Genomic DNA, 71,503 nt, shown 5'->3' on the forward strand with positions numbered 1-71,503 from the left:
CATTTTTACTCTTGGATAGTGGCTGAAGGTCTTCTTTTTAAAGAGCAGCCTAGGCTGAAAAGGCCAAGGCACTGACCTGTCTGAATGGTGGCCCAGAGCCCGGGGGCAGTCCTATCTTTCCACATATGAGTTGCGCTTCCCCCACCTTTCAAAGTCTTGGCACAGCCTCATTTAATCCTCACATGCCTGGGTGGGGGAGGACTGAAATCCTCCCCAACAAGGCATGGATGTGAGGTCTTCGTCCAGAGGATGAGGATCCAGGGTGTGGTATGCTTTTTTGTTTTGGTTTTTTCACCTCACTCACGGTCATCTCAAAACCTCTGGGCAGCTGCCCTATGCCACCGGGGCTTGGATGACACATTGTTCACAGTCTGGAACAGCCCCTAATGTGTCCAGGCCTGTGGGTACAGGGAAAGGAAAGATAAAGTCACTTGCTTCTGCACACAGGCATTTTGTATCTCCCCAACTAGGTTCTCAAGGGCAGGAACTGGGCCCTACACTTCATTTGTTTCTCCCAAAGCACAGGGCATACGCCAAGTGCCTGGATTATCTAGCGGTCGAGTATGCTGGGGAGCCACACTGTTCCGACTGCGTGCAGGGAGGCGACAGGGAGATGAAGTCAGCAAAAGGACCCAGGGTGGCTGGAGCCCCTAAATGTAGGTGTCCGGAGACAGAGGCCGAAAGGAGCTGCATTCTCAGGGCTGAGGATGCAGTGGCTGCCCCTCAAAGCCTCCCCTGTCCCCACTCTGCCCCACCTAGGCAGTGCCCAGAGGGTTTGTTTATATTCACCAGTAAGTGGGCCAGCCACTTTCCCCAGCCTCACCACCCTCACCCTCCTCCCTTGAATAACTGAATTTCCTTCACACCCTGAGCAGGCCCGACCTACCCGACCTACCTGCTACCCACTGTACCCACTCGTCACTCACAGCCTCCTGCATTTCCTGTCTCCAACCCAGTCAAAGGAAACCCCCAAATTTACTGTTATTGTTTACCAACCCAACCACCTGCTCACCCCAAGGCACAGAGATCCTCCCTGAAGCTCAGGGCAGGAACATGGACCAGGCCTAGGCCACTGACTCGACTCCAAGCCTGGGGCTCCCTCTGCCCCTACTGCTGAGCAGCTCACTGAGGGGTGGGACCCTCCTGGTGATAAAGGCCACCTGGCAGCTGGCATTTTAGGAGGCATTTAAATCCACCATCTAGGCTGGGCACAGTGGTTCATGCCGGTAAGCCCAGCACTTTGGGAGGCCGAGGCAGGTAGATCACCTGAGGTCAGGAGTTCGAGACCAGCCTGGCCAACATGGTGAAACCCCATCTTTACTAAAAATACAAAAATTAGCTGGGCATGGTGACACACACCTGTAATCCCAGCTACTCAGGAGGCTGAGGCAGGGGAATTGCTTGAACCTGGGAGGCGGAGGTTGCAGTGAGCCAAGATCACACAACTGCACTCCAGCATGGGTGATAGAGTAAGACTCTATCTCAAATCAATCAGTCCACCATCTCACTGAATTCCTTAAAACAGCCATGGGCCTAGGACTATCACCCTCCTTCCATAGCAAAGAAAACTAGACCTTCCTCAGTGGAGCAGAATCCAGCCTCATATCTCCTCTCCTCCCTGCCCCCTCCGCACTTGCTTACCAAGACGACGTCCACGTGCTTTGTTAAAAAAGCTCTCAGCTTGGAAACAGGAGATCCAGGTCAGAATCCCTGACTAGCTGTGTGATGCTGAGCAAGTCCCTTTACTCCTCTGAGCTAGAGTTTCTTATAGGTAAGCTGGAGACAAGACTGACTACCTCAGAGGGTTCTGATGATGAAGAGATGGAGGGGAAGAGCCCAGCATAGGTGCTTGGCAGGGGCCCAGGAGTGTCTGTAGGCTCCTCTTTACATCTCACACCACTTAAGGGTGTTCAAGAAGCACACCTGCTCCTGAACTCATGCAAGTCAGCGTCTGCCCTTAGGGACAGAAGTTTCCATTGCCATCCTACCCAGGCATTTAGCAGAGGTGTTAAGTTCTCCCTAGAAACAGGGACTCGCAGGGCCACGCCAGCATGGAAGGTCAAGGGCATGGGCATGGGGGGTGGAAAGGTGTGGCAAGACCCCACTAACCACACCAGACCACTCCTGGCCCTTCGCCCCAGCCATTTTCCCTGAAAGCCAACCCCAGGCTGAATCCTTGCTGACCACAGAAGCATCCTCCTGAACTGGGCTGAGTCAGGGAAAGAAGCAAAACACAAGGACCAACACTGGGCACAAGCACAAGAAGGCTGTGAGATGGGCCTCTGTGGCAGAATCCTGGCCCCCAGTGATGCCCACGTCTTGGTCCCAGACTGTGGCTATGTTCCCTTACATGGCAAAGGGGACTCTGCAGATGGGATTACAGTTAAGAGCCCTGCAATGGGAAGATCATCCTGGATTATCTGGGTGGGCTCAATCTTATCACACCAGCTGGGTCAGAGATGTGACCAGAGAAGGATCAGAAAAATGCAAGGTTATAGTTGAAGATTGAGAAAGGGGTCCATGACCCAAGGAATGCAGGAAGCCTCCAGAATTGGAAAAAGCAAGGAAACAGCCTCCAAAGAGGAATGCAGCCCTGCTGAGACCTGGACTCCAGCCAGCCTAGTAAGACCCTATCACGCTCCTGACCTACAGAACAGGAACATCATAAATTTGTGTTGTTTTAAGCCATAAAATTAATATGGCAGAAGTTTTGTTAACAGAAAACTAATACAGCTTCTAAAGATAGCAGAACTCTGACAACTTACTCTCCTTCTCTCCCTCACTCCCTCCTACCACCCCTCATTCCTCCTTCTCGGGTTATTGCTTCTAACACCTTCATAAGTACAGACAAAATAAATGGATTTCTCTGAAAGCAAACCCCCATGCTGCTTTGTTTTGAGCTGTGATTTTAGAGTGATGAGTAGTGTCTCAAGGCAAGAACCAACTTCAGCAACCATTGTCATGAAGGGAGGTCCAGGGCCTGATGTTCCCGTGAGCTGACGGTGGAGACATGGTCCCTCTGGCAGCAGAGGGGACAAGCAGGTCTCTCCTCCAGCAGGAAGGGGGATCTGATTTCCAATCCCACCATGCAGCTGCAGCACATTATCCCGCCTTCTCAGTCACTTTCCTCACATAGAAAACAGCAATCAGCAGCCACCCTATACTGTCTCTCGCTGGCAGCTCTGAGGGCCACATAAGAAAATGCGGGTGACACAGTGAAGGATATGCCGTTTTCCCGTCTGACCCGGAGGGACTGCAATGGGGCAGGTAGCCCAGTTTCCACTTTAGGCTCTGCTGCAGGTCAAGTCATCACGTGGCCCCAGCTCTGGGCTTCAGTCTTCTCATCTGTGCACTGAGAATGGGCCACAGGAATCCTGAGCTCTCTTCTAGCGCGGAGGTAGAGCATTTGGTTTCTGCCTGACCCCTATCACCGCCTCCTGGAGAGTGCTGGTACTACGCTAACTAACCTGCTCCCCTGGTATCTTTTCCAGGATTTCAACAAAATTCACCAACACCCCGTCTTCCCTGGACCCTATACCAGTCGGCTTTCACAGGCTAAAGGTGCCAGCACCTGGTGGTGGTTATGTAGGTCAAAGAATCATATGCCAAAAAGAGTTTGGCTCCTGATTCTGCATTTGGCAAAAGATGGGCTTGAGCCCTTGCAGCTTCCCTGCCTTGCTTTGAGGACGCCCTACACACATCCTGCCCAGGTCCTCACCAATGAGGTGTTGGCTCCTGCTCGCCCAGGAGGCCCTCTGCTCCTCTCCCCCCGCAACCCACACCCCCACTACCCAACAAAACCCCTCTGCACACAGAGGCATTGGGGGCTAGCGCCTGAGCCCCAGGAAGAAAGAGAAAGAAAAACTCTCAACTATTAAATCTGTTTAGTAAAGACAATTTCGCTCATACAAAACAACGGTTTACAACAATCGAGTGCTGGACACACCATCTGAGACAAGGGAGGTGCTGCAGGCACCAGCACCTTCCCCGGTGCACAAAGACGACCCTGGGTGCCCCTCCACCACCTGCCCCTGAGGGAGAGGAAAGGTGAAGTATTCCTGCCACCTCTCCCTCCAAGGGAAGGGGGAGTGGGGGGCCATGGCACAAAGAGCCTACCCCAGCTGCTCCTCAACTGTGCTGGGGGAGGCCCCTCCCTTCACCGGCCCCGAAGCTGAGTTGTTTGGGGTGATGGCAAATGGCTGATGGGCAAGGGGGCAAAGTCGGGACATCTTTGGTGCAAAGACTCCCCCTGACCCACCAGGCCACACAATGGAAATCTGAGGGAAGACCTCAAAAATGGCCTTGCCTTTGCCCACAAGGGGTAGCTGGCTGATGCCCCAGAACCCAGGAGAAACACAGGAAATGCAAAAGCTTTGTCAACAGAAGCTGCCCAGGCTCACCCACATGAGCTGGGCGGCGGCCCATGGAGAAATGGCTAAAAATGTAAGGAAAATAAACAAAAATGGGTTAATAAATGGCAAGAAGGGGAAGTAGAGAGGTCATTCAGTAGATGAGTGCCTCAGAGGACCTAGGACCAGCACTAAGTGGGGGGAAGGGGGCCCTGGGGCTGGGGGTCCAGTCTTCCTGATCGCTGTACCAGTGCCCGGTCACTCCTCTCTGCCTCCCGGAACCCAGCGAACAGAGACAGGCCACAGAGGGCCTGGTTCAGAATTTGGATGGGCTTCCCAGGCACTTTGGCAGGCTCAGTATGGGCAGGGCAGACCCAAGAAGGGAGAAGGTTCCTAAGCCCCAGCAGGGCCGTCTCCCTCTGCAGCCCTGCCTGCCCCTGGCCCCTCAAATGCACGATCCCAGGCACATATCTGCGCACTCGTACACACGTGTGCACACACACACACACACACTCACTCCTTTTTGTCTGGCACACTGGAGATGTCTGAGGGCTCCGAGAGAGGAGGTGCATGGCATCCTCCTCCAAGGTGGCCTTGAGCTCCCAGAACGCCTGAGCCAGCGGGGATGACCCCAGGCTGTTGTGGAGAAAACAGGGAGGGCAGATGGGACAACACAGGGACAATCCCTATGACAGTTTCCACAAATACCCTCTAACAAACCACAAGCCTTTGCAGTATCCAGAGAGGAAGGCGTCTGGTGGAGAGGAGGAGTGGGGCAAGGACAACAAAAGAGGTTTCATAAAAACTCTAAGTCAAATTACTGATAAAATTGCAAAATGAGCATAGGTTCAAGAGCACCTTGCTCACTTCTCTCCATAGCCTCCCAACCTCCCAACCTCTCCCACTCTGGGGTGGCCAGAACCAAGGCAGAATTCAGCCACTGACGCAGTTCCAGGCTCCATGCAGCTGAGAAGGAGAGGAGGCGGATGTGGACAGTTCTGTGTCTCTTCGTTTAAAAAATATATTCCTGTAGAGAGTTATTGCTTGTCCTCCCGCGGGCAGGAGGGCGCGGTGGCTCAGTGGGCCAGGGCCGCAGCCTCCAGGGCCCGAGCTTTCTTCCGCCTCTTCAGCAGCAGAGGGTTGGACGCATCCTCAATCTTTTTTATCTTGATCTGCTCATAGTCGACGCGCATTGTGGCCAAGGCACTGGTCATCTCCTCCTGGGGGCACAGCAGCACCAGGAAGGGTACAGAGAGAGCCAGAAGACAGGAAGGAGAGACAGCAGAAGAGAGATGTAAGAGCAGAAGAGAGACGTGAGAGACAGAGACAACAAGAGCAGGGTGAGGGTGGCGGGGGTGGGAGCAGAGAGAGAAGACGGGCTGCTCAGTGGTCCACGCTGACAACGGCAGCCTCACCCCAGCACTGAGCAGCAGAGAGCTTGGCTACAGCACTGCTGCTGTTCCCTGAGAGCCCCCCAGTGACCCCGCAGGAAAGGAGGAAGAGCCCCGGGCCAGGAGTCAGGAAACCTGGGTCCGGTCTGCCCCAACCAGTCACCAGCTGCGTGACCTTGAGCAGACTGCCTGTCCCCCTGCCCCGGGGCCTCAGTTTCTCTTCTGCAAAATGAGAACATTATACCAGATGGTCTTTAAGGTCCCGTTAGAGACCCAGGGAGTAAAGGGATTCTAAGAAACAGTCCTGAGTTTGGACAGGAACACAGAATTCTCTGCTCACAACCTAGTCAGCCAAGTGGCCTGGTTGCTGTTCTTGTAATGAAGACACCCCTGGGATGAAAGAGGCAGAATCAAGCTCTCCCCTACCAGCACCATGCCTCACATCTGGGCAATCCCCGCAAGCCGCCCACCCCACCCGGAGCCCCTCTCGTCCAGTGGTGCCCCTCACCTTGACATCCTCCCACCGCTCCTTGTCCTCCTTCAGGACCCGGCTGGTGTGCAGTGGGGTTTGAGGGACCTTCGTCGATTGCTGAGAAGACAGAAAAGGGGTCCGAGTGAAAGCCTGGGGTGGGCAGGGTCCTAAGACTCTGTCCTGTGGAATAGTCCCGTGGGACCCAAGGTTCCCCAGTCTGCCGAGCTTACCATGATCCAGGGGTGGTTCATAAACTCGGTGATGGTCATTCTCTGGGTGGGCTCTGTTTTCAGCAGGTTCCGAATGAGCATCTTCACTGTGGGATGGGGCAGGGGGCAGTGACAGCTCAGGGGCCACTCTCGCTGGCCTGCTCCTTTCCCCAGTTTTCATGGGGAAACCAGATTCAAAGAGGGGTTGCATGGAGGCAGTCTGCCTGAACAACTAGCCCCAAGGACCACGATGGCTCTACCACTTGATAGGCCCTGCACAGCCCCACAGCCTCGGCCCTGCCACCGGCCCTCCACACAGGCAAAATGAGGCAGGACGCACCCCGCAGGCGTGGGCACAGTTGTTAACCCACAGTTACACCAGGCACATGAGATGGAGGCCCATACGTGTGTCTGTGTGTACACACACACACACACACACACACACAGAGGCTCTTCCCCTTGTCCTGAAAGCCTGGGTTCTTACCTTCCTCTGATACTTCTGACCATTCTGGGTTGGGAAATTCATACTGGCCCATTCGGATGCGAGTCTTCATGCCCGGAGAGATGGCAAGGCCGTGGTTGGAGTAGAAAGGGGGATACCCACACAGCCTGCATCAAGGAGGAAGGAAGTGGGAGACACAACAGCTGTCACTTAGGGGCCCTGCACCAGGAACAGGATGAGAAACAGGCTCTTCTCCTTGTAAAGGTCACAGAGAAATCAGGGCTCATTGACACAGGCACAACATACAAAGCCAAGGACGGGGCCCGGGAATCCAGCATAGCAAGTATCTAAGGCGCACACTTTCCAGTCCATGAGCTGGTTTACACCCACCACTTAGCTATCGGAACTAAGAGAAGGGGCACGCAGGGGACCTCCCCTGTAGAAAGAGGAATGCTAATGTCTGCCTCTTCCTCTTGTCCCGGAGAAGTACTGGCCGCTCTGACTCCCTGCCCCACCCAGCGCCCTCCCCAGCACACTCACAGGATGTACATGATGACACCCAGGGACCACATGTCACAGGACTTGTCATACTTCTCTGGACCCAGCACTTCTGGAGCTGCAAACCAAAGGTCAACATGGGTGGGCCAGCCCTCAGAATCCTGTGATGCACTCAGTTTCTCTGTGAAAGATGCTCCCCATCCCAACCTTTCAGCCTATCATGAGGTGGCGGCAGCTGGGGTGCAGAAGGAAGAGCCGAAGCCCAGCCCAGGGACTGGAACAGAACACCCTCCTCCACGAGAAACCCTGGAACTAGGATCTTAAGATTTTAAAGATCCTGAACTGCATGAGACTTTCAGACCTATGCCATCCATTTAATTTCAAAGATGCTCTGAACATGCTTTGAAAGCTTTTTCCATGCCAATCAGCTGAGGCTCCAGAACAAGACCTGGGTCCAGATTCCACTGAGAATCTGATGGAAACCATGGCTCTTCTCAGAAAGATCCCAGTAGATCCTTTCCTACAATTCCTCCACTGTAGCTTCGCTCTGACAAGCCCAGCTTCTCAGCAGGTCCCAGCAGAACCAGCACCAGAAGGGGCCATAGACACAACTCTCCGAGGATTTGCGGCGCCCCCCGACAGTCAAGAGGAGGCGCTGAGAAAAGTTCTGGGAAAAGACTAGGTCCCTGGGCCCCCTGGGGACTTACCCACATAGTATGGCGTATAACAAGGAGTGGTCAAAGAGTTGTGGCTGGTGGTTTCCTTGGCAAAGCCAAAGTCAGTGAGTTTCAGGATGGCGTTGGGCCTTTTGGAGGTGTATAAGAGATTCTCAGGCTACAGAAAAGAGAGACAGAAAAATAGCAACCCTGCTGGACCTGGGAGGGGCTATCAGAAACAAAAGGGTGCTGGTTCCTTCCTTCCTCTGCTCATCCAGCAACCATTTGCCTATCCCGGGCACTGCCCACCAAAAGAAGTGGCAGCTCTCTACGGGTGTCTGCCCAGCCCACACACTGCCCACTACAAGGAGTGGCAGCTCTCTATGGGCAAGTGCCTGCCTCTGCAGGGTTTCCAGAGTGCCTGGAGATAAGAGAGTGACACACAGAACCCACAGTAAACACCACAGGGACAGAGAAACCAACAGTGTGACTGGGGGGTTCTGCCTGAGGAGAACCACAGGGCTGAGTGGGGTCAGAGAATGCTTCACTACTGGGTTTATGAGTTTGCCCATGGGCAGAGAGGGCAAGGCCCTACAGGGCAGAGAATGGCATGCTCAGGAACCAGGCAGCAAGGACGTCGGGTGGCCTGGCAACCATCCCTGGGGTGGCCAGACCCCCCTGTTGCCCCCACAGCACTCGGGCTCAGGGCTGTGAACAGTTGGCACCTTGACATCCCGATGGGCAATGTTGATTGAGTGCAGATACTGGATGGCCTCACCGATGCTCTTCATGATTTCGGATGCCTCTGTAGAAGGGAGGGAAGAGAGAGTGGGAAAGAAAGTCACAAGGACGTGTCATTAGGCTTGAAAACCCAGTGCACCCGTCCCACCTCTGTGTAGCCTGAGGCTCCCCACAGCCACCACCCACCCCAGAAACAAAGCCACCAGGAGCTGCCCTGGTCAGCTGAGGCAGCCCTTGCAGTGTGCTGGAGGGGACAGCAGCCTCAACACCCTTCCCCAAGAGCAGGCACTGCAGAGGCCCCCTTCACACCCCCACTGCCCTGCCTGCCTGCACCTGTTCCCACAACAGACCCTTTCTACCTCTTTCTGTGAACGCCTGGTCTCCTCGGTCCTGGATTCGGCTAAAGAGTTCTCCACCGTCCAAACTGAAATGAAGTCACAGTGAGATCCAGAGAACACAACAGCCCACCGCCACTCTCTACTGACCCCCAAAAAATCAAGTGTTTACATTCCAGGCTTCAGGCCCATCCCTGGGCTGTCCTCAGAGGGTGATGTGCCTGAGTGAGGAGAGGGGACAGGCTGGGCCGGGACCCGAACAGTGGCTCCTTACCATTCCATGACAATCAGCAGGCACTTCCTCCCCGCGTACAGATTCTCGTACACATCCACGATCCGTACGATGTGCGGGCACTGGGAGGCCCGCCAGTGCAGCTCCACCTCCCTGCGGGCCTTGGGGCAGTCCTGAAGCATCTGCAGGCCAAACAGCTTCCTGAGTGACTGCGCCATCACATGGCCCTGCTCTAAACCCCTGGCCTGCATGCCCTGACATTGCCACCGACACACCACAAACCCCCCACTCCTGCTGGCCCTTCCTACCAGCTCCCCCGGCACATTTCCTGAGGCCTCTGCATTTCCTTATCTGCTCTATATGAAATCTCACGATGACTCTTTTGGGGCCTTGACAGCTACACTGAGATCAGCCCTCGGGCCATTCAGTCCAGCTTAGGCCTGTCTCCAGCTTAGGCCATGAAGTCTACTGTAGAAGGCAAACAGCACTCAGGTACTGGGAAGCAGGGGGTGAAGGGGCTTCAGGAAGAAAGGCCGACTGAGAAAAACCAATACAGTATGGGAAAGGGGGCTAGAGAGAAGAGAGACTCCAGAGTCCAGAGGAAAAGGCACCTTCTCAATTACTCAGACCCAGCACAACAAATCCAGAGTAATGTTCTCTCTACCTCTGTGGCTGACTTCAACCAGGCAACAGATGGCCTTGGAAGTCAGCTAGATGCCGATTTGAATCCAGTTATTACTAGATTTCCAAGCCTGAGCAAGTTACTTAACTCACTGAAGCTCGTTGATACCCCTTCTCCCTGGACAAGTTGGCTGGGGGTATTAAAGAAGGCTGGCTTCTCACCAGCCTCAGGGGTTCAATCTTGACTTGTCTAAGCCAGTCTCATTAATTCCATTCCCTTTGCTAGTGACTGGCTTGGGAATGAGCCTACAACCCAACTGGCCAAGAACCTTGTAAGAAATCTGCTAAGAGGCTTCTTAAAGGGAGCACAAGAAACCTACATCTCTCTCCTGTATATGGCACCTGGGACCATGACAATCACATCATTACCAGTAAGGGGGGCCTAAGAGGATAAATCAATGCACCAAGGAAGGCAACCAGGAGAGATGGCAACTACCTGGATCCTTGCTGACATCACCAGGGATCCCTCAGGACTTATTTTTGACAAGATAATAAACTCTTCTTACTGTTTAAGCTGCTTTTCGTGAAATTTTTTATTGCCTGGAGCCAAAATCATCCTGATCTACCCTTCCTTTGTAAAGTGGGGATGGATAATGGCTTCTGTTTCACATATTTGTTGTGAGGATTAAGTGAAATATTTCCACAAAGCACCTCACAGAGTGTCTAACATATATGCTCACTAATAGCTGTCATTTGTATCACCAATTGTCTGCTAAGTGCAAGCACAGGTGCCAAAATAATTAAGACAACGATACTCACAGATTTAGCATCTTCATGGGAAGTCAAGAAGAGCCCTATATGGTCTACACTCCAACTGCTTTGGACATTCAGAGGGCTGGGGTGTCCAAGAGACAGGCTGGGAAGGAAATGGACAGGCAGAGGGAAGGCATGCAGGCAGAGGGAAATGTGGCAAGCAGGTGCTGACTGACTGAGATGGAGTGGAGCCGGGGTGATACAGCAGGGAGGCCTAAGAACCTGCTAGAAAGTGTCTGAAGCTTGCAAATAAGATTAGATGGCCACGATGGAGCCAGCTTGCAGGGGGCAGGGAAGGGCAAATGAGCATTTCCAACAAGAAAGCTGGCATACATTCATGCTATGGCCCATGGTATGTTGGGCTTTTCCTAACTGTACATCTGCCATTTTACAGGATGAGGAAGCTGAGGCTCAGGCAAGTGGCATGCCCAAGGCTAAGTTTCTGAGAAAAGGCAGAGCCAAGGTTGGAATCCAGGCCTGCTAGATTCCAAAGACCAAGGCTTCCCACCACACCACCCAGTTTTTAGAGGAGGCTGGAAGCCAAGATTTCTCTGACTGACTTTGCAGAGGCAATTCCCCAAACAGGTGTCTAGAAGGAATCAATGGCTAAGATACCATGGAGTAACAGGTGGCTGGAGCCAATAGTTGCAGGAGGCAAGGTTCCCATGAGGTCACACTGCCACCTTGTGGTCATATGAGGACACGGCATGGGTCTTGAGTTCTGCCACCTTCAACTTCCTTCGAGATTTTTTGTTGTTGGTTTGTTTTGGGGACCGGGTCTTGCTCTGTTGCCCAGGCTGGAGTGCAATGACACAATCTTGGCTCACTGCAACCTCTACCTCCCAGGTTCAAATGATACTCCCACCTCAGCCTCCTGAGTAGCTGGGATTACAGGTGTGAGCCACCAGGTCTGGCTAATTTTTTGGTGTTTTTAGTAGAGACAGGGTTTCGCCATGTTGGCCAGGCTGATCTCGAACTCCTGGTCTCAAGTGATAACCTGCCTTGGCCTCCCAAAGTGCTGGGATTAGAGGTGTGAGCCACCACGCCCAGCCTTCGACTTCATTCATTTGGATGTACCAGGAAAAAAGTTTACTTTCCCATGCTCTAAGGGGAGCAAGAGAAGGCAATGGCCAGTTTCCTTTGTATATAATTCAATCCAACAAGCATTTACTGAGCTCCTACTATGGGCCATGCATTGCACTGAATGTCAAAACCAAATAGAACAGTCCTGATCTGGAAAAGCCTAGGCTAGTGGGGGCAGAAGAAGATATGAGGGGAGACACAGAAAATCCTTAAAATCCAGTGAGATGATATGCTGTAAGAGTGCTAAATTCAAAGGGTTCAGGAGGAACAAGGTTTCCAGAGCAGCCACGCAGAAAGAACCTCGATCGCCCCCTACAGGCACATAAGAACTGGAGCCCAGAGGAGAATTAAAGTTGTCAGATTTACTCAGAAGCAACGCATGGTTGTAGAGCTACAATCAGGGAAGACTTGGCCCAGTCTGAAATTTGTCAGTTTCTTCTTGCACAGCTTCACAGAGAGGTCTGCCCTTCAGAGCCTGTGCCACATGCATTTAGGAGTGATGATACCTGCCTAGCCTCCCCTTCACAGAAACATTATGAGCATCTAATGAAATAATACCTCTAAAAGTGCTTTATTGTCAGAAAGGCATTCATCACTGTTAAGCAGTACCATTAATGCCACAGAACGGGGGGTCCCTCCGTCACCAGTGAGTAGAGCCTGGAGCATGTAGATGTAACCAGTACCAGTTACCAGCAAGACTGTAGGCTGTGTTTCTGTCTTCAGTGCAGTGACCACCACCAGGACATCCGCCAACCAGAGCTGTGCTAAGTGAGGATGCACCAAGGTCCAAATCCAAATGCATGCTCCTTGGCACCCCCTGAATTCCAAGCGCCCACTGCAACCTCCACACTTTCTGCCCTAGACACGTTAAGAGTGCATGGTACAAGGCAAAGGAGAGTTTGCGCAAGAAGGGCTGGATTCACATCGCACTTCCAGACTTGCACAAACTCTCTACCCATTAGAGGAGGCGGGTGTAGCACAGTGAACCTGCGTTTTGCAATTACGGGTATTTTGAATCCCAGTTCTGCACTTCCTACCTTGTGTCAGGCAAGCCCACCTATATTTCTGAAAAGGATTTCCTCATCAGTAAAATTAGATTCAACTTCGTGAAATAATATCCTTGAAGGTGCTTCAGAAACTCTATACAGGGTAGTTTTCACTTTTAAAAAATTTACCCTTTTGCATATTTATGCCTTATCTGCCCAACCTAACTGAGTTTCTAATGGGCAAGATCTAATCTGATTTCTGTTTATTCCCTCCCCTCTTCCTTCCCTCACCTAGTGGTTAGGAATTTCTGAGCCAATACCGCCTCATTCTGTTGCTTCTTCTCCCTACTAAACTCTCTCCCCCAGTGACTGAGTGAGGGTGAGCTGTCCTTTCTGTCCTGAATTGGAAAAGGTAGTATTTTTAATTTCTTAGAGAAACACAGCAAGAATTTCCCATGAAGACTGGTCATTGCACATCCTGCATTTGTATTCCAGAACTTAAATTAAATTAAAAAAAAAAAAAAAAAAAAAAAGGACTGGTCATTGACATTCATCCAGGCACATGTTTATCAGAAATCCCTGACTGGATAGGAAAATCAGCCCAAGCAATGAAAGACCTTCAAATGGGTGAGGCAGGCTGGCTGACGTCATGGGCACACAGCCCTAAAGTGCCAAAGTGGCTTTGTGGACAAGTGTGGAGCGCAGAAAGCCTGGAGAGAGGAAACCAAGAATGTGCTAATCTGGAGTACAGGGCTAAGTAAAGAACAGCAGGGGAGGTGGCCTGCGCTCCAAGCCAGAGAAGAGACAGGGAAGGAAAGCAGGACTCCTAGGGCACTGCCAGATGCCACCAGCAGAGTGAGGCTGGGGGCCCACCCAGAAGCCAAGGCCCCCGCTCCTTGGGCATGGGCATGGCCATGGGCAGTGGAGGCCAACAGGCCCTGGACCACAGCTCTGAGGACTGGAGACTAGAAGAAGGAAGGGTCTTCCCACTGAAAGACCACAGATCGTTAGTCAAGGAATGCCTGGAGGAATTGTGAAATATTTTAAGCCCAAACTAAGTCCCGGTCCAACATTGTGACTCACCTCAGCCCCACACAGTTCGTGCCTGAAATGCTCTTACACGTAGAAAAGGTTAATGATTGCGTGTGCTCAGCTGCAATGCAACAGGCAAGGCCCCCTGCCAACTGTGGCAGGGGCAGGGGGTCAAGCCACAGAGCCCATTGCCTGGGGAGGAAGCTCTAGGACAGTGGCAGTGAGGAAGCTGCGGGAGCTGCCTAAATACAGTCCTATGCCTCTCTGTCTCTGCCAGAACCTGAGGGGAAGAAGGACAGGACCCCTCCCCCTATTCAGGGTATGCATGGTTCCCCTCATCTCCTCCTGCGAGTCTGCCATTGTGGAGCCATGTGGAAAGACTCAGGAGTGGTTGGCATTAGAAGCCTGGCTGAGCCAGAGGACAGGAAAGCAGCCAGCACCCAGGGCCTGACGTGCCACTTGCCAGCAAGGTGGATATGAGGACAAGACTGGGAAGGAGGAGGCCCCAGGTCCTCAGTAGGACCCCCTTCACAAGCCCCACTGCTCACTAGCTATGTGAACTTGGGAAAGTTTCCAACCCCTTTGTGCCTTGGTTCCCTTATCCATTAATAGGACAGTAACAGCCCCTACTTCATGGGGTTGCTATATGAGATGAGTTAATAGATGTGCATGATGTAAATAACTAAGAATAATGATTGGCATAATAAGTACTGCATCCATGCTTGCTATTATTATTCTGCTCCCCACTCCCCATGTGTTGGAGTTCCACTGGGGTGGGCAACTGGGATTCCATTACACCCATTTCAATGAAAGTGTTATTAATAGCTCTGGGCACTGGACAGAGGGAGGATCCCGGGATACGGGGAGGAAAGCAGGCTGTGGTATCCCAGCCCTAGGCGCTCCCTCACTACACCACCAAAGCTGGGCAGCTGGGGGCGGGGATGCACATGTAATGAGAGAAGGAAGACATCCCTCCCCAAGACAGACTGATTCAGCACCAAGAGCGATGCAAAAGGCTCATTCTGGCACCAAGTGTGTTGTGGGTGTGTGGTGCGGTATGTGGTGCGTGTTGTCAAACAAGACCTCCTCTTCACTCCCAGGAGGCAGCTGGGGGTCGGGGGAAAGCCACGTGTGTCACACACTAACCCACCGTGCCTCCAGGCTAGGGTCACCCTCTCCGCCTCCTGGACCACTGGTGCCTCTGCTGCACCACATGGAGGATGGCTGGCCCAGGTGCTCTGCAGGGTGGAAAGGAAAGAGGACTCGGGAGGGCAGCTGCTGCAGGTGAGCCTCGGCAACCTCTTAGCAAGGTGCTGGAGCAGGCTACAGGCCGAGGGGTGCTGGCAGTGCTCTGTGCTAAGTGGCTACTAAGTACTGTCGGCCCTTGAACAACCTGGGTTTGAACTGTGTGGATCCATTTGTACAGGGATTTTCTTCTGCCAGCCCTGCAACAGCAAGGCCAACCCTTCTGCTTCCTCCTCCTTTTCCTCAGCCTACTCAGTGTGATTTTCTTAATGATGTGTATTTTCTTTAGCTTATTTTATTCTAAGAATAAAGATAAAATACCCATAACAGACAAAATATGTGTTAATCAACTATGTAATCAGCAAGGCTTCGGGTCAACAGTAGGCTACTTTTTAATAGTAGTTCTGGGGGAATCAGAAGTTTTCTTTGTTTGTTTTGTTTTGATTTTTTGAGACGGAGTCTTGCTCTGTTGCCCAGGCTGGAGGGCAGTGGTGCAATCTCAGTTCACTGCAAGCTCCGCCTCCCGGGTTCACGCCATTCTCCTGCCTCAGCCTCCCAAGTAGCTGAGACCATAGGTGCCCGCCACCAAGCCCGGTTAATTTTTTGTATTTTTAGTAGAGATGGGGTTTCACCGTGTTAGCCAGGATGATCTCGATCTCCTGACCTCATGATCCACCCGCCTCGGCCTCCCAAAGTGCTAGGATTACAGGCATGAGCCACTGTGCCCAGTCTTTTCTTTTTTTTTTTTCTTTTTTTTTTCTTTTTTTTTTTTTTTTTTGACGGAGTTTCACTCTCGTTACCCAGGCTAGAGTGCAATGGTGCGCAACTTCCACCTCCCGGGTTCAAGTGATTCTCCTGCCTCAGCCTCCCGAGTAGCTGGAATTACAGGCATGTGCCACCATGCTCGGCTAATTTTGTATTTTTAGTAGAGATGGGGTTTCTCCATGTTGGTCAGGCTGGTCTCAAACTTCAGTCTCAGGTGATCCACCCACTTCGGCCTCCCAAAGTAGGAATCAAAAGCTTTCTGTGAATTGTTGACTGCTGAGGGGTCAGTGGCCCTAACCCTTGCATTGCTCACAGGTCAACTGTCCTTCTGACACACGTGGTGCCAGAACCAGCCTTTTGTACACTGAAGTACATTGAACTGCACTTCAAATGGGCCATCTCTCCCACTGCACCCCTCCCTGGGAGGAAACATCCTATTTTATAAATGAGAAAACTCACTGAGTCATTAATTCATGACCTTTTGGACAGTTGTCCCTGGCAGGGTTGGAATCTGAATCCTGCTCTGGCTGCTCCTACAGCCTCCTTTCCACCACCCCACAGTAAGGCAAAGAGTTCAAAATCTGCCCAAGACTGCCTGCAACAGCAACAGCCAGAAATGGAAGTTGAAAATGCCTTAAAGTACAAACGCTTTGATGTTAAAATTCTACTTTTAGAATTTCATCCTCAGGTATGAAGATACATCCTCATAGATGTATCTTTAAGAAAATATACATTTCAAGAGTTATTTACCTTCACCAGAAATAGCTAACAAACTTATTAGTCTACTTTGTATTGCTATTAAGAAATACCTGAGACTGGGTAATTTATAAAGAAAAGATGTAACTGGCTTATAGTTCTGCAGCTGGTACAAGCGTGGCACTAGCATCTGCTTTTGGTGAGGCCTCAGGAAGCTTACAATCATGGTGGAAGATGAAGGGGGAGCAGGGGTGTCACATGGCAAGAGCAGGAGCAACAGGGGTGCGGTGCCACATACTTTTAAACAACCAGATCTAAGAACTCACTATCTTGAGAATAGCACCAAGCCATTCATGCAGGATCTACCCGCCGGGCCCAAACACCTCTCACCATGCCCCACCTCCCACACTGGGGATTACACTTCAACATGAGATTTGGAAGAAACAAATATCCCAACTATATCACAAACTTAAGGCCCAGAGATAAGTAATAGAGGTTGTTTTATTTAAAAGTGAGTTTAGCTACACAACCTACAGTCACTAAAATGGTGTTTCAGATGAATATTAAAGGGGAAATGTGGATTCCTGAGTGTCTACTAGATTCTCAGGTATCATCACTGTCATTGTCTAGAATACTATCCTATTTTTTCTTTTGCAACCCAAATCCCAATGTGTACTTTCTTTAAATTTCATTATCAGAACATGTCTGATGGTAAATGAAAATTACGAACCCTTATGTACAGCATAAACTCGGTGCTATATGGATATTTATTTGGATCTGTATATAAAAACAATAAAAGCATAGGTGCCAGGCACGGTGGCTCACGTCTATAATCCCAGCACTTTGGAAGGCCAAGGCAGGCAGATTACTTGAAGTCAAAAGTTCATGTCCAGCCTGGCCAACACGCTGAAACCCTGTCTCTATCAAAAAATACAAAAAAATTACCCAGGCATGGTGGCACGCACCTGTATGTAATCCCAGCTACTTGGGAGGCTGAGGTGGGAAAATGACTTGAACCCAGGAAGTGGAGGTTGTAGTGAGCCTGCACTCCATCCTGGGCAACAGAGTGAGACTCTGTCTCAAAACAACAACAACAACAACAAACAGTAAAGGCATTAAGACTCAATGACTTGTTAAAAGTAATGATCTCTGAAAGACAGAATTACAGATTTAATTTCCTTTATCATGTCTTTATTTTCTAGGTTATTTACAATTAGTATATGTTACTTTTTAAAGAGACGAAGCTTAGCTCTCCAAATTTTAGTCAGAGGGCAGCCATCCACTCCTCAGGCCCTATGGCCATGGAGCATATCTCTGGGGCTTCCAGAAACCCTGCCAGGTAGAAGATCTGGAGTCAGAGAGGGACACAGGAGGAGACACACGAGCACTTGATCCCATCCTCATAGAACGGATCACTCAGTGAAATCCCAGAGTGCCCAGCATGCGCCACACACTGGTTTAGAGGATGCCAAGGGTATAATAGAGAATATGACAAATAAGGCCCGTGACCACCACGGAACTCAACATTTTAGTGCAGGAGGTACACAAAAAACAAGCTCAAAGAAAATAGTTTTAATTATACACTGTGATTTGTGCTGCAAAGGAAAGAAATAAGATGCAGCCACAAAAGTGGCAATGGTTTTAAGGGAGAATCCCTCTCCTCTCTCAAAATTACAGACAGCTGCTTATAGGCTGGAGCGAGACATCACACTTCTCAATTAGCCCAGCTTGGAAGCATAAGAGGTGGCAGACAGAGCAATCTTGGCTGAACTACTGACTTTCCTCTACATTGATGGGGGAAGAGACTATATCCTCCTTTCAGAGCCTCTGCAAAGCTCAATGAGGAGTGACAATGGTTCTCCCCTAGAACCATGGTCTAAACATAAATCTAACAACAGATTTTAAAAGGCTTAGAAGGTTGATGAGATAAAGATACCTCACAGACCCTTCACACGGGTGCATACATTCCCAAACATTTGGTTGGGAGGCAAAAGCAAGTCTCTATTTGTTATTAACGTTCATTAATATGATGGGGAAAAGTCCCTAACCAAAACAAAGCTAAAACTTACAACGGGAAATCCCAGTACCAAAAGCCTTAAAACAACCACGCGGCACTGCCCAGAAGATGGGGCCTGGCTCGACTGCGGGCCACCGTCCCTGTCGGCCCCCTCTCCAGAGCTGTCACAGGCAGTCACAAAAGCCTAGGGCTCAACCAAAAAGTCAAGAGGCCTAAAAATCGCACTGTAGATGACAAATCTTTAAAATATTTACAACACATGATGGATAAAAGGCTAACTTAACTCAGACAAATCAATTGTTGAAGATCGCCAACCCAGTATAAAAATGGACAAAGGATAAGAACAGGCAGTTCAAAGCAAAAGAAACACAGATGGTGAATGGAAGATGCTCAGTGTAGCTCAAAGAGAAATGTTTATAAAAACGATGATAATCTCACCAGACTGGCAAAAAAAAAAAATTTAACATTTGACCAAAACAAAACTCCTGGGTTTATGCAAAGATCTAGGGAGAAAAGGAACACTCTTACACATTCAGTTGGTAGAGAAATAAACTAGTATTTTTGGGGAGGTATTTAGCCATGTCTATCAAAATTGTAAACATTGAAACCTTGGATCCAGTTATTACCCAGCAAGAAACCATCCTACAAATTATATTCATAAAGCATTTTAATGGCAAAAAAACTGTTAACAACCTAAATGCCTACCAATAAGAGGCTGGTCAGATAAACGACAGCAAATCCATACAACAGAATAACGTGCAGCTCCGTAGAAGAAAGAGGCAGCTCCCCATCCGCAGCGACAGGGACAGCAGGGTGATATTAAGTGGGAAAGCAGATAAGGACCAAGATGATATAATACTTTGGCTTTATCTTTAACATCCTAATTTTTTAAATGGAACTGCTTCCACCTTACTTAAGTAGCTTTTAAAGTATATTCAGAAAGACAAGAAGCAAACACACCAAAAAGTTAATTAGTGGTTAATTTAAGTGGTAGTAATAGGGATGACATTTTCTTCTTTTGCGTATTTTTTAAATTTTCAGAAACAAGTACTGAACAGAATACATAGCATAATCCCATTTGCGTAGTTTTGTTGTTATTGTTTTGTTTTTTATGGAAGAGGGGAGAGGATACATGAAATTGTAGATGTTTAAATTTTTTTCTGGAGGAATTTACTTCCCCTGCAAAAAAAAAAGGTAGCAGTGTTGACTACTGGGGAATAGGTACTAGAGAAAGGTGTGTATTTTTTTTTTTCTGTTTTATATCTCTCTGTATTGTTTGAACCTTTACCATCTGAATGAAATTTTTTTAAAAAAATTAAGTGAAAGGGTTTGGATTCTGAGGTGCAGTATGATTCAGGTCTTATATTTGAACCCCTGGTTTGAGACAGTGACACGAATGTGCCCCAAATGTAGGCCAACCTTCCTGCTAGAGGCAGGAGAGCAGAGATGAGAAATTTCTGCACTGGCCACAGGAGGAAGAGAGGCCTTGTGTAACTCCAGGTCAGAGGCCACACTTGACCAGGCCTGGCATCTTCCCAGAGGATGTAACCCTAAGAATTGATAAGGAGCAAGCAGAGGCCCCAAAGCCCCAAACCACTGCTGCAAACCACTTCTGACTTATATGGACATGAACACTGCACACAGCAGTGATGTCAACCACACAGGAGTCTTGGGTAGGAAACTGAAAGATGGGGACAGAGATATTTCTGTTTCTTCCAGCAAATGACTTTGAAAGAGAAAGAGGAATTTTCATATAAACCGCATCAATCATGTACCAGGTGCACTTTATATATAGAAAATATTGCTATATTTAAGCTTCCTAGCAGCCCTACAAAACAGGATCCATCGCTGACTCCATCATACAGGTGTGGCAACCAAGGCCCAAGGAAGTATTCATAATTTGCCCAAGGCCAGATGGCTAGTAGGTGATAAAGCCAGGACTCAGACCCAATTCAGATCTAACCTTTTATTCACAACGAAGGAGGCTTTGACAAATAAACCCTGAGATGGTAATATTAGTTTACCATTGGCCTCTCTCGTCCCCTCGTAAGTGACTCGTCTTTGCTCTGTTCACAGGCCTGCCCTATTCGCATCAGGCCTGGGGCCAGAGCCCAGTAGAGAAGAGCCACAACAAACACTTACTGATTAAATGGGCAGACTGTACACCAGAACAACAAGATACAAGGCATCTTTCCCTAGAAGACCAGGCAGACAGTGGTAGGAAGGAAAAACCCTAAATGCTCCAAGTTGGCTTTAAGCTAAAATCCAAGTGGCAAGAAGAAAAAGATCATGATCTTAGTAGTATCGAGGTATCTAGTATCTACTTAAAAAAAAAACCACAGAGATGGGCAAACTAGCAAGAGAAAGTAAGATGGAAGGAGGTCAGCAACACAGTGCCTCTGGCCTAAGCAACCCCCATGCATATGACCCTGTGTGGCTGCCAAAGCAAATCTAAAATTTCACTTTGAAGTGACAAAAGCAATCTCACCTTCATCACCCCAGCTGAGCAGAATGAGACTCACGGCAACATATACCTGAGTCAACAGATCTCATAGCGGGCAGAGGGGAGTTGAGAGAGAATGTGGAGGAAGAGAAGGATCCTACAAATCAAGAGGACAGCTCACACACACATCCTCCACCCAGTACACAATTCCACACGCCTAAGACTGGAGACTACTGGGTGAGGAGAGAAGGAAAAAGAACCAGAAGATAGATCATTGTTGTGGTGACACAGAGCAGACTACATGGCCAGGGAGAAGACAGGAACCATTCTTTCCTACACAGTGAGAGAAACGGCCCAGACACAAGCGTGAGTTCAAGACACCAACACAAACACAAGGTCACCTGTGAGAGAGAAGTCGCGTCTTCTGCTACGAGCAGGGCACCTGATAAATTCTCATTCTACATCACCTTTCACACAGCTGAAGACACAAGGAAGGGAACTATTACCCTGAACTTACTTCTGACCAGGAAGAAAAATCTAGTAAATTATATTAAAAAAAAAAAAAAAACTTCAGCTAGCAAAAACAATAATAAGAACACCACATTGGGAGGAAGTAACCTTGTCAATTCTGAGTTCAAAGGAGGGAAATTAAAAAAAAAAAAAAAACTGAGACAAAAACAGTTGTGTTGCCTAGACTTCAAAAAAACCAATATTTAGGTCAGGTGCAGTGGGTCACACTGAAATCCTAGCACTTTGGGAGGCTGAGGCAGCAGGATGGCTTGATGACTAAGAGGATATAAAAAGGAGAAGGAGGAATTCAAGACCAGCCTGAGCAACACAGGGAGATCCTGTCTCTACGAATAATTTAAAAAGTTAGCGGGGCATGGTGGTACTAGACTGTGGCCCTATCTACTCAGGAGGCTGAGGGAGGATCACTGAGCCCAGCAGGTCAAGGCTGCAGTGAGCCAATGATTGTACCACTGCATTTCAGCCTGGGTAACAGAGTGAGACCCTGTCTCAAGAAAAAAAAAAAAGAAAGAAGAAGAAGAAAGAAAAAGAAAAAAAAAACAATATTTAGATATTGAGACCAAGGAGTATGATGGGCAGAGATCCCAAAAGGGAATGCATTTTGAAAGACATGGTCCAAGTCTCTAAAATGTGAATTCTGATCATCTAAAATACAATAATCCCCTAAAGAAGAAACCAGGAGAAGGCAGCCACAAATGTCAACGAGGAGTGATGAGCTGAGATAGTAAAGGATGTGTGCAAAGACACGAGCAACTGCCCCTGAGACAGGACAGGCCCAAAGGGAGTAGTCTGGGCTCACTAAACAGAACGAGCAGAGCTTGTGAAAATGCAAGAGCTGCTAGGAGCACGTCTTCAAGCTATATCCAAAGCCACAAGAAGAACCAGGGAGGAAGTGGCCCCGGGATGGGGACAGAGACTCTAATACACAAAATGACACAGAATGGGGGAATGTTCATCTCCAGAATTTCCCATCTTTTCTATGAAGGAAAATGATCCAGACTAGAACAAGCTAAACAGTTACACACATTCTCTCTCAAGAGAGGCCTCAAATCTAAGCTAGACCATAAACCAACTTACAATCACCCAGAATTACACCCCAGGATGCAGAAGGAAAGTGCAGGTTGATTCCGGAACCACTGCTGGCAGTGGTTCAGGAGCTGAGGGGAGAGGAGGTGGCGACGTTCTGCTTTCTGGCAGCACACATTCTCTCGGTACCCGGTACCCACAATGCTCCAGGCACTAGACCAAGCTCACAGGGCTTCAAGGTTCACAGTCTAGCCAAAAGGGAAAAAGAAGCAATATGTAAACAAAACTGTTAATAAACTATGATGACTAAGAGGATATAAAGAACTGTGGTGTTGGCACTTCTTTTTTTTTTTTTGAGACGGAGTTTCACTCTGTCACCCAGGCTGGAGTGCAATGGTGCGATCTCGGCTCACTGTAACCTCCACCTCCCAGATTCAAGCGATTCTCCCACCTCAGCCTCCTGAGTGGCTGGGATTACAGGCGCCTACCACCACGCCCGACTAATTTTTGTTTTGTTTTGTTTTGTTTTGTTTTCAGTAGAGATGGGGTTTTACCATGTTGGCCAGGCTAGTTTCAAACTCCTGACCTCAGGTGATCTGCCTGCCTCAGCCTCTCAAAGTGCTGGGATTACCGGCGTGAGCCACTGCACCCAGCCAGCACTTTTGTTTGTTTAAAGGGAAGGGGATAAATAGGATAAACTCCTTAACATCTGTCTCTGGAAAAGCTCTAGAACAAAACATAATCTGAACCATCACAAGCTAGCCTGGGTCGCTTAAGAGGCCACAGCAAGCTAGTCTCGTTTCCTTTTTAGCAGAGTTTACTGAATTATAGACCAAAGGAATGCCAGACGCAAGAGTTCTGGACCTCTATAATGTGTATGAACACAGTCTCCTGCCAGACCTTAGGGATGACAGAGGAGGAGGCAGTGAGATGACAAAGCATTTAGATAATATTTGCAGTTGTTACAGATGACCAGTAATAAAGTGCCGTTTGGTGGATCTAGGACAGGCTGCTGAACACGCACCCAACTCAACTCACTGCCCCCTTGAATTCGCTCCAGGATCTCAGTAAATTCAAGATAATAAATCTTGAATACTCATCCTCAGCCTCTCTCCCTCCCTCACCCACAGAACCAATCCAATTTTGTCTCTGGGAAAATCTCCCAAATCCATCTTTCCTTTTCCAGTCCTGCTATTGCTTACTGGGTTGCAGCTCCCTTTTCTCTTATGTGCTTTCTCTTTTTGAGACAGGGTCTCATTCTGTCCCCCAGGTTGGAGTGCAGTGGCATGACTTCAGCTCACTGCAAACTCTGCCTCCTGGGTTCAAGCGATTCTCCCGCCTCAAGCTCCTGAGTAGCTGGGACTACAGACATGCAACCACCACGCCTGGTTAACTTTTTATTTTTTGGTAGACACAGGGTTTCATCATGTTGGCCAAGCTGGTCTCAATCTCCTGACCTCAAGTGATCCCTCCACCTCGGCCTCCCAAAGTACAAGGATTACAGGCGTGAGCCACCATGCATGGCCTACTCTTGTGTGTTTTCTAACTGGTTTCTAGAAGGGAGACTTACTCCATCCCAGTACATCCTGGGTCACATGCTGAAAAGCAAAGCTGAGCAGGACATTTTCTTCCTTAAACATCTCCACTGGCTGACATGATAAAATCCAAATTCCCTAACTTACTCTTCCGTAGCTCCTACCCACATTGTTGCTACCCTCACCTCCCGATACATCCCCTATATTGAAGCTACAATGTACTTCCTGACCTCAGGCAAGCCAGGCCTTGTCATGACTTCATGTCTGTAAGAACCATGGCAATGTCACCTCCTCTGTGAAGCCTCTCTGACCACTTCCAGGCAGAGTCAGCCCCTCTGCCTCTCTGTGCCCACAAAGTCTTGCTAAACTCCTACTTCAGCACTCACCAGTGGGATTTATAAAACGGTTTCTCTTCTCACTGTAGACCATGTACCTCTTGGAGGCTGGGACAATGTCTTGTTCATCTTTTTACTGCAAATTCTAGACCCAGTATATGGCATTTAGGAGGTGTTCAATGAGTATTTGTTGACTAAACCCAAAGAACAACCTCAGTGGCAAACCTATTTGTGTGTGTGTTTGTGTGCGTGCGCGCGCACGTGTGTGCGTGTGTTTGTGTGACGGAGTCTCACTCTGTCGCCCCAGCTAGAGTGCAGTGGCGCAATCTTGGCTCACTGTAACCTCCACCTCCCGGGTCCAAAAGATTCTTGTGCCTCAGCCTCCTGAGTAGCTGGTACTACAGGTTCTCACCACCACAGTCAGCTAATTTTTATATTTTAAGTACAGATGGGGTTTTGCCACGTTGGCCAGGCTGGTCTCAAATTCCTGATCCCAAGTCATTCACCCACCTCGGCCTCCCAAAGTGTTGGGATTACAGCAGGCGTAAGCCACCAACAAGCTGACTAAAGACATTGTAGGCAATAAGCTTATCACACTTCCAAGTGACACCCCCTAAGAAAACAATGGGAGAGGCAGGCTGTGCTAGGTAGTAGATTTTTTTTTTTTTTTTTTTTTTTTTTGAGACGGAGTCTCGCTCTATCACCCAGGCTGGAGTGCAGTGGCACGATCTCAGCCCACTGCAAGCTGCGCCTCCCGGGTTCACGCCATTCTCCTGCCTCAGCCTCCCGAGTAGCTGGGACTACAGGCGCCCGCCACCAGGCCTGGCTAATTTTTTTGTATTTTTAGTAGAGATGGGGTTTCACCGTATTAGCCAGGATGGTCTCGATCTCCTGACTTCGTGATCCGCCCGCCTCAGCCTCCCAAAGTGCTGGGATTACAGGCACGAGCCACCACGCCCGGCCACTGGGTAGTAGATTTTTAAAAGATTACAGTAGGAGAAAATATATGCCAAAACTAACCCCCCAAAAAAAAAAAAAATCTATAACAGCACAGGATGAAAGAGACTTTTCTCAAGTCATATCTTTATAACATGAATGAGAGCCAAGGTTCTAAGCCAGGCTGCATGGGGGCAGTCCCAGCTCCTCCATTAAACAGCTGTGGACCCTGAGCACCTTTCCTAACCTTCTTATACCTCAGTTTTCCTTCACTGCAATTCAGGGATAACAACAGTATCTAACTGGCAGGTTGTTATTTAGTGAATAATAACAATGTAATTGCACTTAGAATTGTGCCTGACTCAGTAAGATCTTTTGTTATTATTTGTTGTCATTGTTAAAAGCTGCTTCTAAGAACAGGGAAGAGAAGGTGTAAAGCATTGAGATTAAAAGTAAGGGCTCCGAAATTACGCTGCCCCAAGTTCAAACACCAGCGCTAAAGCTTAGTAGCTGCCTGACCTTAGCCAGTTACTTCACATTCTAAATCGCCACTGAACTCATCGATTAAATGGAGTTTATGATAGTATCAGTCAAAAATACTCACTTTAGCATTATTTCAAATGGGGGACAGAAGGAAATAAACTAAACACCTGTTCATAGAAAACTGGGCCAGGCACAGTGACTCACACCTGTAATCCCAGCACTTTGAGAGGCCGAGGTAGGTGGATCACTTGAGCCCAGGAGTTTGAGACCAACCTAGGCAACATGTCGAAACCCTGTCTCTACAAATAAAATACAGAAAAAACTAGCTGGCTGTGGTGACAGAGGCCAGTAGTCCAAGCTACTTGGGACACTGAGACATGAGGATCACTTGAGCCTAGGAGGCAGGGGTTGCAGTGAGCAGAGATCACACCACTGCACACCAGCATGGGGGACAGAGTGAGACCTGTCTCAAAAAAAAAAAAAAAAAAAGAATGAGGTAGATTAAGACATACTGAAATCAAAAGTTCTTCAAAAATACATTCCTCTGGCTGGGCGCAGTGGCTCTCACCTGTAATCCCAGCACTCTGGGAGGCCGAGGTGGGTGGGTCACTTGAGGTCAGGAGTTCGAGACCAGCCTTGGCAACATGATGAAACCCCATCTCTATTAAAAACACAAAAATTAGCTGGGTGTGGTGGTATGCACCTGTGGTACCAGCAGCTACTTGGGAGGCTGAGGCATGAGAATCACTTGAACTCCGAGAGATGGAGGTTGCAGTGGACTGAGATAGCGCCATTGCACTCTAGCCTGAGCAACAAGAGAGAGATGGTGTCTCAAAAAACAAACAAACAAAAAAACTTCCATGAAAAAGTAAGTTGTAATTTGATACATATAGGCTGATCCCATTTTGTAAAATGTTTTAAAAAGAGAAAAAGCACGTGTGTGTGCATGCGTGCGTGTGTATTCACCCACACTTCTTGTAAATACAGGCAGCTCTTGCTTTGCACAGTGATGGGAACTATAAAAATGACCATGCAAACCAACCTTAATCATCAATGAGGAAAATTATGATTTTTCCATGACATTTAAAAATTTCTGTCAAAACATTAAAAATTGTCTTGCTATCAATTTATAAATAAGGAAATGAGAAAACAGTAAAAACTATTTATTTTGTATCCTCTAATTTAAAACATTAGATTCACTGAGAATGAGTGTTTTATTGCTTTGTAAAAACTTTATCCAGAGTAATTTGAACAGCACTTGCCTTCTTGTTGTTTAATATCCAATATGAAATGAGTATCTTACGTATGCCTTTGCAAACTGTCATACTCCTTTCTAAGTTTGGATCTGTTTCTAACATTTTATCCTTTGCACTTTCAATGTTGTGAAATATGTTCAAGGATGCCTTTAATATGAAGTTTCCTTCTGCAGTGTCACCTCCTCTGGGACCTCTTCGTCCTTTTCATCAAACCACTTTCCCCATTTATGCTGACATGCCGCCTTCACTGAGTTTCCCAGGCTATACATGTAGTCTTGAACAGTGGCAGTGTTGACAGTCCCACAGTCAGCTATTTAGTCTATAATTCCATTACGTTTGGCTTGAATTTCACTACCAGCATTACCACATTTCATTTGAAATTTCATCTTTCCTGGCCAATTCCCTCATCAATTGTCCATTTTTGTAAAATGCCACATGAGTTTCTCACTAGGAGACAGGGAGGCAACACAACTACACACTTTCCTGTCTGTGTGTGAAGTGAACAGACAGGCAGTGACCAATCACCAAAAGACTCTTCAAGAGGAAACATGATTGGTCAGTGACCATGAAGAGCATCTGTTACGTACATAGTGATCTGTGGACTGCAGAGCTAACAGCAAAGTTTATACTCCATGCACCTACTTATAATACAGATATCTTGGCAACTCAAATTTGAGTCAAATTCTTGGAGGACTGATGTTATTTAACCAAACCATAGTAACTGCAATTCATGTAGATTAGAACCATGGAAATTGAGGACTGTCCGTAGAAAGGGCATAATCTGTAGGTATATATGCTAAAGAGCTGACACGGATTACCTTTCAGGAAGAGCTATATTGTTTAAATTTTTTATCAGTGACTAAGCTCTATACCATGGAAACAGTTCTCAACCTCGTGTTAATTTGCCCCCCAGGGGACATTTGGCAATGTCTGAAGGCATTTTGTATTGTCATAACTTGGGGGGATGGGTAGATAGTTGCAACTGGCATTGAGTGGGTAGAGGCCAGGGTTGCTGCTAACTCCTACAAAGCGCAGGACAATCCCCCACAACAAAGGCTTATCTGGTCCAAAAGGTCAACAGTGCCAAAGCTAAGTAATCTTGTTTTAAATCAAAGAGTTTTTATTAAGCTAATTGGAACAGTATCTTTCTCACCAAGTGGTAGGCAAAAACTAAATGACACAATGGCAAGTAGAAAGTTCACAATAAATGCCACTAGTATCAGAGGTTCAGACTGACTTCAAGCTGAATGGACATCTTAATATGAGATTTGTGGTATTTTTACAAACATTAACTCATCTGATCTGATGCCATGACATGGCTGCCAAAAAGTTAATCTTTCCTTCAGCTCATAGACAGATCAAGTACCTAGCTCAAGACAGGGATCCAAATGCACCCACACTCTGTATTTCTCCCATACCTAGAATCCACATGTAGATCAAATCGAGCAGCGAGCACTCAGTTCTGGGCAACACATCTGTAAAACAGTATTATATTTCCAGAGAAGGACAACCAGGATATAAAAGATCTAAGGAGCATAACATATGAGCAACAGTTCAATAAACTGGGGTGATATGCCGGAAGAAGAGAAACCCTGAAGGAGCAACTGAGGGACTGGATGTGATAACAGTCGTAAAACACTTGGGTGCACAGTACAATGAGAGGGCAGGGCAGAGAGTCAGATAGGAACAATAAGTAACAGCCTCCTGTAACCCGGCAATCACACTCTTCGTTGTTTAGCCAGGAGAAATGAAAACATTACGTCCACAACAAGACTTGTGCAAGAATGCTAACAGGAGCTTTATTCATCATAGCCCAAAACTGGACACAGCCCAAATGTCCATCAACAGGGGAATAAAGAAGCAAATTTTATATCTATACAATGGAATACTACTCAGCATAACAAACTACTGATACATGTCACCACGCAGATGAAATTCACACAAAAGGGAGAGTTCACACTGATTATCCCATTTATATGAGGTTCCAGAACAGGCAAAACTAATCTACAGTGAGAAAACATCAGAACTGTGATTACCTGCGAAGGGGTATGTGTTGAGATGACTGGGAAACAACAGGAGAGAACTAACAGGTAGTAAAACTTTTTGTTCTGTAGTTGACAGAGGTTTGGGTTGCACAGATAGAAGGATTTATCAAAGCTTATCAGGTGATATCTTAAAAGTTGTGCATTTTTCACTGTTATATAAATATTATCATCAAAAAAATGCATGAACAAATATTGAACTCAAATTAATGCCTATGTATGCTGAGATATTTAGGGGTAAAGTACATTGATGTCTGCAATTTACTACGAAATGCATCCCCAAAATAAGATGGACTGGTCAATGGATAGAGAGATTCAAACATGTAGAGACGTGATAAAGTAAACATAGTAAGAGGCTAATGGTAGAATCTAGGTGGTTTGGTGTAATCGTGTTCACTGTACAATTCTTTCAAGTTTGCTGCACATCTGAAATGTTTCATAATAAAAAGTTGTGAGGAGGAGTAGGAAGTAACAACAGGTGGGAAGCACCACAAGGGAAACAAGAGGTGGCTGGGAGGTCACAGGAGGAAAGCGCAAGGGGAGGAAGAGGGCTAGTTTCAGCCAACACAGGGGCCTGCAAAGGGCAGAATTGCAAAAGGCCAGGGTGACCTGGGCACAGATAATCTTAGCCAACAGGGAATCTTAGCACATGTGAGGCTGCTACCCAGAGCTTTACTGTTGTAAGTTCTTGTTCTGACTGTGTGGTCAGAGCAAGTAAGTCCCTGCCTCTCTCTGGCTTTGGTTGAAGGGATCAATGTACAATGTAGAGATAGGTTTAAAGGATCCCTACTAAACGCTTTCCAGCTCTGACAGTCTATTCCTCACAACATTTGTGGAAACCATTTTTTTTAGACAGGAATAAAAGAATGCAGAGACACAATTACAGCTTCAGCAAAATCCAGGTGGTTTCACACAAGCAAAATGCAAGGAGCCTCCTGCTACATCACTGTATTCTCAAAGAAAGGACCTGGGTGCAAGTAGCTCTTAAGTGTCTGCATGTGGACTGTCCACTTTGTAGTTTAGCCACAGCAAACACTAAATCAGTGAGCAGGAGTCCCCTGCCCTACCCCCAAACCCCCCCACACACAACCCAGCAGGTCTCTGGGGCACAGAATCTGAGTGAAGCCAACATGTTCCCCACCTTAGGCATCTTGGTGGAAACTAAGGTGCAGAGAGTTGCGGGTGTTTACCAAGGTTACACAGCCGGTTAACACAGTGAGGGCTACGACCCGGGGCCCTGGGAAGACCATGTGGATTCCCCAGAAAAGCGCTGGGACCCCGAGAACTCTCCTCAATTTCAATGCCTACAACCAGCCCCTTTTTTCTCTGCCTTTGCCGCTCTGGTTTCCAAGGAAACTAGAGTCTAGTGCTTCTGGCTTCACATCTTAAAGAAGAGGGAGAGAGGCATGTTTCTCGAAGCAAAGTCTATTGCCTCACAAACCAAAAACAACTTCTGGCAGAACTTCCTTCCCACCATTCTCCATGGGGGGAGGTGGAGTTGGGGACAGACTACTTAGAGGTCACCACTGGAAAGTGGGGGTCTAGAGGAAGTCTCTGGAGTGCCTGGGGGTGGGAGAAGTCCTGCTCCCACCCTGGAATGACTATGGTCATCACCTAGGGGAAATCTGGGATCCTCATCATGCAGGATAACAGGACACTCCGTCTAGGTCCAGATGTGCCACAGCTGCAAGCAGGGCCCTGACAGGAAGTGGAGGCCCAACAAGAATAAGATCTGTGGGAGAGAGAAGGGTGCAGCTGCAGTGCTATCCCTTCCTCCAACTACATGCCTACTAAGCTCTAGCTGGAGCCACAAGGCTGCCAAGCTGATCAGGGCTGATGGGTGAAATGACAGGTGAGGGGAGAGAATGAACGAGGGGTAGGGAAGGGGCTCAGACACTGCCCTGCCTTCTAGCCCCGAGCGGCTGCAGGTAAATGCTCAGCACTCAAGCCAGGACCTAGAAAGAGCACATCTGAAGCCTCTTCTGAACAAGTAAAGCCCCACCCAGGGGCAAGAAAAAATTCCCATCATGACCGATTTGTCTAGAAGTGGCCTGAACATCTTCCCAGCAGCGGTGATGCATCCCCAGCTGAGGGGAAGGAGGGAGTCATCTGCACACTTCTCCTGCTCCCGAGGCCTTCTCCATCCTTACCCCACACCCGCCTCGGTGAGCTCAGAGGTTCTTGGCAAGGGCTTGCTCCCTGGGGACCACAGCAAGCCCACGGGGGTCAGAGCTGCTGGTCCCTTCAGAGAGCCTGGAGCCTGCGAGTCTGCAAGTACAAGCGCAGTTGGCAGCTGCAGCTAATACTCCCGATTCCCAAACCAAAGCCCAGCCCACCCAGATGTCCTGCAGGGTGGTGGGGGTAACTGCGGAGCAGCATCTGCCCTTTCTCCACTAACAAAGGGGCAATGATGAGAGGGACTGGCTTTGCTCTGAGTGACTCTGGGTCTCCATGGCTGTGGCCAGGGAAAGGCAGGGAGAGGGCCAGAAGGACTGGGAGACGAAGGACACCTCCCCTAGCTCCTTCTGGGAACAGACTAACTCCCATCCCTGTGGAAAGACCGGGAGGGGAAAAGCAGCCTTTTAAGATTCAGCAAATAAATAAATAAATAAATAAAACAGAGATAGGAAATCCTGACCCCGCCTTAATTACACTGGAAGCATATAATCTTCAGGAAGAGTAGCTGATTCCCACCCCACACTCCCATTTACTCCCAGTTGCCCATTTCCTGAGAAATAACCACTGCCTCACAGCGAAGCTGCACCAGAAGGGTGCTGAGGCCTGCAAAAGGCTCCGGGAATTCCCTAGGCCTGGGTTTGTTCCAAGCGAAAAATCCAGTAAGGCCCCAGGCATTTCTCGGGGAGCCGGCCATCTGCAGGACCCATCACTCATATCCACCTCCGACCAACGTTCCAAGCACAAGGCCAGCCAGGGCTCTCGAATTTTCAAACTCCACAAACCTCCATAAATCCAGTTCACAATTCTGAATTCCTCCTTGAATTTAACCCAAAATGCCTTCGTCTCAGCTCCCCTGGGTAACAGAGAGCTAAACGCCTTTCCACCCTGGTCCACCCTCCAGATGCCCTTGGGTTGGTGGACAGAGGAGAAAGCATCCAGCCCACCTGCTTCTTCCTGGCTGTCCCTCAAGGGTCAACACAACTGCCCCCATCGGAAAGGAGAAGGCAGAGAGATAAGGGAGCTAAATCTTGTTCCCCTCTGCTTCCAGGATTAGCAAGCAGCTGCCTCAGAATCACCAGCCTCTCCCTTGTCCAATACCCAGGCACTCTCGGCAGCCTGGCCCTCCAGCAGGAGTGTCTGCTCAGGCACCCCCATGCTGCACACTGCTGCTTCCCAGGCATGACAGATGCAGCTGCTATTCAGTATTTTCATGCCAGGACAAAAGCTTCTCCAGAAGCACAAAGCCAACAGGGAGGCAGACAGGGCTGACTTCAATAGAAGCCACCTGCCAGGGCCCCTCCTCTGCCACACCCCTCCCCCCAACCCACCACACATACACATGCAAACATACATACACCTTTTTCAAACCTCTCCAACTTGTGCTGACCCAGAGTCAGGTGACTTTTGCTCTGAATCACTGAACAGTTCTCCCAGAGGACGGAGGACTGTTGCCATTTCTCAAATAGTATTCCGTAGGATGTTAATAAGTGCTAAGTAAAAAGGGGTCGTATAGATGGCAGAAGCACTAGGTTAAACAAAGTTAAACAGACTCTTTCACTGTAGAACTTCTCAGAGCCTTTAATTCAGTAATGTGCATTGCAGACTGTTCCCCAATTTAGGATCACAGAGTGTCTCGGGACTGGCGCAGCACTTGGAGAAAAGGGCGGCTCCTTCTTCCAAGTTCACCCAGTTCCCTGAACATAGCTCTTCTACCACTTGGAGTACATAAGAAATACCTTGCTTACATGTTTCTCCCTCAATAAGCCTGCAGTGAACAGATGAATGGACAGATTAATAAGTGCACACACACACTTGTGGTGCACTCATCTTCACTTACTCAGTTCAAATGATGATGAAGCTTCCGGAAGGACCATTAGACTTCACAAATGGGACTGAACCCATGCACACCCTCAAGTCAATCTTGACTGCAGATCATCTGTGCCTATGTCACCACAGACAGATATCAGCCCCCAGATGAGCCGGCTGGTTTTATTCCCTTATCAAATCCTCCCCCACCCTGGACCTCAGGCACTGTTTTGCATCTGGCTATAAAGGAAGTTGGGTGACTGCTTTCAACGTACTATACACATCAGCAGTCAGTGAGAAGTCACCACCTTAACCATCACACACAGTCTGGGTGAGCTGAGCCACCACCACCACTAATTCCACAACCTGAGAGGAAAAGCAGGAAGACCCACCAAGCTTGCCCAGGAAGGGGACCCTGGGAGACTCCATCCAACCTCCTCCATCCGTGGGCCAGGTAACAAATGGACAGGTAACAATGAGTGAGAGACACTCAGACAGGAGTAAATCTTCAATATTTCCCAGAAAGTCGAGTGCATTCACATTCCAATGACATATCTCAGATTTTCTTTTGGATCTGAAAGTAGGACCCCTCCCCAACCCCAGGAAAAACTATCAGACAGACTCTAACTTTGGGTTGAAAAAATACAGCCTGTATACCCTGGGGTATACCCAGCAGCCTCTGTGATTTCCTGGGATAGGTTTTTTGCTTCATTCATAATGAAGCAGACCCTGAAAGGGTGTCTCCCACTGACTTCCGCAGGCAGCTGAACCCCGAAGCAGATGCTCACCTCCCCCAGGATGGGGTGCAGAGCACTCTCAAGCTCCCCGCCCTCACAAGAAGCCTCTGCCTCTTTAGCAGACTGTCCCTGCTCTGAAGCCACTGACTGTTCCTGGCCTGCATGTTTCTTACAACGCCTTCAGCAGAGATGCAGGCTGTGGTTAGTGTCTGGGTACCTCAAGGGGCTGGGGAATTCCTCATGCTTTGGTTGTGATCTAGAAGGGAGGAGGCTCTGATGTCAGCTCTCCCCTCCTGCCCCCAGGAGCATCAAAAGAAAATACGATGAGATATTACCAGGCACTACGGAAAAGTCTCTATCGCTGAATACAAGTGTGTGCTGCATCACCTTAGGATAAATGTCAGGGTTGATGCCTACCCTCTGTTTCCCAATTTTTCTTCTTAGTCACTTGGCAAAATTAGTCCAATCTATAGAAACTGGGAATGGAAGAGAACACAGACAGCCCTTTCTAGGGAAGCACCTCCCACCTGCTCTCCAAGCAGCTCCAGCCCCACCCCAGAGAACAGAAACATGAAGGCCCCTTTTCCAAGCTCCTTCCAATATGCCACCCAGGCCTCTTTCCCCTGGACTCTTCTCAAGGCTAGAGAGAAATCTTTGGTTCCACTCATTATTCCATTTATCTTCTCTAACTGGGCAGGATTATGTTTGGAAGTAGCTGCTTCTGAAGCTGACACTTTAATGCTTGATTTTTAAAAACCTTACTGTTTAAATACCAGTTTTGCCTCTGAGGCAGCCAAACCTCACATCCTGTCTATTAATTATCAGCTGCTAAGTAGCACTTTTCTCATTGGAGCTGATGAGCTCTGGGCCACTGAGGGTAAGAATACCAGTGCTGGAAAGAGGGGCTCCAGCACCGGTGCTTGCTTGCACTTGGGGATATCAAGCAAGACATAGTTCTTATCCTCAAGGAGCTCGGTCTAGCAGAGAGGGCCTGGCAGGGGGCTGTAATTCGAGTGCATAGCAGTCATGCAGGCAGAATGAACCATCACTAGGGCAGAGGAGGGAGGCAGTTCTGCCTGGAATTGGGCAGGGCAGTAAGGGGGTAAAATCTATTATGAGCCTTGAAAGATAAATACAGTTTACAGAAAAAACTTAAGAGGAGCAAATGTAAGATCCAAGAGAAGATGCAAATGTAAGTTCCAAGCAAACGAATGCATGGCAGAGCAGGAAGGAGTGCTCTCCTGGAAGGGAGAGGGTGGAAGGCAGGACAAACCAGCTTGCTTGAATGCCATGTTTAGAAGTTTGAATTTTACACTGGAGATGAAGGGAGGCTACTGAAGATCTCTAAACAGAAATGACATTTGTCATCACCGGGAATGGATGGCTGAATCTCTCAATGCCTCTGAAGAAAACCAGGTCGGTGTTAACAAGTGCTAACGTGCAAAGAAAGAGGGACTCTTCCCTACAGAGCAGGATGCAGAGAGGCAGAGGTACACATGGCCCTCACCAGCTGGATGGCCCTTGGGCTGTCCCTGTAGGGCTCCACTGAGATTCAGACCTTTCCTTTGGCTCTCAGCAAGGCCAGACAATTGGAAGGATCCTGGAATGATGTTGCATCTCTGCATCTCCCTAGAGCCCCTGGCAGATCAGGCATTCTGACGCGTGCCATGACTTGGAGTGGCAGGGACTACACCACAGATGACCTCAAATACCTGCTGAAGACTGAGTGCGGAGATGAAGATGATGTGTTCTGCAAGGCTCTGAAGACGCAATGAGTACCAAAGGATTTCACGACTTCAAAGAACCAAATCTCAAGATTTGAAAAACATAGAACTTTAACAACAGCAAATTTTTCTTTAATGGTAAGGTTTTCTTGAAAAGGTATAAGCTCCTCACCATTGGAAGAATTTAATAGGTATGATAGGTTGGTGGTTGCCAAACCCAGATAATTATCACTTGGGGAGCACATTAAAAATGCACATTCCAGGTTACCTTGTCTGAAGAGTCTTGGACTCAATTAGACACAAAGAGTGGTGCCCAGGAATCTGAATCTTGAAATGCTACCCACAAATGAGTCTAATAATCACCCTGGTTTGGGAGCCACTGGGCCAGGTGACCATCTATTAGGATGTAGTCCTCAACAAGGTGAACTCCTTTTTTTTTTGAGACAGGGTCTCATTCTGTCACCCAGGCTAGAGCACAGTGGTGCAATAATGGCTCTCTGCAGACTTGACCTCCCAGGCTCAAGTGATCCTCCCACCTCAGCCTCCTGAGTAGATCGAACTATGTGTGCATGCCACCACGCCTGGCTAATTTTTGTATTTTTTGTAGAGACAGAGTTTCGCCATGTTACCTAGGCCGGTCTCGAACTCCTGGGCTCAAGCAATTTGCCCGACTCAGCCTCACAAAGTGCTGGGATTATTGGCATGAGCCACTGCGCCTGGCCCTACAAACTAAATACTTTTTAAGATCCTTTTCTAAATGAATACCTTCTACTTGATCTCTCACCTGGGCTTCAAAACCTCTCCCTGTACCCTTCCTCAAATCCCCTTCCAGCTCAGATAAGTGTTTACCAGGATTAGAAAAATTATCTCAGAATCTTGCATTGTCTAAGAGAATATTCTGTGATGATAAAATGTTCTCTACCTGTGCTGCATAAAACCATGGCCACCAGCTAACTACTGAGCACTTGAAATGTGGCTGGCACTACTGAGGAACTGAATTTTAAATTTTATTAATACTTAATTTTAATAGCCACATATGGCCAGTGGCTACCACAGAGGCCAGCATAGCTTCTCGTGAAAGAGAGCTTCTGTATTCTCAGTGGGATCCAGTAAACAAGTAAATTCTGGCCCCACTTCCTCCACCACTCCTCTAAGTTTGTCTCCAGTCTGAAGAGATGCACCTGATCACAGGGAGATTAAATTCAAAGAAGACAGCAGGAAAGGAGGGGCTCTGCAGCAGCTGTACCAGAGGCAACAGGTACAGGGAACACAGTGCCTGAACAAGAACTCTCACCCCCAAGGACTTTACCCTGTTCTGCCCAGAAACGTAATTAACACCAGCAGCTATCACCCCATCCTGGGCAGCAGGGCCTGACCCCTGGTGCCATTTCCTAGCTTCCCCGGAGCAAGCAGACCTCATTCTCAGGGATGACCTAGAACATCCCTTAGTTGACTAATGCTGGAGTCTCAAAACTGGTTTATACTGGAACTTTTGGCTCTACTGGGGTATAGAAGTCCAAGGGAGAGAAACTGAATCTCAAAAGAGGGAAAGAGAGAAAGCAAGCTAAGTTTATTCCAGATATCAAAAGGTTTCATCAGGAAAATAGATCATCTGTACATTTCCAGACACAACTGGCTTCTTGCACAGCTATAGCACACAGGCCAAAATCAAACCTGACCAAGTACTCCAGATTAACATGTGTGGTCTTCTAGCCTTGATTTCTACCTCCCACACACATTCTGGGCCCTTTTTCCCAGCATCTGCCTTGACACAGACACACACTGAATCTACCAACAAGGTGGTTATCTGAGTTGAGAAGTAAGTATTCCCTCAGCCTTCTGAGACACAACACAGACCTGTGCAGCAGCAAAAAAAAAAAAAAAAAAAAAAAAAAAAAAAAAATGCCAGGTGGGAATCAGGAACCACCTGTCACATTTAAACAGCTCTCTGTCTAGGGAGAGACCACCAGCAACCTTCCAGGTGTGAGTTGGTGCAACAGCTCTCTCACTTGGAGGACAATGGAGAGGATTCTTTCTCAAGGTTCCCTCAGTCCAAGCACTGACTACTTCCCTTTGGAGACACAGCTGGCCTGCTGCAGAGACACAATCTCTCAGACGAAAGGAGAGTGGAAGGTGTGGATGGGAAAGGAAAAAAGAAAAACTACACAGGAAAAGCACTGCAAGGGGAGGGGCAAGAACCACCCATCACAGACCAGATACTTTTTCTGACGTTTCCTGGAAGATGGTTTTACCTGCTTCTTTATTTCAAAAAAAAAAAAAAAAAAAGGAAGAAGAAAGAAAGAGAAAAAAAGAGACAGAGAAAAGAAAGGAAGGAAGGAAGGAGGAAGGGAAGGAAGGGAGGGAGGGAGGGAAATGGAAAAAAGAAAGAAGAAAAGAAAGAGAGAGAGAGAGAGAGAGAGAGACAGACATGCTGCAACTTCCTTTGTCACAGGACATGCTCAGGAACGAACAGACCCGACCCATTGCTTCACTTTTCCATCTGCACTAACGGTCAGCTCCATCCGAAGCCCTGACCTCTGTTCTCTCAGCTCCTGAGCTGCAGGACACAAACACAGCCTCCTCATCTCCCTGCATATAGTCTGCCCACTCCTTCACCTAGAAGGCTAAACTCAAGAAGGATGAGATTCTTCAGAGCAGAAGAGAAGCCATATGAGGGCCCAAAGGAGGATAAAAAGGGCTGTGCCACAGCTTCAGCCCAGCCATTTCTTTTTCATGCCTCCTTCGTGACTTCTCCCGGCTCTATGTGACAGTTCGGTTCACACCAATCTCAAGCATTGCCTATTACCAGATTCCTGGAGAGGTAGCATCTCTCCCTCCTTAGCCAAAATATGGGAGCCCCAGTAGAGTTCCTCACACTTCTTCTTAGAAACCATCCCACTGGATGTATTTTCATTTGCACCCTCCCCTGGTGTGTCACAGGTATGTGTCCATGAGGTATCCTCTGCCCATGCCAGGCAGTGATCCCACCCTCTACTCCCTCCCACCTTGAAGAGCCCATTGTGTGTCTTTGCATCCTTCATTGGCCACCCTGGTGCCCAGACACTTAACCCCCACCCACTCCCTGAACCTCTTCCTTCAGATACAAAATGAGGAACCACACCACCTGGCGCCTACAAGGGTCAAATGACAACATGCAAGAAATGGTACAACCTGGATTTTGAGAGGAAGTCTTCTTTCATTCATTTTATACACACGGGTGTTCATTCCTCTAAACTGTATGTTTCCAAAGGCAGGGCCTACAACTTATTCATATCATCGTAGCAATGTGCACAAAGTAAGTATCCCATAAATATTAGATGATAAACTTAAATTGCTAGGTCATCTAAGTACCCGGTTATAATGGAGTCACAAAGGACCATTAGAGAGGCAATACTGTGAGCTGGAGGGAGCCTAGGTTTTAGAGCTAGACACATTCATTAATAAGCCTCAGGCTTTTGCCTTTGCACTTGCTATTCCTCTACCTGGTCCCCCTTCCCACCCCCCAAATAGCTTTTTTGTCTGTTTTATATACTGATGTATATGCAGAGCCCAAGATAATGCTTAGCACTTAGTAGGTGCTCAATAAATAATTGCTAATGAATTATTCTGTATATGTTTGAACATGTTTCTTCTGTAAAACAGGGACTTTCACGTTGCACTAAAAGGATTATTTTAAGGGTTAACAAGAATGTAAGTAAAACACCTAACACAATGCCTGATACACAGTATCTGCTCAATAAAGACTTGTTATTAATCTAGGAAATCTTCACAGAGTTGCTAAGTTTCCTACAGTGATCTGAATAATAGAAAATTGTTATATTGTATCAAAGTCTATCTGCTGTTTTGAGCTATCCTTAGGGAAGCTGTACAAGTCACTCTTGGCATTGCCAATTAATTTTCTTGAGTAGTAAGTTGCTTTGGATCTCAAGGGTATAGAAGGCACCCACAGGCAAATCCTGCTTAGAAAGGCAGGGGTCCTAGTCTAAGCTGCTAGAAGGAATCAATGTTCTAAATTCTTCTCATCTCATATAGCAGAGGTATTAAAGGAGTCTAAACCCAAGAGGATGACCCTTGATTGTTCTGCCATTCCAAGCTAATCCTGCCATCTGGGCCTCCTGATGGCCAGTCAGCAGGAAAGACAGGAGGCAGGCATGGAGAAGAATAAACATTTATAAACATTGTCTGAATGAATAAAAACACTGTAGCCAGGAGAAAGGTGAAGTAACACTGTACTGCAGAAACTGAGGACAGACATGATGGCTCTTAGTCCCGAAGGCTCCCTGGGACCCAGGCTGACCACTTGTTTCCCAGCATTAGGTTATTTTCCCAGCAGTGCAGATGCAACAACAGTGATGAAAGGCCTTCGGTGCAGGAGTCCTTCAAGGTCAAGTCTGGTCCTGTTCATTTACAATGAGGAGACTGAGTGAGGCCCAGACAGGTCCTAGGACTTGCTTGGGGCCACATAGGTAGAGTTAGTAGCCAGGTCTCTCAGATTCCAGTCTAGTGTCAGGTTCTCTTTCCTGTGCAAATCTGTTGTGGCATGGAGTTAAGAAGCCCCCTGAGATTCAAACCTCTGACCTCAGTCCCGGCAACTGGGTACTTGATATAGTTTGGATATTTGGCCCCTCCAAATCTCATGTTGAAGTATGATCCCCAGTGTTGGAGGTGGGGCCTGGTGGGAGATGTTTGGGTCTGGGGGGCAGATCCCTCATGAATGGCTTGGTGTCCTCCCTTGTAGCAATGAGTTCTCACTCTGAGTTCATACAAGATCTGGTTGTTAAAAAGAGTCGAGGGCCGCCCCCACCCCCATGCTCCCTCTTCTCAACATGTGACATGCCTGCTCCCCCTTAAACTTCCCCCATGAGCAAAAGCTTCACGAGGTCCTGACCAGAAGCAGATGTTGGTGCCATGATTCTTGTACAGCCTGCAGAACTGTGAGAAATAAACCTCTTTTCTCTATAAATTGCTCAGTCTCAGATACTCCTTTAGTGCAACACAAAATGGACTAATACAGTGTTTAACACTGGTCCGTCTTGCAACACACAGGAGCAGGACCAGCAGATAGAACACCATGGACAACATCTGTGTGTCTATGCCATGTCTGTAGCTAACTAGAAAATGCCAGGAGCTGTAGGAAAGTTGGCAAGCTCCACATCTGTCCCTCCCTCAGTTAAAGTTCTCCAAAGGGCAAAAGGGTCATCCCCATGACTGAACAGGAATAGGAGGGGCCCTGGAACAGGGAGAAGAAGGAGAGGTATCAATGAGAAACTGTGGTCAGGGTCCTTGTAAAAATGAGAACTCTGTAAGCAGAAATAGAAGGTGCCTGCTTGAGTCAGAAGATCCAAGTGGGTAGAGGCAAGAAATGCTCAGAAGACTGTCTAAGAGCAGCTTTTCAGCAGCAGGAAAAATAAAAACAGACACTGTGAGAGATCACCACTCTACCCCAGCTCAGTCCCACAGAGCACAGCCCAGTACTATCCCACTTCTGGGGCTGCCACTGCCCCTGACTCTGAGGATTACCTCTAGTACATTACATTTAATATCTGTGGCATCCACTATTTCTCAGTTATCACACCTTTATTCAGCAGCTAAGTATAATGTGTATAACGCACAGTGCCAAAATACTCTAGGATTCTTTTTTCAGAGACAGCGTCTCGCTCTGTCACCCAGGCTAGAGTGCACTGACATGATCATAGCTCACTGTAACCATGACTTCCTGGGCTCAAGTGATCCTCCCACCTCAGCCTCCTGAGTAGCTGAGACTATGGGTATGTGCCACCACAGCTGGCTAATTTTTTTAATTTTTTGTAGAGATGGGGTCTTGCTATGTTACCCAGGCTGATATCGAACTCCTGAGTTCAAAAGATCCTCCCACTTGTCCTCCCAAAGCACTGAGATTACAGGTGTGAGCCACCATGCCTGGCCTGTTTTTCATTGAGGACATACGGTCACTACATGAAAATAAGAGCATACGAAAATAATGAAGATATGGGTTTTCAAGGAATTTACAATCCAATCCGATATCTAAAGAAGTGCCTTGAGTTCCTGTGCGGAGTCTGGAAACAACATGCAGAAATGGCACCTTGAAAGGGGAAGGAAAAGAAGAAAGGTCATCAGCCTCAGAGCTCAGGTAGCTGAAGGAGAGAATGTATTTGGTGTCTGCCATATCTTTGCATCCTTCAATGACACTTTTGTCCATGTCACTGATCTTTCTGGCAAAGAAATCATCTGCCGTGCGACTGGTGAGATGAAGGTGAAGGCAGGTTGAGATGAATCCTCACCACATGCTGCTATGTTGGCTGCCCGGGATGTGGCCCAGAGCTGGGTATCACTGCCCTACACATCAAACTCCGAGCCATAGGAGGAAGTAGAACCAAGACCCCTGGACCTGGGGCCCAGGTGGCCCTCAGGGCCCTTGCCCACCCGGTTATCAAGATTGGACAGATTGAGGACATCACCCCCAACCCCTCTGACAGCACCCGCAGGAAAGGGAGTTGCCGTGGTCACTGCCTGTGCACAGGACTCCTCAAATACTTTCCATTAACAAACTGCCTTCCTGTTAAAGAGAGAGAGAGAGAGAGATGCCTTGCACATGGAGAAATGCACTTAAACAGAGAAATAAAAGGTAAGAGTGTATCACCAAGTTTGATGGAGAAGAATGGGAAGACCCGCTTGTGGTGCGAAAGGTTCTGGAAAAGCAGCATCTGTGCAGGGTGGAATAGGTAGATATAGACAGGACGGGGGACGGGCATGGTACAGAGAAGACGCAGATGGATAGATGCTAAGGTGTGGGGGTGGAAAGCACAGTTCTGTTAAAGAAACAACATATATAAGCCACTTAAGCCGAGGAGAAAAAAAAAGCACGTGTTCCAAAAAAAAAAAAAAAAAAAAACACAGATTGGGGCCAGATCTGGGAAGGATTTGGATATCTCATGTATTCTACAGGCAAAGAGAACCACTGAAGGGCTTAAGCTGGGAAGCTACATGATCAGTGCTGGCCTCCAGGCAAACTAATCCCCCAATGCACACCAAAGAATCATGGGGGCAAGACCTTCCTTCCATAGCTGAGGGTTCTCAGAGTTAGCCACATGTTTCAACCGCCCATCCCACCCCCTACTACTCTCTATTCCTTCCCTCTCTGGTTACATCTCAAACCTAATTTCATTTTCTTTTAAAGCATCCAAGCCCAGGTAGCCAAATCAAATGCATAAAGTTAGCAGAGTGAGACCCAGGAGAGGGGGCACTGCCACCCTTCCTCCTCCTCTCTGTGAGCACAGGTCCCTAGAGCACATCAGGGGAAGAGAACACAAAGGGTATGAAGTCACTAAGAGTCCCAGGTGGGCTCTGCTAGAAAGGACATGAGGACATGATGCTCGTGAGCCTGGCAGTCAGAGGGAATGACAGCACTTGGCATGTCTGCAAGCGCAAGCATTTCCAAGGCAGGTTACTACATACGCTCATTTTCTCCCTGTGGCCTCCCCATCTGCCAGAGATCTGGGTGCCTGTAAGGATGGAGAAGGCATGGGATGACCCCTCGCTGGGCTGTCCAGCTCAGCTGCGCAGCCAGGCTGCTCTGAGCTGCAGGGCACATGCAGCCTCCTCATCAAGCCACTTGCATTCCTAGGATGCTCCAAGTTCCAGACACATGGCCTTTAGTGTCCAGGACTCTCCCCGCAGGACCCTGTGAGCTCTGCAGAAGCCAAGCATGATGAGCAACCTGCAGATTCCTCACTCAGAAAGGCTGCCCTTCTCCAGCTCCTGTGTAAGCCTGGCCTTTAGAATCCTACTAACCTTCTTCTAGGAATCACAGAAGCCAAGGAAGGCAGTTGGGATAGGGAAAGACAGAGGATATGGCTATTCTGAGGACAGGGTCTCCTTCTGTCAGAGTTAAAAATAAACATTTAGCAACTATAACCAACTCTTCCCCTGCACAGGCCAATGGGCCCTGGCAGATTAATCTTTCCTTGCAGAGGAAATGAGGCCCCGGGGAGAGGTAGAAGGAGGAGGCTATGGACACATGGTCAGAGGATGTAACTCTAGCTGAAGGCAGAGGGTTCCTCAAGTCCTATGTCTTGGTTGCCATTACCATCACTCTCCACCATACACCCCTTCCCCCAAATAAACCGTAATTCCCGAAAGCAGACATAGAGCCCTCCTAGGTCACGATTAGTATCAACACCTGTCTAGGGATTAGAAAAAAAACATAAAGAATAGTAACGCCACGCTAAAGAACAGAATGCCAATGTCACACTCTGCCCAGTGTCTCTCAGCTAAGCAGATATTCTAGCTACCTGAGCTCCTTTCCTCATCTTGCTCCACAAGTCTCCAGGATCTCTGGGGAGTAGAGGAAGAGGCCACACCTCCATGGACACACATCAATACTGCAGTCAAGAGGTAGAAGAAACCCATGCACTTGGTGATATTCTGCACGTGGCTGAGCTGGGAGGGCCAGAGGTGCCATGGCCTGACTCAGGAAGGAGGTACTGAGAGCCAGGGACCAGTTATTCTTGGAAGCTGACAAGATGAGGTCACACTTTTGAATGTGGTAGCCCCAAGCCTCACAATGCGGGTGGAGAATATAACGTAGCAACAGGGCAGGAGTACACGGTAGGTAGCATGCTCAGTGACAGGGCAGTCAGGGTGAAGGCCTGGGGCAGGCTATGCCCAGTGGGGCTGTCCTAGCATCCCTAGGTAACTCTGGCAGAGAAGCCTGCTTGGAGGTAAAACTGGAGGAAGCCAGGTCTGGAGGTGAGCACAGTAGAAGGTCTGATCCACTCTGATGAGCTTGGTCACTCTCCTTTTTGTCTAACCCTTTCCCTACTGGGAAATAGGCAGGACAGCTTCACAGAGCTTTCATACACATAAATTCTAGGCACCTGGCGACATAAAAACCATAGCGCATCTCCCAGCACTCAGAAGAGTGAGTTAGCCCTAAATCACCTACCAAGCTCAGGCTAGAAGAGAAAGGGGTAAGCAGGGAGAACATCAGCAACAAGTGAGAGAAACAGGTCAGCAGTGTGGCAGGAAGCACTGGGACAGCTAACAGGGCCTGGCTGTGAGGGGAGACTGCAGCAGTGGCAGGTTTATTTTTAGCTGTTGGGCAGAGGGGCTGAGTAACAGTTCTGGGCCCTGGGCAGGAGGCCAGGCTACTAATGTCTGGTGTGTGCTGAGAGCCCCCTAACAATATGGATCATTAAAATGGCAGCACATGATCAACTCAATCATATCCCCGTAGACAAGCAAGAGGATAAGGAGCCCCGCAGGAGGACGAAGGGGGAGGAGTTGGCAAGGGGACAGTCAGTAGATCTCCTATTCAGCCCCTCCCCTTGGAGAGATTTCACCTTTGCTTCTGGTTCAAAAGAATCTTCATGGAGATGAGCCAGAGAGAAGGCATCAACTGTACAGCTCCCTCAGCTCCCTCATATGCTCTGAAACAGAAAAGGCTTCCATCGGGCGGCCACTGGCTTCCGCCTCTGGCCACCACTCTTCACCTCTCAGATGAGTCCAGGATGGACAGTGGCCACAGAGAAGCTTGGAAATGTCCCTCAAGAATAAGATGCCCTTTCATATGACCCTTTTGGAGAGCTCAGGTTCCCAGCAGAATGAGCACACAGCTTGGCTAGTCTTGGAGGAGAACACCAGATACAAATATGGGCTGACCTTGGCACCCTGTCCCAGCTCATTCTGGCACACAGAGGTGTTTACTGATCAGAGAATAAAGACCCCAAGAACCTTTCACTGCCAGAGGCCCAGCCCAACTTTATGTCTCCTTCTACTGTGGTTTTCTTCCTCCTCCCACCAAACCTGATGACCCAGCACAGAGGACCCCATAGTCCAAACCTCCAGGGCTGAAACAGCTGCTCTAGCCTTGCATGGGCAGGAAGAGGAGGAAAGAGAAGAGACATCACCAGGCAACCCCTTTTCTTCCTGCTTCCTTGGATTCCTGATATCTCTTCTTACTCAGGCCTGTCTCAGGGGCTGAGGGTCACCTGAATATAAATCCTAATTTCCTCATCAGCTCTGGGAATCAGTCCCCAACTCTAAACTCAGAACCACCCCTAATCCATAACTATACCTTTGGTGAATTAGAAAAAGGCACTCCTTTGAAAGAACCCAGCCACACACAAAGACAAAGTCGAGCAAGGGGACAGTGGCTAGACTTCAGCCCTCCCTTAGTTCCTCAACCAGATCCCTGTGCACAGGGCACAGCCTGCACCAGTAATCACAGTGGCCTTCGAATGCCCCATGACTTGAAATGAGAAAGGAATCTCAAGTAGGGAATAGAGTTCCTCATCTCTACTTTGCACCACCACTACACCACGATTCTTCTGATTTTAAGGAAAGAGAAGATGCACACCCTGCTAAATTATGTAGTCTATCCTCTCTGCCGAGTCACCAGTTAGAACACTTTCTAAGTCTTCATACAAGAGAAGGAACAGCTGGTCAGTGATGATTACTCATTAACTGAACACAGGCTGCCCTGGAGCCCGGCATTAAGCCTACGAAAGGGCATCTATGCTGACCCAAATACTGCTGATGGTCAGACCCGGAGCAAGTCAGCAAGCTATCCTGCCTGCCCTCCGCCTCTGGCCTGCAGCACCACCTTCTACTGCCTCACCCTGCCGGTGCTCAAGAAGCTGCTCGAGCCGACCCTCTGTGCAATGAGCCCTGGCAAATTTAGCCGACCTGTTCAAGGTCATGTAAATTGTTAGCAGCATACAAACACTAGAACCTTTCTATTTATGTATGTACTTATTTTTGCTTTCTTATCTAGTACATAACCCATGGTAACAGGCTCATCTCTACATATCTGTATCTATATATATCTTAAAATACAAAATATCAGTATTTTCCTAAAAACTAGAAAAGGTACACAGCAATCTGATTTGGGTTCTATAACTGCCATACATGATCACACTGTCCAGTAGCACAGCCCTTTCTCTTCACCAGTGCCCCCTTTTACAAGGTGACCTATGTGGAAAGATCCTAGCTGATGCATTAGTGGAGCTCAGTTTTGCTCCACCAGGTCTGCAGTCTTCTAGCAACCAAAAACCAAAGGAGCCCAGACCAAGAGCAGGTCCCCAGGAACCAGGTCTCAAGATGTGGCTTGGATGCCAACACCATGTAAGACCTTGGACATGCCACTGAACCTTTCTGCACTGGCCCAGCTTCTTCCTCAGTGATGTGCAAGGAATCAAGAAAGATGGCGAGGGAGTGTGGGTTCTAAGTTACTATGAAGTGTGGGTCGCTTTGCCACTGGGCCTCAAACCATTACCACGAAAAGCTGCAGTCCCTGCAAAGAACAACTCTTCTCTGCCCATCCACCTCCCTCCAGGACGCAGAACCATCTGGAAAGATACAGTGCAGGGGAAAGAGGGGGAAAAGAGACCTCACATGACCTTTGGCAGGGCCTGAAGTAGAGGAAAGGTAGGAGAATAGAGTGAATCCTGCACCACAGACATCACACCACCAGGAAGAACCCCAGCTCAGAGCACGGCAAGGCTGCTTGGGAACTGGGCAATGGCTCAGATGCAGACGACTATGCCCTGCTCTTCCCCATCTTGGCTGACATTCCTCTTGGCACCCACTCAGCACACTCCTGGGCTCTGGGTAACAGGAGCTTTGGCCCCTCCCCTAGCCCAAGGATTAAGTTTGCCTCCAGCAATTCTGAGGCTGGACTCTTCCAGGCCCTCCTCCCAATCCCTTGTACCTGCTTCATAAGAAAAATCATCAACCGTGGATGGCCCAATCCCTCAGGTCCTAAGTAGTAGAAATGTCACAGGTCCCAATACCTTCCTCCTCCCACAAAGGGGTTCTTTTGTTTCCTAGACACGCACCAATATTTGGCCCTAAGGCCCAGGGACTGCTTTTCTCTCCCTTCCTCTCAGCCACTGATCCCATATCTTAGCTGGAGATGGTCTCCAAGCTCAGTCAAAGCCCAGAACTCACAACTGAAAAAGGACAATGAGCCGACCTGGCTTCGAACCTGCCTCAGTGGATACCAAGAGCCCTGCTGCAGGAGCCGGCGTTCAGGGCTAGAGCCAGGAAGGACAGGATCTCTGAAACCAGAAACCTGACCCTTCCCTCACAATTCTGCAAGCCCAACCTCAATGATTCCTAACCTTTTTGACACCTTCATGCCCCTCAAAAACTTTAAAGCCTGCTTTGACACAAGATGAGTTAGCTTCAATTTCGAGCCACCAACCCCTGACCACTCTGACCTCCTGTTCCTCTCCTCAGTTCTAGCCAGGCCAACATCACCACACCTGTCACAGACTTGCTTACTCCTCACAGGCACAGCCATGTCCCACTGACCCCAGCTGGAGCCTCCCTTAGCTCCCAGAGACACCACAGATTCCCCTCTTTCAAAGCTCCTCTATCCCAGCCACATGATTTAGCTCCCAGACCAGCAAAGTCTAGGAGAACTTTCTGCAAGTATGAAAATGTTCTTCTGCACTGTTCAATTCAATAGCCATTAGCTACATGTTTACTGAACACTTGAAGTGTGGCTAGCAACTGATTTTTCAAATTTAATTTAGTTTAATCCATTCATGTTAATTAATTTTAATTTAATTAGTCATGTGAGAGTAGTGGCTACCAAATTGGACAGTGCAGCCCTAGCCTACATGTGTTAATTTCACCTTCTCTAAATAGGTTTCTTGACTCAAAATTTTACAGGCCAGTTTTTACATGTGTGTCCTCCATGCAACTAAGCTTATGACAGATACTCAGCAAACTGTTACCTATCTGTAACCATATTGCATATAAAAGAGGCAGCTTGGTCAATGAAATTTTCCTAACCTTGTGACTCCTCCAGCAAACTCCAGTTTGGGACACTGCCTCTCACCTAGCCACACTACCTGTCTTGCCCTCCACAGGTACACAGTATGAGGTGTGCCGGAAACGAGATGGTGCCTGTACTGTGAGGATGTGGGAGCTCTGGCATTTCCCTCCAACAGCATCCAGAACAATCATGAGAGGCTCTAATCATCTCCCCTTCACCAGAACAAAGGAAGCCACATCGCAGTGGCACTTCCACGACAACGTAGGGAGAGAGGACTGCTGGAGAAAGGAAAGGAAAAGAAACTACAGGACCTTGTTTTCTGTAATCCATGCAATGGAAAGATACACAGAGATAAGTTACGACAACATTCTATAAAGCAGCAACATACCTCACCTAATCAGAGTTGCACGGCAAAGAAGAACAACGATACAGTCTTTAATTAAATTTGTTGAGCTAACACCTAAGGGTCACCATGACACAGTGAAGTAGCAAGCAGCTGAGGAACCCTCCCGGGGAATACAACTAATTAATACACAAGTGGGTTGAGACTAGGTGTCCTTATCAAAGAAATAATAGAATTCCCATGTTCTTGTACAAAAAACAGTAAGTAAGGTGTCTATCAAATACTGTATTAAAAAGGGGAGGGAGTGGTTAAAAAAATGCATAAAGCTACTGTTGAAGTTCCCCTCCAACTTTGGGGACTGTGCTCGGGGCGGGGGGACGGGGGGGCAAATACCCACCCATCTCCCTTCGCTGACCTCCCCTCCTGTCAGTCAGGGCCTGAGGTGACAGAACAGCTCCTCAGGCTGGAGGCACCCTGGAGCAGCAGCTGGCCATGTCCCTGAACCTGTGGCTCAGTTAGGAAGTAAGTGGCAAGAAGCCTGAGATTGGGAGTCAGGCAACCTGGGTTCCAATCCTGCCTCTGCCAAGTGAATGGCGATGGTACGTTGAGCAAGTCACTCCCTCACTCTAGGCCTTGGTTTTCTCTTCTGCAAAAGGAGGGGGCTGGACAAAATGACCTCTCAAGTCCCTTGCAACTCTGACTGGAAGCATGACTCAGAACTTAGCAAAAGCAGCCAGGAGAGATGGTGAGGTAAGGTCAAAGCACCCACCAAAAGCATTTAAATGGGAGCTCTCTGAGGTGGAGGGAGAGAAGCAGCAGGGTGAGCTGGGACTGTTTTTCAAACGCTGATTTCACTTAACAGGGCTAAGAGGTCACCAGACTATAGGCAAGGAGAAGAGCATCTAAGCACCTGCCAGCTGCCATCAACTCAGAGCTGCAACATAGCAGACTTCTGAACCCCAGCAGAGGCTGGGCTGCTGCCCTCCAGCTCTGCTCTAGCCCCCAGCATTGGCCTCTGTACACTGCAGAATAGAGGTCTCCTCCCCTTTTCTCAGGCACCTTCCCAAGGGGGTAATCCCTCCTGCCCCACTCCATCTTCCTCTCCTGCTTTATAATCATGAGACTTCTGGTTTTGAAAACCATTTCACTACTCAGCATCTGAGGTTAATCAAAATTCAAGATCTAGAAATCTCTTTGGTGTGTGTCTCTGGAACAGGGTTCTTTGAACCAGATTCCCCCCACAGCTGTAATTATGTCTCAGCCAATATTTGGATATGGAAGTGCTGTTAACACTGCTGTCAGACTCCAAATGCCTTGTCTCTCCTTTATTCCTGCATTATTACGTTTTAACACAAAGATGTGTGTGGGAAATCCACAATTTAACAGTTGAGTCAACTTAAAAGATCTGGGAGCAGGCTGCCTGTCAAAACAGACTGACTTCACTCTTCACCCACTTCTAACCTGAGAGGGATAAACTATAAGTGTTATTTAACACACTGCTGGATTTTTCCTTCCAAAACTATGCAAAGTAGAAAAATATCTAAACCTCTATCCCATTAGTTACAAGAGAAATCTGAATTGCCACTCAAAAGCATTTTACAGGATGATTTTGTGCATGTGTCTATTACACAGAATACAGAGCAGAAGCTGGGAGCTTTTGTTCTGAAGTCTTTACATAATATTCCAAATATCCAAGAAAATGAACAGCCAGTGTCCCCAAACTACTAATGGGTGAAGGCAGATGGTGTCTCAGAGGGGACAGCAAACGCTCCTGTAAAGACCGTCTGTCACTTCCTCAATGATACAGGTTAACTGTGGTCAAACTGTATTCACCCAACTCCAGTCCCCAAGGTCATGGAGTCGGGTGAATGGTCAATCCAAACAATTTCTCCTCCTCCTTTCCCTTCAGTTATGAGTAGGGAAAGAGAAGTCTAAGGCACAAATATTGAAGTGTTGAAGATACTTATTCCCTCTCCAATAGCCAACATTAAACAACAACCGAGATCCCACAACAAGAACTTACAGCAGAAACCACAGAACTCTGACAGGGTTGAGTATGAGAGCAGCAGGAAAATAATTCTAGAGGCCTTAAAATCTAGAAATGGAACATGCTTGCTCTGTACAACTTCGAAGTACTGGTGTTTTTCAAAACATCTGATTGTATATTCCAATAGTTCCACCCATACCTCATTTCTGAGTTTTGTATTTGATAACTGAAATACAGCTTGCTATGGGGGCTGATGGGGAAGAGAAAAATACAACACAGGAAGTATTTTTCTCCTCCTCCAATCATTGAGACACCCCAGGGGAAACAAACCTGAAATATCACCTTTAAAGATTGGTTTGACCTGAAACCCCTGTGAGAGGAAAACCTTGTTGGTGTCCCTGCAAGACCGGCTCACACTTCACTGGGGACCCACCCATCTCCAGAGACCTCCCACTCCATTCTGTTTAACTTCTGAAGTCGATATTCTCACTTGAATCCTTATTCTCCCCACCACCACACCCCTTAAAGAAAGAAAAGGGATGGGCTTCCCCAGCTCAAGGATAATGTTTCCTCAGACTGCCCATCACCGCGCGAGTCCAGGACAGCAAGTGGCCCTCTCCGGGAGGCGGAATCAGCACGGGTCCGGCTGCGGGTTACAGACTCAGTTCACAATGATCAGCCCGGCCGCGGACACCGCCGGCCTCTCCCCGGAGCCGCCCCGCGCGGGGGTGGGACGGGGCCAGCTCCGGGATCCAAACAATCCCGCCCCCGCAGCCGGGGGACGCCCAGGACCCTGCCTCAGCACACCTCCTGGCTGGCGCGCCCCAAGGCGGCCCGGATGCCCTCGCAAGGCTCGGGGAAGTGAAATCACACATTCCGGCTCCCAAATAAGGAGCGAGGCTAAATAAACCTCTGCGATCCGACTTCTCCAAACCAACCGACCAACCGGCTCAATGAGTAATGGGCCTTTTGTGCCCGCAGAGAGAGAAAAAGGAGGGAGGAGAGGACGGGGAACCATCCCCCCTCAAAATCACTTCCTTGAGATGGAGTGAAATTAGCAGAAGTCCCGAGGCCAACCGTTCCGACTCGGCTGGATTCCGCTCAAACCCCAAAATGGCAGGGTCCCCTGAATCCCCGGAGCGGGTTCCAGGGCTCCCGCCCGGGAGCGGCCGGAAGCGGTCAGGGTGGCGAGGGCGCTGGGACCCGCCGCCCGCCCCGCACTCGGCACCCCCGGTCCGGCCGCCCCGCCCCGTCGCGGCCACCCCTCCGCCCAGCGCCGCGACCCAGGCCGGGGCGGGCACCCGACGCTGGGGAGCTCCAGGGCCCGGGGCCGGCCCCGCCTCCCCTCCCCGGGCCCCAGACCTACTTTGAGGGCGAATTTCTCCTGGGTTCTCTTGTTGAAGATCTGCAAAACTTTCCCGTTGATGCCCAGCCCCAGGACCTGGCTGGTGACCTTGTAGTCATCGATGATGGCGTTCTTCTTGATCTGCAGGCCGGACTTGACATGGAACTGCGGGAACTGCTGCGGGGGCGGCGGCGGCGGCTGCGCCGGGGGGTGCGGCGGGGCAGGGGCGGGGGGCTGCGGCGGCGGGGCCGGGGCGGGGAAGGGCACCGGCGGGCTCTGGCCCTGGGAGTTGGACAGCATGGTGCCCGGGGGCTCGGGGATACGGGCGAGGGTGCCCGCGGCCGCCCCCTCCTCCGGCTCCGGGCCCCCTCCCCGCCGCCCCCCGACCGGCTGCGAAGTTCGCTCCGAGCTGGAGCCGGCTTCCCCGACCCGGCCCGGCTCCAGGCTCGGCGGGTCGCTGGGCTCCGTGGGTCCCGCCGCTCGCCGCTGGCGCCCACCGGCCAGGCGCCCTCCCTCCCTCCCTCCCCCCGGGGGCCTGGCGCTCTGGGGACCGCGGGGCGGCGGGGGCCCGGCCGGGGGGAAGCGGCCGCGCGACAATGTACCCAGCCCCGGGCCGGCGGCCGCGTCACAGCCTCGTCTGCGTCCGGGGCCGGTCCTTAAAGGGGAGGGGCGTGGGGGCGTGGCCTGGGGAGGTGTGGTGTGGGGGAGGGGCGGTCCTTAAAGGGGAGGACGCACGGTGCCGAGAGCTGGGAGGACCGCGGAGTAGGTTGGAGGCTGCTGCCTGGGGGACAGGGAGAAAGGACGAGGAAATCCTAGTTCTTAACCAAGGCCATGCAAAGGGAGAGAGGAGGCGTGTCAAAGGAGCTACTTAATTCAGATGGAAAATTCACTCCTCTCCAGTTGTCTGGGCCTCTTAGCGTCAGCGAATTGGGAGACGGGTGTATTTCCAAGGAGAGGGATGGCTCGTAGGTGTCCAGCTAGATGAGACCTCGCGGGGGAGCTGGAATCGTCCCAGGAAAAGGTGTGAGCCAAAGGCGGGCGTATTAAATATTTCCCTAACTTCAACATTTTCCTCTGAGGTTTTTTGCATCTCTTTTCTCATTAATTTATTGTTTTTCAGTAAAGACGTATTATTGTGTCAGGAGCACTTTACTAATTATACCTTTGAACGTGTTTTCATGTAAATAAACTAAAAAGGATACAGGGTGGCAAGAGGATGTGTTGAGATTTGGGCCGCCTGAATTCCCGCCATCCTTTGCCACGGATTGGCTGTGTGAGGCTGAGCAAGCCTTGCACGTCTCTCTCTGTGGGAAGCACAGCGAGAGTTTTTCAAAGGTTGTGGGCAGAGTCAGAGGAGATAATGAAACTGAAGGGGAGGCCCTGGGGAATGGCTTCTGATTTCCGATGTGGAAAAATTAATCCGTAAGAAGTGGGTTAGCCCCGTGTGTCTCAGGAAAAGCCCAGGGATCTAGCTGGACCCTGCATAGAAGCTGCCAGGAGGCCTCCACACACATTCTAATAGGGTTCGAGATGACCAAGTGCATCCCTGCTGACCTCCTCCCACCTCTGACTGACAGAACAGTTGAGAAAGGGCAGGCGACTCAGACAGGTGAACCCAAAACCTCAGCTTAAGTCTTGGTGAGGCCAGTTAGAGAATGAGGCTTGACCTATGGCCACACATTCCCCCTGATAGGTCCCCCAAAACTCCAGAAAGAAGACAGCACCTCCGGAAGGGGCCCTTGGGGATAGAACTTAGGTAGGTAAGGCACAAGTGCCAATGTCTCTTCCCTCATTCGCCTTTCCCAGAAGATGCTTGTGGAGGCAGGAATGAGGGGGAGGAGTGAGGGGCGGGACTTACCCTCCCAACGCTGTCCTTTCCTGGGGCAGGCAGGGCTCTGTGGACCAAGGAGAGACATGGTTTCCCGGACAAGAACATTTGCTCTTCTCAAGCAGCATCTGCTTAGCGCCATGTACAAGGTGCCATGCTGAGCCCTGCAGCGGTGGATAGTGTTAATCTGGTGGGGAAGAAGACAGATACCAGTGGCACAGAGAGGATGGCAAACACCTTCCTAGGAGCCCAAAGCACAGGGATTCTCTTCTGTCTGTAGCAGCTAGCAGCTTCCTCCCGAGTCTACAGGATAGATATGGTTAGACAGCTCCCCGGATTCCCTTGACTCTTCAAAGACAAAGACACTACCTAAGGCCAAGGGGATGGGAAAACATCTTCACTCCAACACTTCTATAGCACTGCTGTCATCTCCCGGAAGCACACACAGGAGATGCCCAAGGACAAGAGGAACACAGAGGTGGGAAGGTGGAAGGCTCCAACTGCTCAGGCTGTGGTCTGGGGCTGCTCTGGAATCTGAGTTGGTCTTTTTTCTCTTTGCAGAGTCACTGGAGGCTCCCCTATGGCTTGGTGTTGAGGTATCACCTGTTTTTCTCCACAAAGCTAGAAAGAGAGTAACTTCTTTCTGCCTTTTCAGAGGCAGCAAGGCACAGCGGTAAGATGACAGGATCTAGAGACAAATGAGCTGAAGCCAAGGCTGTCCTCCAGCTGGGTTACCTTGAGCAAGACATGTAACATCTCTCAGTATCTGAAAAAGAATAGAGAAAAACAATAAAATCTACTTTCAGGGCTGAGAGAGAATAAAATGAAATAGTAATTATGAGAACACATCCTAAAGCGTAAACTATAAATGATCATGAAATATTAAATATCACCATTATTTGGACATTGTTGGCTTGCTCCTCTGCTCTGTGCCCACGGCCTACGGATCTATTCCTGATATCAAAGCCACTTTCCTACCAAGCTGAAGCTCTGGGGAGATGGTGAAGCCCTATGAACTAGGAATAATAGGACAATAATTCCCACCTGAGAGTCCTCCCAAAGTTGCAAGAGCCAAATAGGCCTAGGGGGCACACAGGGACTCTCAGGGTACATACACAGTGGATAGAGATTATATGAACTGTGCACACAGCACCAGAAAACACACACATATATGAACACAACACATAAGCACAGCGTGCCATGTAATAGAATAAACGCCTAGTGGATGAATAATTGAGGAGTGAGATGTGCTAAATGCAGAAGCACTGGACAAGAGATCCTGAGTCTTAAGTTCCATTCTGATACTGTCTCACTATGTAACCTCATGAGAGCCCCTTGCTCCCTCAGTTCCTTCCTTCTCATCTATAAAATAGTGACAATAACATCTGCCTAGCCTACTTTGTACGGTTTGTGCAAAGATAAAATAAAATACCCACAGGAAGCAGTCCAAAGTCCTATTTGTGTAACACCAGGCTCTCAGCTATCTGTAATGAACTACTTAATAAACAATTTTTATGGATGTGTAAAAGCACTTCAAAACTTGAAAGTCTATGCAAATAGACAGTCCTATTTTGTCTACTATTAATATGCAAACACATATGCCATACAATATAGTACACACAAAGACAATTTAAGGACCTCAGGTACATAGAAATGGATTAATTATAATCCTTGATTCATGACACACTCTTGTCATTGGATCATTGATCTATGCAGCTCCACTTTTATTGTTAGTTAATAATTATTTTTAATAATGCAGTAAGCACCTGTGAATCCACTACCCAAAATAAAAACTAGAACTTCGACAATTATGTACATCTAACTAGATGATTCCTCCACCCACACTCCCCCAACTCCTCCATTTCCCTGGCCCAAGACCCCATCATCCTGAGTCCTATGTTCATCTTTCCCTTGCTTTCCTTTTTATATAGTTTTATTTCATGAAGGCATGTTCAAATGTATCATAAAAGATGAAACTCAAATCATCTTAAAAGGGAGGTGGCCAAGGGTGACTTTAGCAGCAAGAAAATGCCTTGTCATAGTTTCAAAGTATTCCTCACCTTCTTATGATGCTGCTGATGCTGCTGCTGCTGCTGCTGATGATGATGACAATGTTTGTCGAGTGCTTCCTGAGTGCCCAACACTGTGCTCATCCCTCTACCTGCATTGTCTCATTTAAATCTCATGACAATCCGTGGCCGAGATTGCTAGCTGGGTGGGCTAATACCTTTTTTTCCTCTCTTTGACAGTAAAGAGCCCCCCATATTTAGCTAAGCACAAGACTGCCTGGAATAAAAATTACATTTCCCACTTGTCCAGCCTCCATTACAGCCAGTTACCTTCATAAGATTAAGTTATAACCAATGACTTGTAAATGGAAGTGGTTTATGGAAAGAGGTAGGTCCTTCTTCTCCTTCTCTTTTTTCTTTCCTACTGGCTGGAATAAAAATTTCACAGCTGGAGCCATCTTGGATTGTGAAGTGGAGGTTACAGGTTGAGGAAGACAGAACAAAAGGACAGAAGGAGTCTGTATCCTGGTGAGCCTAGATCCATCATATCAGCACTGAACCACCTATCCAGACTTTTATATGAAAGAGCGATAAATGACCTTCTTGTTGAAGTGACTGATGATCTAAGTTCTCTGTCACTCACAGCCAAACCTTATCCTACTTTTACACAGCCCTATGAGGTCTGTACTGTTATCCTCACTTATCTGTTGTCTAAACAAGAAAACTGAGTCCCAGAGAAATTAAAGAACTTTCCCAGAGTCATTCCACTAGCAAAGGACAGGACCCAAGTCTTTCTGACCCAAAGTCCAGGCTCACGGTCCTTACTGTAGATCCTGAGCAGACATACACTCACATATCCTTCTTAATGTCAGAAATACGGTATCTGCTATTTCTGGGCAGGAATTGCCTGAAGAGGTATGGGCTATTCTTTCCATTTTAGAGCAACATAAATTTTCCACCTCAATTTCCTTCCATCTTGGCCTAATTGTTACAGCGTATAGGTCTATGTTAATTTGCATGACTGGGTTATATGATAGGATACATCGTGACAATCTTTTTCTTCAAGATTCCCCCACCCAGCCTTCACATCATCAGGGAGTATAAGTTTCCTGTTTTACTATGACGTGGCATTATGAACGAGTGACAGAGGGTGGAAATTTATGGAGGTGGATTTCTTGGAAATTTTCAGCTAACACTCTCTTGATGAGAGAGGATCATCCACAGGCTGGCGGGTCTGCGCGTGAACACAGATAAAGCAGCCTTTGTATCCACTGCTACTACCACAAACAAAATATTGCAAGAAGGAGCATGATTTACAGAAGAAGCTCTGTCCACTAAAAACCCACCCTTGGAAAGAAAAATGGCTCAGAGCCAGAAAGAAATAGTCTTCGTGTCATAGACTAGTATTTCTGTGATAAAATGAGAAATTCCCCCAAAGCAAAAGTGACAGATATATATACATAAGACTCATTAGTCACAAAAATTTCTGGCCCAGAAAATGACCTCAAAATATTGGTCAGGATGGTCTCTACCATCCCTTCTATCTTAGCTCTTTCTGAAGATGCTAACGGCTGCCTCACAGAAAGGAATTCTACCCAAAGCAAGTGCCATTGGTAATGCCCTATTTAAGACATCCCAGAGGGGAAAAATGCTTCCCCACCCACGACACCCTCGGTGCCCTCATCTGCACTTCATCCTTTGATAGTTTAACGCCATGGAAGGGAACAGCTGGGGCAGTGGCAAAGAATGCGAATAGAAAGAGAAAGAAGGAAGTACCCAAAGGGGAACAGAAACTTCACCTCTGCACATCAACAGACATAATATGGTCCAAAGGGACTACAAATGAGAGTAATTAGGACTACAGTATGTCTAAGTCTTTTTTTTTTTTTTTTTTAGACGGAGTATTGCTTTGTTGCCCAGGCTGGAGTGCAGTGGCGCAATCTTGGCTCACTGCAACCTCTGCCTCCCGAGTTCAAGCAATTCTCCTGTCTCAGCCTCCCAAGTAGCTGGGATTACAGGCACCTGCCACTACGCCTGGCTAATTTTTGTATTTTTAGTAGAGACGGGGTTTCACCATGTAGATCAGGCTGCTCTCGAACTCCTGACCTCAGGTGATCCACCCGCCTTGGTCTCCCAAAGTGCTGGGATTACAGGCGTGAGCCACTGCACCCAGCCAGGATGCCTAATGCTAAATCCACGGTTTACAATGGGAAATGTAGGGAAGAGAGGCAAATATCCAGCTGTATTCAAGAAGGCTTCCAAGGCTGTTGTCCTTGTATTAAAAGCATTGCCCTCCAACCTAGCTTACATCTGGCATATCAGTTGCTACTCAGATGAGTAACAGCCTGGATAATGATTGGGAAAGGAGGAAAGGAAAGGGGGAACTATCTAGGAACACGATCAAGGTGGGTCAATAAAAAGGATCATTATCTTCTTACCTGGTGACCTGGTGATGCCTGGAATTTTCTCCCTTGCTTAAGATAAGTAAATGGAAGTGGAAAGGTAGAAAAGGTAGGGGAGAGATATACACATGTGTATGTGGAATGGGTAGAGATTTCCTAAGGGTATAATGAGCCATAGCTCCACATGAGAACATAACTTTAAGGCAGCAGAGCATGGCGGAATCAAATTCTGGGTTCCAATCCCATCCCATCACTCACTACTATACTTAACTGCACTTCATTGTACTGTTTGTATAATAAAGGATTAAATAATATTCCCTAGATTAAATTCCCTAGATTAAATGTTACCCTAGGGTAACATTTTCAATGGTTTCAGACACATAGTACTTGGCCTCTATAAATGTGAGCAGTTACTATGCAGCAGGTACTTTCATAGTAACCATCTCATTCAATCCTCTCAACAATGCTCTAAGGAGTAGTATTTTTGGCATTTTGATCACTGAAAACATTGTGGCTCAGAAAGGTTAAATAACTGGCCAGTCATCACACAACTAGATGGGGAAGACCTGTTTCCACATGTGTCAGAGCCTATGTTCCTCAATGCTCTTGAAAGTGGTCCAGCTCCCTGACACCTGCCAGGCTGACCTGGGGAAGCCATCTCAGCCTGTGTGCATGGCTCAGGAGAAAAAGACAGTCTGCAACTGCAACTGACTCAGAGCTTCCAGAGACTGTCCCTACCACTAAGATAGACAGTTAAAGGCAATGAATAGAGTCATTTGAGCATTAATGGATTTGCAATCTTAGCATTTGTAAACTTTTGAGGAAGTACCTAAATATTTGAGGTATATGTGATATAATTTATGTAGTATGTGTATTGTATATACATATATAAACACATTATATATATACACTATATATATATACACACTGTATATGAGCAAAAACAAAAGTGTGTGTGTATATATATATACACTATATATACACACACTATATATATACACTATATTTTGTTTTGTTTTTGCTCATTCCATGACAGATCAAAGTAGGACCTAATTTTTCCTCCCACATTTCTTATGAAGCGGTGAAAACTACAACACTGTAGAGACAAAAGGGACATGTACAGATAGATCTGTACCTTTCCTCCAAAGACCACCTCTACACCATCATATAGACAGGTAAGTGTGTGACTTTAAAAACTAGGCTCTCAACCCAGGTACGGTGGCTCACACCTGTAATCCCAGCACTTTGGGAGGCTGAGGCAGGTGGATCACTTGAGGTCAGGAGTTTGAGGCCAGCCTGGCCAACATGGCAAAAACCTGTCTCTACAAAACATACAAAAATTAGCCAGGCATGGTGGTGTGCGCCTATAGTCTCAGCTACTAGGGAGGCTGAGGCAGGAAAAAACACTTGAACCCAGGAGGTGGAAGTTGCAGTGAGTGGAGATCACACCATTGCACTTCAGCCCTGGTGACAGAGCGAGACTCCATCTCAAAAAAAAAAAAGAAAAAGAAAAGTAAAAGAAAAACTAGGCTCGGCCGGGCGCGGTGGCTCAAGCCTGTAATCCCAGCACTTTGGGAGGCCGAGACGGGCAGATCACGAGGTCAGGAGATCGAGACCATCCTGGCTAACATGGTGAAACGCCATCTCTACTAAAAATACAAAAAACTAGCCGGCCGAGGTGGCGGGCGCCTGTAGTCCCAGCTACGTGGGAGGCTGAGGCAGGAGAATGGCATGAACCTGGGAGGCGGAGCTTGCAGTGAGCTGAGATCCAGCCACTGCACTCTAGCCTGGGTGACAAAGCGAGACTCCATCTCAAAAACAAAGAAAAAAAAATAAAAAAGAAAAACTAGGCTCTCAGAACTTCTGGTGCACATTTATTGTACCACAGGAGGCTGGGTGCAGTGGCTCATGCCTATTATCCTGGCACTTTGGGAAGCCAAGGCAGGAGGATCACTTGAGACCAGGAGTTCAAGACCAGCCTGGGCAAAAGAGCAAGACTTTGTTTCTAAAAAAAAAAAATTTTTTTTAAATAATAAAAAAAAAAAAGCGCTGAGGATGGTGGCAGGAGCCTATAGTCCCAGCTACTCAGGTGACTGAGGTGGGAGGATTGCTTGAGCCTAAAAGGTTGAGACTGCAGGGAATTGTGATGGCCTCGTGATTCTCCCACTTAATGGAAAACAGGAGCCCCTCCTGACCCAGAGAGGTCAACAGGGGCAGGTCCTCTGTGCTATTTGGTTAGTCTTGTATTTGGAAGCTGACAGGGAGGGAATGGGGCAGTGCTAGTGCCATGGGTACCCAGGATTCTCCTAGATGGATGCCAGACATTACTTCCATATTGTGTAATACACAATAGGCATTGTGCATTGATTATACAATAGGCATTGTGCATTGACCTTGGTACTTTTGTTCCTTTTTTGAGACTGAGTCTTGCTCTGTTGCCCAGGCTGGAGTGCAGTGGCATGATCTAAGCTCACTGCAACTTCCGCCTCCTAGGTTCAAATGATTTTCTATCTTGTGCCTCAGCCTCCCAAGTAACTGGGACTACAGGCGTGTGCCACCACCTCAGGCTAATTTTCATATTTTTAGTAGAGACAGGGTTTCACCATGTTGGCCAGGCCGGTCTCGAATTCCTGACCTCAAATGATCTGCCTGCCTCGGCCTCCCAAAGTGCTGGGATTACAGGCATGAGACACCGTGCCCTGTCACACTTCATCTCTTTAAAAACGTTTCTCTCCTTTTTATTCTACATTCTTATATTTATAGAGTGTGTTGAAGTTTGCACAACACATTGCCAATAGCTCCTTATTGACCAAAGTCCAAAGCCTGAGAGGAATTTCTATCCCTTAAATCTGCCTCTTACCTTACATTTTGACACCCTCCCCTACAAACCATATCTTCTTGCTGGTGCTAACCACCTGCTGCCTCAAAACAGTCCATGTAGTTTCTTGTCTCTCTTCCGTTCCTCTTTTCGTTAAGTCTTTCTCCTGTGTGGTTTTTCGTTAGGTCTTTCTCCTGTGTGGTTTTCCTCCTCCACCTGGAGAATTCTTGCCCATCCTTAGAAGTCCAGGTCAAATGTCACCTTCTCAGTGAGAGATTCCTGCATATATCTCTCCCGTTTCTGAGCCCCAGGGCACCATGCTTAAACCTTCTTAAGGCTATCCCCATTGGAATGGCTATTACTAAAATAAAAACAAACCCAGAAAATAAATGTTAGCTAAAATGTGGAGAAATTGGAACTCTCGTGCACTGCCAGTGAGAATGCAAAATGGTGCAGCCATCGTGGAAACAGTATGGCAGGTCCTTAAAAAATTAAACATAGAATTACCATATGATTTAGCAATTCCACTTCTGGGTATATACCAAAAAGAATAAAACAGATATATATATACACATATATGACTCCATCTCAAAAAAAAAAAGGAAATTCTGATACATGCCATAACATGGACTAACCACGGAAATATTGTGCCAATAAAATAAGCCAGACACAAAAAGACAAATATTATATGATTCCACTTATCTGAGGTACCTAAGTAGTCAAATTCATAGACACAAAAGGTCAAATGTCCTTCTAGGCCTGGATAGAAGCTCAGGCCCATCCTCCTCCCTCCAGGACCATCACACTCAGCAACATAACCCTCATCGTGCAAGATTCTGTGTCATTCAGACACTTAGAAAATCTCAAACCCAAGCAGCCACCTGCCTTTGTCAGCCCCTTCTAAGCCTGAAGTCTGGCCCAAATGAGGCCTTTTCCATGAGGCTATCCCACTCTCCCTTCCTCCATGAGGACAGGGGCCAGAAATTCTCTATATCTGACATACAAGAGGTTTACAAGACCACAGAATTCTTTAAAAAAAAAAATTTTTTTTTAAATACATTCACATGGTACAAAACGCAAAAGCCCTAAAGGGCATCTTGTAAAATTTCTCCCTGGCCACCTAACCCCTCAGCCACCCAGTTCTCCACCCCAATTTCTGTGTATCCTAGAAGTATTTAAGACAGTTCAACCTTCCATATAGGAACTAGCAAGAACTGTGCTTGGCCTAAACATCCAGAAGACCTGATCCTACACTCAGAAGTCCTATTGTGAAGATGAAGGCCCTGGACCAGCTTTTACAGCCTGTGGGCCAGTGCCCCTTCAGGGCAGGCTTCATTCCTGGGTGCCCGGGATCAAGGCCTCTGCACAGGAGCCTAAGGTTTCACCTGGCATTGATGAGGGACATGCATGATTCTCCCTCAAGAAGGAAGGCACAGGGAGTGCAGGATGACAGCCAAGGGTGGGAGTCAGACACATGAGTAGGGAAGAGGGTGGGGAAAATCCTGGAAAAGAAGAGGTGATGGAGGAACCTAGTCTGGTTGGGAGATGGGGGCTGATGGTTGCCCACTCGTATCTGCAGAGCCAATTGGTGCCAAGGCCCCTGTAATTCAGGCCAAGAATGACTAGAAGGGTAGCAAAGAGGGACACGTGGGCAGCCTCTCCCGTGGGCCTTCCCCAAGCAGGCCAAGGCCGAGCAAGAGGTGTTTCTTCATGTCTTGGTGTAATCACACAGCTGCCTCAGCCACAGAGCTCCGGCCTGCGTCACTCCCCAGGAATCTGGTTCTTGTTTACCATGAAGAAGTGTGGTTATTACAGGGCCTAGTGGCCCTCTTCCAGCTTCCCCAAAGAGCTTGTGGGAGAGCTGAGGGCCTGGGAAGGGGAGCCTGGCCCAAGAGGGATTGCTGAGTGGGAGGAGCGGTAGGCTTCCCTGGGGATCTGCCCCTCCCAGGGCTCCCTCACCAAGAAGAGCCCTAGAAGAGCCTGGCAGGATTCCAGGGTCCTTCCTTGGCGGAGACACCTGGGGCCTATCTTCCTACAGAATTCGGAAAGAAAGAGCAAGGAAGCAGAAAAAGCAAATGGAGAGAATGGGTGAGGAACAGGACCAAGGAACAGCAAAAATTGAGTTCAAACTTATTGTATGTTCTGCTCTTAACATTAAGAATTAATGTTTAATTCTTTAAGAAACAAGAGAATTAAGAAATTAAGAAATAAGGGAAACCAGATCAAGAAATAAGAGAAACCTGGGGAGGGGATCAACCCTCTGACGAGATTTATATTCTGCTAACTTTGTGCCTATCCCTAGTGACTTGACCAGCGCCTGTCACAGAATATGGTATTTGTATTTTTGCTGGATGGATGAAATGGAGGATGGTGAATGGCACATAGAGAAAGACAAATTTAAAAGGTCATGGTAATAGCTCTCATTTAGTGAGGACTTATTATGTTCCTGCAATGCCTGTGATTCCAGGTGTTGACTCAATCAATGCCCCATAACAACCCTGCAAGATAGGTGTTACTAATATCCTTCCAGGGGCCCAGATGAGGAAACTGAGGCCCAGTGAATTTAAGCAACTTAAAGTAAGGCCTGGAGTGGGGATCTGCATGCAGGAAGCCGGGACCTAACACCTGTCTTCTCAGCCACCATGTTCCCCTGAGCAGGGAGTAAGACTTACAACTGCTGCAATTTGGGATATAAAGCTCCATACTAGAGTTGTTCTTCCTCAATCAATTACCTTGTTATGATCCTCATCCTCCATCCCAGCCCCTGGGTGGGCTTCGCTGGATTCCTAGTCTAGGCTCAGAAAAAATCATAGCGAGAATAAGATAGTTATATTTTTCCCAACCCAAAATTCGAATAATCTATTAATCTAGCTCAAGATCTTGGTATGACAGCCATAAAAAAGGTGTGGGCCCAGGGACCAGAACATGAGCCCAAAGCCCTGCACAGCTGAAATGCTCTTTCTTTCTCTTTCTTTGCTATCCCCTGCAGATGCCTTTTTCTCTTCTGTTCCCTATGCTTTTTTTTTTTTTTTTCCAGAATATTGTCCAAATGAGGAGGTGTTTCTGAAACACCAACTTGGTTCATTTACTCCCCACATAGCTGCCTGCTCTTTTCTCCCTGGGAAGTTGAACTAACAAGGTAGTATGAAAATCAGGTCATTTTCACTGTTTCAGTGTTTCCAGAGGCCATGGTGCTGAAAATGGAAATGTCAAAGTGGGATAATTACATCGGCCCTGAAGCCCTGTTTTCTAACTACCATTTATCCATAATCGATTCCTGAAAAAGACAAAGGACATGAATAATCGACCAAGCAGATGGAGCCTCAAGCAGTGAGGCAGAAGAGAAAACATGGTCCCCCGAAGGGAAAAGGAAGAAAGGCCTGGGGGCCCAGGGAATGTGTCTGCCCTGGAGACAGACCCGGTGATCAAGAAAGGCACACAGCTCAGACCTGGCCTGGGCAGATAAGGCATGTGTAGTGAGAAGCAATTAATCATTGGACTTCTCCTTTAACGTCTTCTGACAGCCGTGAGAAGCTCTCTCTAGGAAATGGGGAAGGAAGTAGTAAGGAAGAACCCTGAGGATATCACATGAAGCGGGAAGCTTGGGCATAAAAATAAGGTTGAAAGATCACAATTTCTAGAAGCTGTTTATTTAAAGACACTCCTTGTAACACACAAACACACACATACACACACACACACACACCCCACACCACCAGAAGTTGTTAAAGCTTGTGGTGGGGCTACAATTTTCTGTGGCCGGTTTCTTCTTTGCCTTTAGGTCCAGCTGAGGAGACACAGTCAGCCACGTATCACTGGGCATTTTAGTCAGTTTCACTTCCTGTTTCTCATGCTGAAAATGTAATAATCATCGTAATGATAATAATAATTCTGCAGCCTTGCCTCTGGCTTCTATTTATATAGGGCCTCCCAGAAGTGTGTGCATCAGTGGGAGGGGGAGTAGAGCACATCTACTCCATCAATCAACAGCTGAGGGTGGAGGCAGGCTTGGAGGAAAGGGTGGGGACACAGAAATTAGCAATGGAAATTATTAAACTCATTTTTTCAAGAGGGGGAATCTAAGTTCGTTGGTAACTCCCCAAATGGCTATTCTTACCTTAGAGACATTTATAAAGCCCTTCTCCCAAGATCCTCTAAAAATAAATCATTCCCAAACACTTTTCACCCTTCAGCCTGTCCCCAGTCAAGTTAATCTTTGTGATCTGAGGCCCAAAAACATTTAAGCTAACTTCCCAGAGTCCCACAGCAGGTCAGGAGGGAAGACAGGACCAGACTAGGTTTCTTCTACATCTATCAAGAGCCGTAACGAGGAAGGGAATTTCCAACTTTATGGGGAACTTGCAAACTTGTCAGGAAAAAGTACAACTGCTTCTGCTAAGGAAAAAAAAATGCATAGTTCTTGCAGATTTAAAACCCTAGGACAATGAGAGAGAGTTCTCTCTTACTAAGAATGTGCTGCGAATGTCTAAGATTAGAATAGGGGTAGGAGAGGCAGCTTTCAGACTTTGGTCAAAACAACAGCTTCGCGTAGAGGTATTGAGCCAGTATTTTAATTTTTTACCACCGGTAAAGGGTTATACTCGAAGGACAAAGGTTGAACACTCCACAGGCTCAAGAGAATGAGATGGGAGTGGAGGGAAGCCGGGGAGGAAGCCATTATCTTGATGACAATGGTGACACAGTCATCCTTTAGATCCTGCCCTCTCTCCCCTGGGGATCTGAGGAGAAGGGGAGGGGGAAGGAAGCAGGTGGTTTCAGGGTCCTCTCTCTATGAACCAAAAATGCAGGTAAAGAAAAAAAAATGAAACCACCAGAGAGAGCCTCTAATTAATTGAATTAAAATTAAATGAAAAAAAAAAAAAACTCCCTCTCAGACACAAAGACACACAAAGCACACAGACATACCCTGAAGCATTAGCTAGCTACACTAAGGATCAAGAGAGGATGTGATATCACCTATGTATTTATTGTGATAATTATTGTTGTTGGAGTTTTTTTCCCCCAAAGGACAATCATAAGCCTGGGGCTGCATGGTAAGTGACAGGTTAGAAATGCAAAAATGAGAAAAGCCCACTGTGACCCTTCGAATAATCAACCTCAGGCTGTCAGGTGTCGAACCAGTGCAAGGAGGGAACAGTAATGATATCAAACACTTCCACAGCATTCCCTATGTGCCAGGCACTGTTCTAAGCACTTTCCACATATTTTCTCATTCAACACTTGCAATAACCCTGTGAAATAGACTACTACTATTGGGACATTATCATTCATATGCATTTCCACCCTGGCTGTCTTGGCATCTCCGAGCCTGTAAAAGATAAGGTTCTTTAGTTCCCTACCTCTGTTCAGGGCCATTTATCTCCTTTGCAGGACCCAGTGCATGCAGAGAACCTTGTTCAGAAATTATTAAGAATTCCAGGCAGGGCGCGGTGGCTTACACCTGTAATCCCAGCACTTTGGGAGGCCGAGGCAGGTGGATCATGAGGTCAGGAGATCGAGACCATCCTGGCTAACATGGTGAAACTCCGTCTGTACTAAAAATGAAAAAAAAAAAAAAAAAAAAAAAATCACCAGGCGTGATGATGGGCACCCGTAGTCCCAGCTACTTGGGAAGCTGAGGCAGGAGAATGGCGTGAACCCGGGAGGCGGCCAAGATCGCGCCACTGCACTCTAGCCTGGGTGACAGAGCGAGACTTTGTCTCAAAAAAAAAAAAAAAAAAAGGAATTCCAAGTGAGTATTAAATCCACACAGGGTCCTTATAAGTGCAGGTCCCTGTGCAACTGTATGGCTTGCATGCCCATGAAGCTGGCCCTGCGTAGAATCTCCCCGAATCATTGCGCAGAACAACTGTGCTGTCTTCTGCTTTCCTACCCTGGTGCATGCCCAACTCCTAAACAAGGAAAGAGGAGGGAGAAAAACACATCCTACCCCAAATACATTGGCTGTGTGTGAATGGCTTTGTTGAAGAAGGTATTCCTCAGCTAAATGAAAGTTTGAGAACCATGATCTAGATGATGTTTTTCTTCTCTTCCTATCCTCCCCCATACCTAGAAGACAATACAAATGATTTGTTAAGATCTCTCCCATTGTTGTTTTAGGAGGTTTGTCCTTTTATTCACCCCTCTCCTCACATCCCACATCCAATCAGCTGGCAATTCTTGCTGACTCTATCTCAGCAAGGCCTCCTGTATCCTGCCCTCTTTTCTGTCTCCCCTGCCACTGCCCTAGATTTCTCTCACCTAGAATATTCCACTAGCTCACTAACTAGACTCCTTGCCTTCAACCCCCTGCTTTTCCAATCCATCCTTTATGATGCTTGTTATGCTTGGGCTTTTATTCATCACTTTTGAGGACTTTTTTTTCTCCCAGGCTATCAATTTCTCAAGGACAGATACTCCATTCCCAGTCACCTGTGCCCCACTCAGTAGCCCCGAGAGGAGCAGTCTGTGATTGCTGAGTACGTGTGCAATGACTCCCTTGCAAATATCTCTCCTTTTCCATCAGGCTCACGTTCTAGACAACAGCTCAGCCTTTTGAACTCTCAGTCTAGAGAGTTCCTTTGTCTTAAATTCTAGAGAAAATCATGACATCCGAAGTCCTATCTCATACTACAATAAAAATACAGCCAATTGGAATGATTAGGAGGGTTTACTTCCCAATGTACAATAAGGCATGGTAATAATTATGAGAAGCTGTGGAGCAGACTAATGGGTGTTTCTTGCTTGGAAGGCTGGTTTGACTTGGCTTCAACCAAAAAAGGCAGAGAGGCCTGACTTCCATAATCTTCACTACCCATAGCAAAGTCATTGGTCTGTTTAAACAATCAGGATTGTTTTAAAGAATATGGCCTTGAGTACTACTTTAGGGAAGAAACTGCAATCAAAGATGGTTTACCTCAACATTTCAAAAAGTCTTACTGGTACCCTAATCTCATTTTAAAACCAGCCTAAATTACCTTGGATCCAGAATATGAGAACCATCCTATATCAGTTAGGATGCATGCAGCTGAAAAGACAACTGGCAATGGCTTAAATAATAAAGATGCTAATAGTTTCTTAATAAGACTAAAGGGAGGTGATCTTGGGTTGTTCAGCAGCTCAACAAAGTCCTCAAGCTCCATCAAGGATCCAGGTTTGACCATCCTCTGCTTTGCCATGCTCAGCAGACAGGACATCTCCACCATCCAACTTAGCATATCATTTCACTGTTGCAAGATGGCTATAACAGCTCTAAGTATCACATCTTCACATGCCATGATTCAACAGAGCAAGAAAAGAGGCAAGGGTGAAATAAAAAATAAAAGTAAAATTTTTTAAAAATTGAAGTCTTGGCTGGGTGCAGTGGCTCACTCCTATAATCTCAGCCCCTTGGGAGGCTAAGGCATGAGGATCACTTGAGGCCAGGAGTCCAAGACCAACTTGGGCAACATACAGAAACCCCGTCTCTATAAAATATAAAAATAAATTAGCTGGGAGTGGTAATGTGTGCCTCATCCCAGCTGCTCGGGGGGTGCTGAGGTGGGAGGATCGCTTGAACCCAGGTGATCAAGGCCGCACTGAGCTGAGACCACACCATTGCACTCCAGCCTGGGCAACCGAGTAAGACCCTGTCTTAAATAAATACATAAATAAAATTTCCTCCTATAACTATCTCATTTATTAAGGGAAAAATATTTCCCAAAGAACTTCAGTTGGCTTCCCATAATGTCCCATTGGCCAGAAGTGGGTCACATGCCCACTCCTAAACCAATGGCTGCACAAAAGAACCAGAATGTCCCCCAGGTCGGGGAGAAACCAAACTTCCTCTGGCACTTTGCTACCGACCTGCTGAACCAGGTGTGGGTTCTGTCGCAAGGAAGGAAAAGGGGGATAGGTTTTTCGTTCTGGTATTGTTTTTTAGAGAAAGAAGCTTCAACTGGGTTGCTCAGGCTGGACTCAAACTCCTGGGCTCAAGAGATCTCTCGGCCTTGACCTCCCAAAGTGCTGAGATTACAGACACATCACCGGGCCCAACAAGCGAGGGGAATGATTTTGAGTAGGGAACAGCATTTGCTCCATTTCCACTCAAGTGACACCTTCCCCTGAATCTGTAACATCTTTAAGTATTTCTTGCCTGCAGTCCTGCCTCTCCCTGACGCCTGCCTGGTTTCCTCTTGTTCGTTTCCTAGCATACTCACTGAAGGAGCAGTTTAACTGTACTTCCTGTCTCCACTTCTTCAACTCCTGAGCACTCAACTCTTCTGAAATTCGGCTTTTGCCTCGGCCACTCACTCCTCTGATCTCCTTATCTTAGCTCACCATCTCAGTTTAGATCTCTCTGCTGAATTTTACTTTGCCCCAACCCTTCCTTCTTCCTTCAAAACTCTTTCCTGGGCCTCTTTGTAGCACAGGACCCTTTGATTACCAGGACCTCACTCTCTGAATTCTACTTCTAAATCCTTGCCCACTTCTTCTCAGTTTCCTTTAGTTGCTCTTCTCCCCTACTTCCCTCTAAAATGTCAAAGTTTGTCAGGGCTCCTCCCTTGACTGTCTTTACTAATCATTTTATACTATTTCCCAGGTTTCAACTACCAGCTAATCTACACTCATGACCCCCAAATCTACAAATTCAACCCAAAAACTTTTCTTAAACTCATACCCATAGTGGACTTTCACTACTATTTTCAGACAGCTTAAATTCAGTATCTACAGAACTGACTCTATCTACACCACACACACACACACATACACACTCCTTCATCCTGCACTCAGAGAAGGTACCACTCTCCATCTGGTTGCCAAAGGCTGAAGCTGGTAGTCAACCTTGACTCCTCACTGTCGCTCACCCCCAATAATCAATTACAATTCCAGCTAATGTCACCTCCCCACTGTTCCCTTCTCTCCATTCCCATGCCACTGCCCTGCTTCAGACATTCACCCGCTTCCATCTGGATTATGGCACCAGCCCCCTGATTGCTTCTGGTCTTCCCCTTTCCAATCCATTCTCCCAATATCACCCCAATAATTTTTTAAAATGCAGATGTGATCATTTGATTCCAGGGGACTTAAAAATCTTGGAACAGCTCTGCAGAGCCTAGAGAAATGGGCCAAACTCCCTAGAATACATGGGACTCTTCACAGCCTTGACCCCTAAGTCAAGAGCACTATTTATATAAACTGTAAGTGCTGTGTAGATTAGATTGAGGAGGGGACACGTAGTGACTGGGATATTAGTTAAGAGACTATTCTAAAATACTATTTTAAAATCTCTGCCATCAGATTTGCAGATTTCATAAGCTCATATTGCCCCAAAACCTTGAATATTCATAGCACCCAGTGAATATTTACAGGTTTGAAATTGAAGTGCATTACTTTCCTTTGGGTTTTAACTTTTCCAGCTACTTCACATGGTAGATAGAGTCATACATCCAACAGGGTATAGACCTTAGCCAGCTCACTTACTTTCCACAAATAATTTACTCCATGCCTTTATCTTAAAATTTGGAGGTGAAAACAAATGTGCCAAGTAATTGGAAGGAAGGGGTGGATGAAAGAGGCATTGTGAATGATGGTAATTCCTGGCTATTATTAAGACTTGAGTGCCTATGACAAGCACTATGTCCTCTGTCCCAGGGGAATGTGGCCAAGTCCTTGGATTTGGAAATAGTAAAAGACATGATAGTTTCAGTTTAGTGGGTGAGAGAAGTGGCTTGTGTCAGTGATTATGCATCAGAGGCAGGGGTGGGTAGTGAGGGTGAGGGCATGAGAAGAGAGAAAGGGAACACATAACATGCATAAGAAAACACAAGTCCGACCAGGCACAGTGACTCACACCTGTAATCCCAGCACTTTGGGAGGCCGAGGCAGACGACCTGAGGTCAAAAGTTCGAGATCAGCCTGGTCAACGTGGAGAAACCCCATCTCTACTAAAAAATACAAAAAAAACAGCCAGGCGTGGTGGCTCACACCTGTAATCCCAGCACTTTGGGAGGCTGAGGCAGGCGGATCAGTTGAGGCAGAGGAGTTCAAGACCAGCCTGGTCAACATAGTGAATCCCTGTCTCTATTAAACGTACAAAAGTTAGCCAGGTGTAGTGGCACGCACCTGTAGTCCTAGCTACTGGGGAGGCTGAGGCAGAGAATCGCTTGAACCTGGGAGGCAGAGGTTGCAGTGAGCTAAGATTGTGCCACTACACTCCAGCCTGGGCAACAGAGTGAGACTCTGTCCCTGCCCCCCAAAAAAATACAAAAAATACAAAAAAAAAAAATGAACTGGGTGTGATGGCGCACACCTGTAATCCCAGCTACTCGGGAGGCTGAGGTGGGAGAATCACTTGAACCCAGGAGGCAGAGGTTGCAGTGAGCCAACCATGCAC

The 71,503-nt window shown here is 47.7% G+C and overlaps 1 protein-coding gene and 1 long non-coding RNA gene across 3 annotated transcripts; both read right to left on the reverse strand.

Moving 5' to 3' along the window:
• Positions 1-3,869: 3,869 nt before the first annotated feature.
• On the reverse strand, positions 3,870-52,701 carry MAPKAPK2 (MAPK activated protein kinase 2). 2 transcript variants are annotated; one of them, XM_007988671.3, is made up of 10 exons: positions 52,093-52,701; positions 9,368-9,507; positions 9,118-9,182; positions 8,743-8,822; positions 8,069-8,195; positions 7,404-7,479; positions 6,906-7,030; positions 6,443-6,528; positions 6,249-6,329; positions 3,870-5,569 (listed from the first exon to the last, which is right to left on the reverse strand). In XM_007988671.3, exons 1-10 carry the CDS (start codon positions 52,369-52,371, stop codon positions 5,426-5,428), a joined length of 1,203 nt encoding a protein of 400 aa, XP_007986862.1. In that variant the 5' UTR covers positions 52,372-52,701; the 3' UTR covers positions 3,870-5,425. The 2 variants fall into 2 exon arrangements, with proteins under 2 accessions (XP_007986862.1, XP_072867657.1); XM_073011556.1 differs by lacking the exon at positions 3,870-5,569 and adding an exon at positions 6,062-6,130.
• A 366-nt stretch (positions 52,702-53,067) lies between these two features.
• Positions 53,068-54,913, reverse strand: LOC140710250 (uncharacterized). The gene is made up of 3 exons (XR_012091201.1): positions 54,269-54,913; positions 53,930-54,086; positions 53,068-53,375 (listed from the first exon to the last, which is right to left on the reverse strand). It is a non-coding gene; the product is annotated as an uncharacterized lncRNA (long non-coding RNA).
• Positions 54,914-71,503: the final 16,590 nt, after the last annotated feature.

The sequence above is a fragment of the Chlorocebus sabaeus genome, chromosome 25 (assembly GCF_047675955.1).
Source record: "Chlorocebus sabaeus isolate Y175 chromosome 25, mChlSab1.0.hap1, whole genome shotgun sequence".
In the NCBI taxonomy this organism is placed as follows: Eukaryota; Metazoa; Chordata; class Mammalia; order Primates; family Cercopithecidae; genus Chlorocebus; species Chlorocebus sabaeus.

Excerpts from the sequence above, each read along its gene's own strand:
- MAPKAPK2 (XM_007988671.3), bottom strand. The coding sequence starts at position 52,371 with ATGCTGTCCAACTCCCAGGGCCAGAGCCCGCCGGTGCCCTTCCCCGCC. Across the intron at positions 9,183-9,367 it reads CTGCTGATTGTCATGGAATG|TTTGGACGGTGGAGAACTCT; the intron begins GTAAGGAGCCAC and ends ACTTCATTTCAG. Across the intron at positions 6,529-6,905 it reads GTCAGAAGTATCAGAGGAAG|TGAAGATGCTCATTCGGAAC; the intron begins GTAAGAACCCAG and ends CCCATCCCACAG.